This window comes from Juglans regia, chromosome 12, assembly GCF_001411555.2.
Source record: "Juglans regia cultivar Chandler chromosome 12, Walnut 2.0, whole genome shotgun sequence".
NCBI classification, from domain to species: Eukaryota; Viridiplantae; Streptophyta; class Magnoliopsida; order Fagales; family Juglandaceae; genus Juglans; species Juglans regia.
Window position 1 is genome coordinate 28,187,514 of NC_049912.1, and position 50,936 is coordinate 28,238,449.

The 50,936-nt window shown below is 35.4% G+C and overlaps 5 protein-coding genes across 7 annotated transcripts in view; 1 reads left to right on the forward strand and 4 right to left on the reverse strand.

The window, feature by feature from the left end:
• The window catches only part of LOC109009894 (mediator of RNA polymerase II transcription subunit 15a-like), a 10,908-nt gene extending 6,210 nt beyond the window's left edge, over positions 1 to 4,698 (reverse strand). For both annotated transcript variants that reach the window (XR_004797804.1, XM_018990544.2), the window contains exons 1-4: positions 4,121 to 4,698; positions 2,535 to 2,646; positions 2,265 to 2,385; positions 383 to 1,741 (exon numbers count right to left, since the gene is read on the reverse strand). Coding sequence is in view for 1 of the 2 variants with exons in the window: in XM_018990544.2 (XP_018846089.2) it covers positions 383 to 1,741; positions 2,265 to 2,385; positions 2,535 to 2,646; positions 4,121 to 4,269 (1,741 nt within the window). In the remaining variant the exon portion in view is untranslated. The remainder of the gene's footprint in view (positions 1 to 382; positions 1,742 to 2,264; positions 2,386 to 2,534; positions 2,647 to 4,120) is intronic.
• Positions 4,699 to 9,938: 5,240 nt separating this feature from the next.
• LOC109009893 (putative UPF0481 protein At3g02645) lies at positions 9,939 to 11,810 on the reverse strand. The gene has a single exon (XM_018990543.2). It carries the CDS (start codon positions 11,807 to 11,809, stop codon positions 10,004 to 10,006), a length of 1,806 nt encoding a protein of 601 aa, XP_018846088.1. The 5' UTR covers position 11,810; the 3' UTR covers positions 9,939 to 10,003.
• A 4,179-nt stretch (positions 11,811 to 15,989) lies between these two features.
• On the reverse strand, positions 15,990 to 23,229 carry LOC109009900 (mediator of RNA polymerase II transcription subunit 15a). Of its 2 annotated transcripts, XM_018990554.2 has the most exons (6): positions 22,824 to 23,222; positions 20,319 to 20,430; positions 20,051 to 20,171; positions 19,246 to 19,396; positions 17,033 to 17,064; positions 15,990 to 16,279 (listed from the first exon to the last, which is right to left on the reverse strand). In XM_018990554.2, the coding sequence occupies exons 1-4, from the start codon at positions 22,973 to 22,975 to the stop codon at positions 19,254 to 19,256; spliced, it is 528 nt and encodes a 175-aa protein (XP_018846099.1). In that variant the 5' UTR covers positions 22,976 to 23,222; the 3' UTR covers positions 15,990 to 16,279; positions 17,033 to 17,064; positions 19,246 to 19,253. The 2 variants fall into 2 exon arrangements, with proteins under 2 accessions (XP_018846099.1, XP_018846100.1); XM_018990555.2 differs by lacking the exon at positions 17,033 to 17,064 and having other exon boundaries at positions 22,824 to 23,229.
• Positions 23,230 to 25,740: 2,511 nt separating this feature from the next.
• Positions 25,741 to 28,293, forward strand: LOC109009895 (acetylornithine aminotransferase, mitochondrial-like). Its single transcript, XM_018990545.2, has 3 exons — positions 25,741 to 26,209; positions 26,304 to 26,738; positions 27,650 to 28,293. Exons 1-3 carry the CDS (start codon positions 25,820 to 25,822, stop codon positions 28,181 to 28,183), a joined length of 1,359 nt encoding a protein of 452 aa, XP_018846090.1. The 5' UTR covers positions 25,741 to 25,819; the 3' UTR covers positions 28,184 to 28,293.
• Positions 28,294 to 28,487: 194 nt separating this feature from the next.
• On the reverse strand, positions 28,488 to 33,936 carry LOC109009898. The gene is made up of 5 exons (XM_018990550.2): positions 33,366 to 33,936; positions 30,987 to 31,037; positions 30,255 to 30,317; positions 29,718 to 29,786; positions 28,488 to 29,152 (listed from the first exon to the last, which is right to left on the reverse strand). The coding sequence occupies exons 1-5, from the start codon at positions 33,699 to 33,701 to the stop codon at positions 28,892 to 28,894; spliced, it is 780 nt and encodes a 259-aa protein (XP_018846095.1). The 5' UTR covers positions 33,702 to 33,936; the 3' UTR covers positions 28,488 to 28,891.
• Positions 33,937 to 50,936: the final 17,000 nt, after the last annotated feature.

Here is a 50,936-nt window from a genome sequence, read left to right on the forward strand (position 1 = left end):
CGTATGCTTTTCATAGGAAAAGAATCCTTGACTAATATTAATAATCTTCAAATGTACTAGACAAACAAGAAAATGATGAGGACGGCAGAGGTTGCCCCAGGACAAGCTTAACAGATTTACATTTTTTTTTATAAGTAAAACAGATTTACATATGAAAATAATAAAACAAATAGAAAAGCATTATCGACCACAATGCATCTCAAGAATGTACCCATGGTTCGAACTTGTACAGAAACAAAAGAGAACAGAGAGTGAAAGAGAGATTTGCAAAATCAAGGATGATAGACTTGAAAGATGAATGAAGACAATCTAATAAAATAAAAGCACCATCAAAAGGGATTAAAGAACAAGAAAGAAAAACTGCAGAAATGCAATGGCTTACTCGACGATGTATCTGGAACGGCTCTCTGATATAACTGCTTCTGCTGATCAATTACATTCTGTGGTTGAAGTAAGGTACTCGATGGTTGACCTGATGCTTGAAGCCTTTGCTGCATATCCCTTTGTAAAGAATTTGGCTGCTGTTGCATACCCAACTGTTGTTGCAACTGTGAAGGTTGTGACTGAATCTGAGACATCAATTGCTGCTGTGGAGGCTGTGGTTGTGATTGTGATGGCTGTACTTGAGTTGCTAACAAACTAGATGTGCTTTGTTGTGGTTGTTGCTGCACTGGAATTTTGGACTGTTGTAGCATGTGTACTGCATGCTGCGTAGTTTGCATACTTGAGTTAACAGACTGAGCTCCAAGCAACTGCTGTTGCTGCTGTTGTAACCCAGAAACATTACTTTGAGAGCCCAACTGTTGCTGATTCATACTAGAGAAGTTGTTTTGCTGAGCCATTAATTGTTGTTGGTGCTGCTGCTGCTGCATAGTCTGAAGATTATTCTGCTGGCCAAGCAGCCTCTGTTGCTGCTGCATGTCCCCAACACCGCTCTGTTGTGCAATTAATTGGTTCTGTTGCATATTTGCAGCATTTGGCTGCTGCGGTTGATGCTGCTGTGGAGGCAGTATTGGCTGATGCTGCATTGGTGCTTGCTGTGGATGAATAACAGCTGCCTGTTGCGGCTGTTGCTGCTGCCTAAGAACTGAATGCGGATGTTGCTGAAGCATGGAATGTGTCGCCTGTTGAATAGGTGGCTGCTGATTCTGCTGAAGACCAGAGAGAGAAGGCTGCATGACAGATGATGTTTGCATGGCCGATTGCTGAGGAGATTGCATCTGATTGGTTTGCAATAGATTTTGCCGTTGCTGAATGTGAGATTGCACAAGTGAATGTGGGATGTTTCCCTGCTGGAACTTCTGCTTCAAGAAATGTTGTTGGAACAGCTGCTGGTAAGTATACTGCTGCGGATTTTGTGACTGCTGCTGCTGCTGCTGCTGCTGCTGCTGCGGCTGCTGGGAAACAACTTGTTGCCTTCCTTGCATTTGCCGCGGATTATTTGCAAACATGTTGGATGGAATCCCTTGACCCATTGAATTCCCCACTGAGTTCTGTGAAGTTCCAGATATATTTTGCACATTGGTATTCTGGCCGACAGCATTTGGGATAGAAGTCTGGTTTATACTAGAGGCAGGAGGCAGTGCAGATGTTAAAGTTGGAGTGGCTTGAACTCCAGCAGACGAAACACTATTCTGAATGTTCTGCGATAACAGTTGCCGTGATTGTGATGGATTAGCTAACAGTGGGATAGGAAGTGGTTGCCCTTGATTGTGAAGTTGGGATTGCACACCAGACATCCCTATTCAATGTGAAAGAACAAAAACACCAAGTTATAGGAACAAGTGTGGAAGAAAAATGAAAGGAGAAAGAAAACTAGTAGAGAATACACACAAGCAATTTCTAACCTAATGGACAAAGGCATTCAATAATTCATCTTTTTGATGAACTGTTTAAAAATGAACAGAAAGAGATATCATTTATATCATTCATATTCAACAACTCATTTATTTCTCGTAACCTGTTTAAAGGGCAAAACATTCAAAAGATGAAACAATTCCATATAGCATCCAACTTCTCCAATACCACCATATCAATAAAATGTTGGCAATGCTACATTTGAGATATTAAAAGGGACCGTCTTCAGACCATTCAATAGGACCATACATCCATGTTCACAATGAGAAAGGCAAGTCAACATACCTAAATACAAAATACACATATACGCATAGACGTAAGGTATGTATGTATATCAAACTAGAGAGACCAACTGGATGGACTTATATGTAACTAATATCATGCAAATGAATCTTTAATGGTTTTACCCGGATCTGGGGGCTTATTGCCATTGCCAGTAGAGTTGGGCGGCAAAGAATTGGCTGGAGGATTCTGAGACTTTGTTTCCATTGTAAGCATCTTTAGAGATATTTTTCGTAGGTAGTCTCCCTGAAAAAAGCAATTACAAAAAAAAAAATAATAATAATAATAATGCAAATAGAAAAGTATCTTCCGAGGTATTTTGTATTCTGCTTGTATAGATACTCTCTACATGTACATTAATCATGAAATGAAGGGACCGAGTATGATGGATGTACCTGACTTGTGGCAGCAGTAAAAATCTTTTCCTCAAACCTGATAGCTATTTTCCTGAGTTCCTGCAAACCATCTTGACCAGAAACGGGTAGATGCCTCTTCAATGTATCCATTCTACCAACATAAGAGATATATCCTTAATAAGTTACCAGCCATACAGGCACAAAGAAGCTATTAACAGAACAGAATACCAAATTGGTAAACCATGATAGCACAAAAATGTCCAAGAGATAATATGCATAATGTTCCAACCAATATTACGAAGAGCACAGTGTCCCACTCAATAGTCACATGAAAGCACACCTTTCTTTCACATGATAGACCACCAAGTGTTCCTGAGCAGATTCTATTCCCAATAGCTTATTTGGAAGATGTGTTAGAAGTCTTTGTTTCTAACTTATAATATAGTATTTGCCATTGTAACTCCTATAAACCAAAGCTAAGAAAATATATACCCATGTAAAAGAACACACGTAATGTCAGCCATAAACTCATTTCATAGTTGTAATGGTGATACATAAATCAAGCTTCACATATGTACACGCATTGTGAAGCATGTGTATTTTTGCATTTATTTGAGCCCTGCTATTTATGACACTCCAAGTGTAACCTCACTTACACCATCCATTGATTCCATCATATCAACCATAAAAAATTGATTGCCTTGGCTGTCTACCACATCAACTGGGTTACAGTTAGGGTGTTACGGGTAGAATTTTCCTTTATTCGAACGACAATAGTGAAATCTACACTTCTTTTTATTATTTTAAACATCTTCCAATATTTGTAAATCAAACAACCTTGGTTTTGCATTTTAGGTTGTAAATTATTAATCTCAAGCTCCCCACGTCTTTTGACCCCATCATTGTTTATTTGTTTTCAGTGATGCCCTTCACTTTTCTTTTAATTTGCAGTAATATTTAAAACCGAAAATGGATCTTATTAAGTCAGACAGTATTGAAATCGATGCATGAAGAGTAAGTCAAAAGAAAGAAAATGAGAAACCAAGCATTAGAACCATCTCCAATTAGTTCGGGAACTGAAGTTCTGTATTTGTAACAACACATGCACGGTCTTATAGCCACTGGTGTGTGCACCACACCCTTCACTTCTGATGCCACAAACTAAAGAAGACATATAGTCAATCTAACAACAATTCCGATCATGGGAGTAATTCCCTAGTTTCACATAAAGCAAGGGTGGTACAACCCATTAGTCATGTGTATAGGTGTCGGTATTACCTCCAGGGGATCGAGTAATTCGTGGGTTAGGCTAATGAATAGGTTATTACGTTTCGAAGAGCCGTAACCATGAATTTAGGATACTCTGTTCCTTATGATGATTTTTGTCGACATTTTCGACACCTGAGAATAATTATTAACCATTGCCAGTTTTTTTTCCCGTTCGTTATTTGATTCGATAAGAAAAAAAATGCCAACTTCAACAATAAATGGAAAAAAAAAAAAAAAAAACTGGAACTTTCAAATCAAACACACCCGTCAAAAAAAATGAAGAAAAAAAAAAAGAGAGAATAGAAAAGATCAGCAATTTATTCATCTATAAAGAAAAAAAGGATAGAGAGATATACATTTTGCTGACAATTCTTTGCCGAGCTTCGGGCTGCAATTCGGTCCTCCAATCGCCGGCGTCCATGGTGGGTTCTCCTGCTCCTCCTCCACCTCCTATCCCTCCTACAGGGCCTTGGCCTGTGGTGGGCCTCCAATTATTGGTATCCATCAAACTTCTCTTAATAGTTTACAACCAAATCGAACACCAACTCTTACAACGATTTAATCATGTTCATATTCAAGTCGATCAACTAAAAAGAGGTTATAGAAAATGAACACCGATTTGTTGAGAGAGAGAGATGCGACGATGTAGCTTTGTGGGAGAAGCGGCTGATTGCAGGTCAGGAGGAGGTAAAGGTACACGAGGGAGGAAGGATCGATGAGAGGAAAACGGACTAGGGCTGTGGTAAATTAGAACAGGAATATATTTGGCTTGATCAAATACTTATGCATCTATAATCTATTGGATTGCTTCGAAAGAGGTTTTCTTGACTCAATTTCCCGTGGCTGGTATTTTGTTTTTTCTTTAAATTATGCTTTTAAGAGCCTGTTTGGCTTGGGAGAAAGTGACACGGCGATGCTTTCTTTTCCCAAGTGGCATTCCTCGTGTCACTCTTGCAATAATAAAACTAATGAATTATATCAACGACATTAATTAATAAGATTGAACACGGCTTCTCAGAAAAGTAAAGACGCATTCGAAAAACCGACCACCTATGTCATAGGTTTTCGGGGGAATCTGGGAATAAGGGATCAAAACCAACAAAAACAAAAAAAAATAAGGGGACGGCCTATGCAAATCCCATTCTCTTCTTTTAAGTTCTCAGCTATTCAGTCAAAAGGGTCTAGTTTTTTTCATGATTTATAGATATTCAAAATAGAAGCTTGGAAATTTCTCTTTGAAAATTTTTATAAATAAGCTTCATACTCCTGTATACCACTTAAAAATATATAAATTTAAAAATATATAAATTTATTCTTTTATTCTCGTGTTTCATAAAATATGAAATATAAAACATAAAAATAAAAGAATAAAATCATATATTTTTTAAATAATGTATAAAGTGTGAGACTTATATGTAATACAAGTCTTTTTCTTTAATATTTAGCTATACCGTATTTTCTATGGAAGTCCATGTTCTCTAGAACCATGAAAACAACTAATTAAGGGAATTTACCTTATAGGTACGGTTGTGAAGTAAAATCTATCTTTGGGATTTCTTCAATGATTTCTTCCGTCGAAAGCATATTAATATGATATTAATTAGAATCCATGAGTAATAACGATATCTATTCTTGGAAGAATCAGCTATTACTGGAGTGTTGGATTCCGGAGAATCCAAACCTTATGTCTTTGGATTTTCGACAGAGTCCAAAAAAAATAAAAAACAAGTCTATTTACTTAAAAAAAAAAAAAAAAAGTACTTTATACGTAAATAAATTTTATAATAACATATTCATAAATTGACGTGATTTTATATTTTAGATTTAATTTATAATAAAATTAATTTTATAATTTGATGTATTATATCAAATTATTTATAATTTTTTTTTTATATAATTCTTTTATAACTAAAGCATCTTTTTTACTTAACACATTAATTTTCAAAATGACTGTTGTACCCTCGGGTTGGTGAACTGAAAAGAAAAAAATTTAAACCATTCCATGATGAGGAAACGGCAGTCGACCCTTTGTGATGAGTTATGGCGTTATGCCTATATATATATCCACTTGAAAAAGTGTATTGCGCCGGTCTACTTTCCAACTCTACACACCAGTTGATATAGTAAATTGAGAAATGATATTTACAGTCGTGAATGTGCAAGCGTCGTGCAGTCGCTTTAAAAAAAATGAATAAATATGAGACCCACATGAAAATAATTTAATTTTTTAATAGTAGATCCTTTTTTTTTAAAGCGACTGCACGGCATTTGCGTATTCTACGACTGTATGTAGCATTACTCTAGGTGAAAACGGTCTAGTCTTGTCAAATCCATTTCCCTCTCTGCCCTTCCCTCTTTGTTCTCCCCCTGTGTTCCCTCCCTTGTTTTACAAACACAACAGCTCTCTCTCTCGTTCTTTCATCTGCAGATTCTTGATGATATAAAAAAAAAAAAATTATAGTTTGTTTTGCTCTCTTTAGAACAAGAAAAATGGAGATAAACGGCCACTAAATGGGTTCTTCTCAAAAAAAAAAAAAAAAAGAGCTCCCTTCCCATTAAAAATAATCTTCATGTATAATGTTAAGATGCGATTCTTCCCCTGCGTTTTACCCACCCCCCCAAATACCAAATCATCCCAGGTGATCCATTCAAAATTTTTCCCCTACCTTGCAGAACCTTACATATAAAGGGCAAATGCTAAGTCCTCGTACACTACACCAAGGCTTTGATAGGCTAAGAGCATGATAGTCTTCCAAGACTCCTTCTGAAATGCAACAGTTAATGTCAATCCAGTTACAACTCAACTACTTTGTTGTTATGACAATTACGGATGTTTTTGGATTACTAAAATTGTTCTTCCAAATTATGAACAAATCTACCGTAGAAGAAGAAGAGGAAAAAAAAAACAAGGGGAAAAAAAGGAGGACAATGCGAGGGAGAATCTTGGAGTTGTCTGTGAACGATGCGGGTGAAAGGTTTTGCAGGGGAGGGGAAAATTTTTGAATGGGCCACCAAGATTTTTTTGGGGGGGGGGGAGGGTTGCCACTAGGTAAAACGCAGAGGGTTTTTTCAACGAGTAAAACGCACGTTTTGAAAAAATAATTGAAAGAAATCCACCTCACTCAGGTGTGTGGTGTTGGAGAAGGAAAATTCTTATTGCAGTCCACAGGCGTGGCCTGCAATGCAATCCCCGTTTCATTTATTGATGAAACAGAGCATTTCCAATACGTAGCAAAAGTTGCAAAACCAAGGAAGCTTACATCCAGAGCTTCCTTCATTCCTCAGTGAAATCCAGATGTAGCTCCCTTCATTCCTTAGTGAAATCGCGTCACCCTCACAAATCCCTTGGCCCATTGACGTCGCCATCGTTGTACCCTTCCTCAAGAGAGGACTCAGTCTGCCCCTGTGTTTCTCTCTCTCTCTTTCTGTAGGTTGTAAGATGTAGATTTGTGTAATTAATTTTCTCTTCTCTTCTATTGTAATCGCCTCCTGGTCAGTGTGAGAAGATGAAAGATTTAACGAAGGGAAGCCAATGTTTTCTTTTTAAATATTCAAGAACCTAGGTTCAAGCCCGTGTGAACTGATAATTTCCCATAAGGCTTGCATCCTTCTAGATGGTGAACCATACGTGTGTGATAAAGTTTAATATTTAGATGTAGATTTAATTTCTACCTCTGCACTGGACTTCTTTCTCTCGTGGTCTCATGGTTGTAGTGAGATTTTCTCACTTGGACTAGACTGCAAGTCACGTATTTAACTACTTTTCTTGGATTTATCGTAAGTGTAGATTCATGGTTGTAGTAAGAGTAGGTGGCCCAGATGCACGACAGTTTGCAGATAAAGAAAAACAAAATTAAATATGCATGGCAGTTCACACAAAATTAAATTGCTAGAAAATAAAGAAAAACAACCAAAACTTTGTAAATGGCAGTGGAGGACCTAGATGCACGCATTTTGCAGATGCCTAGACACACGACACAGAGAGGGAGAGGGAAACGAAATGAGTTCAGATTTCTGACTTGTTCTTTATTTAAAAGTAAGGATATTTTGGTCAATTTTATGATAAATAAAAGTGGGGTCTTTTAGTCTATTCCTATATTTGGACCGTAAAGGAATTCTATTATCATGTGGATTGTACGTAGCACTGCTCGTTGGAGAAATAAGGGCCTAAGAGTAGAATTACTCATATGCACTTTGAATAAAATTTGCACCGAAAATAACTGTTGCTTTTGCGGCAAACCTCTTTCACTTGAAGACACGAGTGAGTACTGCATGTAGGGTATGTGCCGTATTAAAAAAAAAAATTCTACAAGTGAGTAAATATTATGTAATTATTTAAAAAAATAGTAGGGTCTATTATTAAAAATTAATTTTTTTATGTGAATTTTATATTTTATTGATTTTTTCAAAACGATTATACGATTGTTGTACAATTCATGATTACAAATTTTCGAATAAAGACTCTAAACAAAGTCAAAGATATCCATAAATATTATTGTACGTTACGACCTGATCAGCCTCGCGATCAGTCACAAGCCATGCAACAAACGATGCATGATATATGCTCACCCCCCGGCCTGCGGATTCAAGAAAGAAAGTCCCTTGTGGATTCATGGAGAATCTTCCACAGTTAATTTATATCTAATAATGCAGTTCAAAATCCCAACCAATGCCAGCAATCTCTGCAGAAATTCCGGGTTGGTCGGCAAAGAAGATCCTTCAAAACACCAACTTTGATGCCCATATATAATTTGACATAATAATCATGGCCGGCTGCCTCCACCTTCTCGATCGGATGCCATTCTCCACATTAATTTACTCCCTCCTCAACAAAATCATAGTCTCATTGGTCTCACAAGCCAACGTTAAGTTCTCTTAATCTAATTACACTCTTCTTTATGTATTGCCCAAGGTTTAAAAAAAAAAAAAAAAAGTGTTACGGCTATATATAAAGAAATTTTACAAAAATAGATTTATAAAAATTGACATAGTTTTATATGATACGTTAGATCTATTTTACAATAAAAATAATTTTATGTACAATCCAACATACCACGTCAAGTATTGTCGATTCATGGTTGATAAAATTGTGTTAGTTTCAACATGATGAACATGCTAGCTAGCCCATATTCAACCATCCCATTTACCAGCAAAAAATGCCAGTGAAAATAAATAATTTAGAATGCATTGATGTTACTAGAAGCTTCTTCTTTTTTTTTTTTTTTTCGGTGGCGAATAGCCGAAAACTAGCACCTTTAATTAATTATTGTTTTTTTCATAATCATCATACTGATCAAGGTTTTTTAAAACAATGTTACGTTGTGTTGGCATGCAGCTAGCTGCGTGGTCATGTTATCTGGCGACTCGCTGTACATGTATACGTCTGTATGGAATAAATTAAAAAAAAAAAAACGAATAGTGGTAACCATATTTTAAAACTAACCTATGACAAGTATACGTCTTATTTGATATAATATTTTTTTCAAAGGAAGCAGGCCGGACGAATTCCAAGTTATATTTTAAAAAAAATTGAGAGCAAAATGATCATAATTTTAGTCTGCATGCATGGTTTGAAAGTATTCCTGATCTTTTGATCATAATATTAATTATTTACATGATGCTAACGTACTTATTTATTCTCGACGTTTATATACCAATAAATGATCTCTACTAATTACTAGTACTATATGCATGCAACCTCAGCCGCGAGCTTTAACATGCAGGAGAAACGCTTAATAAATTTTTCCTCCCCTGGCCTAGTCTAGCTCGAGTAATGTTACGTATAATTGTGAAGTTTATAAGTATTATATAATCACTTTTAAAAAATATATGTAGTCTATTATTAAAGAATATAAGTTCTATATTTATTTATTTTTAAAAAAAAGTATTGACGCTTCCACGCTCACAACTATAACTATTATTTCTTTCAAAGCAATACATAGCCAAAAATTCATCATCTAACAAAGAGAGAGGGCAAAAGAATTTGGGGGCTTTTACAATCGTGAACTACAAACTATCAAGACAATCTTGTCATCATGGCATTCTCGTCCTCCCAAAAAACAAATTTCAAGCCAACTTCGCTTTAATTTTTTCCCTTATCCTAGAAAGATCATAGAAACTGATCTTTCATATGAGAAATTTAAACCCAGAAAGGAAAAAAGAACAAAATTGAAAAAACAGTAATCAATTTCGATTCGTATAATGGAGTATACATGAGAGGCACAGATCGAGGTAAGCCACTATGTACTAGTGGTATTGATTGGAAGATTAATGCGAGTGCAGCTATAAACCGAGCAAAACGCTTGCAATATCATCAAGAGCAAGAAGAAAATTACAGCCAGCAATGCGAGAAACTGCCAAGAACCAACAACGTAAAGCTTGAAGGCATTGCTAACTTTAACACTCCATCTACCACTGTGATGCTTGTTCACATCTTCAATCACCTTGTCTAAAAATGGCACTTTCGTCAACCTGATAGACCTGCTCATTCCATTCCATAGGTTTGACACCTCTGCATCGCTCTTCAAACGATTCAGGAGGATCCCTCTTTCTCTAAGTGTTTTCACATCCTCCTCAGTGTCAATAATTCCATTCATTAATTCAGTGTATCGCGTAAAAACCAATGGCCCTGATGCATTCGAAGCTTCATATGCAACTAAGTTCCTCAAAACGACCTCCGTGTTGACATCTAAACTAATGGTGGGGAGGTAAAACGTGCCTGTCTTTGCGTCAAAAGCAATGGTTGAGATGCTGCCATTTGTGGGCAAGAAACGGATCCCGGATGTTGAAAGCTCAGTCACAGATGGGATTGAGATTTCCTCTACCGATGGTGGTTTGCTAATGCTGTCGTTTGAGCTTGAAGCCTTGTCTTCTGCCTTGACTTCTGTTTTCGAAAAGAAGTACTCCACAGGTTGTTTTATAATCTTGAATACAGGAAGGTTAGAGAGGATTGTCCAAGGCAATTTTAGGATGACTTTTACGGCCCTAGACAGCAGAAACTTCTTGATTAGACGTATTGGGCCGCCAATTATTTTCGATAGCAGCTTCCAAATCTCATCGAGGGCTTGTTTTACGTAACTTGAATCTGTAGGAGAGTTTTCCTTCCCTTCGATGCCTTCATCGCGATCCCCAGCTTCGGTGATTTCGGATGGTTCTTCCACTTTGGGCACGATCATTTGGTACAGAAAGTCTAGCAGGTGTGAGCCCTGGGAGACCTGAATCTTTGGCAGATCTTCCATCCGCTTAAAAGGTGAAATTTCTTTGCAGAACCCCATTAGCATTGAAAACAACATATCATCGGAAGAATCCAGGGATGATAACTGGAATTCCAACATCTTCCTCAGCACTAACAAAGGAATCTGATTCTCCAGCATTACCACATCTCTAAGAATTACGTTATGTGCTGATTTCCTTCCTGCATAGTCCACCAAGTGTGACATGCTAGAGGAAACTCTTGTCAGCACCTTTCCTTCTTGGATGGCGTAAGTTTGAAGGAACTCAAGCAGGAATGAAGCGTCAATGGCCATCATCCACGCCAAAGTCTCACCATTGAAATCCAAGTACTTGTGATAGGATGCTCGGATCCTCTGATCAAGCCGTGTAAGTTGATCGACAAGATTTTGGTACTTGCGGCTTTGGAGCTGCTTTTGAATTCTTCTGGCTGCGGCTAGCTTATACCTCTGCATATCATAGAGCTCCGGACGCCAATAATGGTAAGGACCGAGAGCGACTTGCTGTGGCATATAAGAATCTGGAGCGCAAACCAAAAGAGCTTTGGGGACATTGAAAATGCACACGGGAACTTCATCATCATCCTGATCAAGGTCTTCTTCGAGGGTTCGACGGATCTGAATAACCCATCGAAGCTCATCGAATTTGGAATCAGATTGTGATTGCATGCTGGATTTGGGAAAAGACATGTTTGTTTTTCTCGGAGAGATCGAAGAAGGTTTTGGTATGGTGTGGGAGCAGTTTTTGATGCATTTAGTGAAGATGGGAGTTGGAAGAAGGATGCATGTATTTAAGTCGCATAAATCCACGTGCATTAATATATAATTTTAATGAGTTTTTAATGAAATTGCTTTGCCATAAGCAAATGAAATGCGTTTCTCAGTACGCTTTATATTGTTTTTACATTTTTCTATCTCTTTTTTTTTTTTTAAAGGAGCTTAATCTCTAATCTCTATCTCTAAAACCAAGGATGGGGACAGATTTATTAATGAAATAAACGTGCATTGCATTTCGATTATATACTAGGAGTCAATAGAATAGAATGGACATCGTTTGTGACATTTACCGAACCAAAATTGTTTGTTTGTATTATATTAAGACAAATTGCAAGCTGTACGTAATAGATCATGATTGGCTGTTTAGAAATGCAAGTTTTCTAAATTTTTGACTTTATTCAACTCTGTAAAGTAGGGGTGAAAGAGAAGTAGACCAAACTGGCACAGCTCATCCTAAGGATATGTTCCCATTGAATTACGTAGGAGTGGCCTTCCGGCTTCCTGGAACTTGTTCTTCAGATTCTAAATACACTCGATCGTGACTCGTATGGTTTTCATGTACACATATTATTTTTGTAGTTATATTCAAGGTACGATTTTGAATTTGTATTGTTTTTCAATATTTATCATTTCTTTTTTTTTATCATTATTATCCACGAAAAGATGCTTGCTAACAAAATAGAAAATTATGAGGTGAAATCTCCATGTTATGGAAAATTAAAAAATATGTTTTGCTTAATGACTTTTCTTTTTCTTTGTTATTTAATTTTTTAAAATTTAATAAAAAAAGTTTCAATCATGTGATTGTTTAAAGAGTAACGCGTCTTCGACTAAATAGGACATCAAACAATCTTGTTTAAAAAATAAGATGAGATGAGATAAGAATATTATGATTAATAATAAAATAATTTATAAATAATAATGAGATAATTTGAATTAAATATTTATTAGCGTTTGAGATATGACAGAGAGAAAATTAAATACAAAATATTATAAAGTTAAAATATTATTTTTATTTTGAGATTTGAAAAAATTAAATTATTTTTTATTTAAAAATTTAAAAAAATTGTAATGATTAGTTTGAAAATATTTATGTTTAAATATTGTTTTAAAAATAAATAAGATGAGATGATATAAGATGAGATGAAATAAAATATGTTTCCAAACACCCTTGAGTTTATGGAAAATTGTATTCCTGGTTCCAAACATTTGTATCTTTTTAAAAATATATATATATATATATATTTATATGTTTTTTTTAATAGTATAATTAAAAAGAAAAACACACAAATACTAAAAGAATAAAAAAGAGTGAGACTACTCTGCCGCCCCACTCTTACCGCTAGACATACCACCCAATATTTTTTTTTCACATTATTTTTAATACATTTAAATATTTAAAAAAAATAAAAAAAAATATATCAATACAATTAAAATCACTTTCTTAATTACCAACTAAATTTTTTTTTTTTTGACTGGTCAAATGGAGTGGTCAAAGTGGGAAGACAAAGTAACTTTTTCCAATAAAAAATCTAATGTATTTATCCGTACATTGAGAAATGATTTTCGATCACCCTAATATTATTTTTTATTAAATGAAAAAAAATATCATTTAAAAAAAAATATTTTTATAATTTTAAAAAAATTTAAAAATAGAATTGCTTAAACTTACATTACAGTCTCTAAATAAAAACTATACATAGCATTGTTCTATTCTATCACAAAAATATTTTTAAGCACAGCGCGGAGAGGTTTTATACCGCTGGCGATGATCTCCGGCGATTCCACTACCACATCCTACTCTCCTCCTCCTCTTTTACCTCACTTTCCGCTCTAACTCAGGCCTATCCTTTCTCCTACGGAAACTCTATGATCGAGGAGACCCGCGGCGTCATGCACCTCCACCGCGATGACGCATCCTTCTATCTCCCTGTAAGCTCATGCACGAAGTCGTATGGTTCAAATTTTGACCGAGATAACCGGGCTCGTTTGGGAGTTTACGCTGTAGAAAATTGACTATTGAGTGACTAAGGAATCTTTGAACTGACTTGCTTGTGTTGTAACTAAGGAATTATTATTCTTTTGCATATCGGCAGTAAATTATCGTTAAAAAACAAACTCCGCTTCATGACATTTCTATGCTAGTATTTTTTGAGACATGGACGAGAAAATTTTTAGAAATATGAAACTCGGAGGCTAATGTTTTAGTGAGACTTGCACCGTTTGAAACTTGACTCAACTTATTTCAGTCTAATTTTAATTTGAGTCTAATATTTAAATATTTAATTCTCAAATCATTAAACTCATCTTAATTCAAAGTCTTTTTATACGTAGGATCCACAATATTTTTCAATTCAACAACTTTTTACACATAGGATTCATAATTTTTTTTAACTTTTCATAAATATATCTAAACTTATCTTAACATTTAAACGCATTTAAACTCATGGCTCTACAAAATTCACTCAATCATTTCAACTCATTACTATTCATAAAAAACTCAACTCATCTCAACATTCAAATTAATTATAGTCTCGGAGACTTTCATTTCCGTTTGGCTGCCGGCCAAATTGGGGCGAAATTCTAAATAAGACTTCTTACGTTTTTTCTTTTTCCTAGCCTTTATATGAGAACGTCAAATCCTAAATTAAGTTCGTTTCTGACAATTAGAAAACCATTGCAAAGGGCTCAACTTGAGTTTTCTTTTTTAGATACAAGGATTGAAATTTAGTTACTTCTGTTAATGCACAAGATTTCTTTTTCATTTTGCTCATTAGCTTGGAAGGAAACCTCTTATTGTATTCTTGGAGTCCCAAATTACATGACGTATGCAGATTTATGCCAGTTTTGTAGTTCGTTCATTCATTATATCTTATAGATACGGATTGTCAAATTCAAATTTAAAAGTGTGAACTCTCGTATTTTGTTGTTTACTTGTACTCGTTGGATTTCTTTTTTATTCTTGTCTATTTTGTTTGAAGTTCAAAAATGATGGAATGGAAGATCAATATAGTATTTTGATTAGGTTTAAAAGTTTTGAGTCCACTAATAATTTCTAGCAGTAAACAACTCTAGTATAAACATACAGGACATCCTTGCATTAAAAGTAAATTCTTTTCACCCCCTTTACATACTAAATTACTTGAGGCAGCCCTTTTAGTTTCAAATTGATCCACTGTGCATCCCTCATCCACCATAAAATTTCTTTGAGGATTCCATATGAGATTGCTAAATATTTTGGAGTTCATGGGATACTAGTAAATCCTTAAAAAAAAAAGAGAGAGATTCAAGAGCATTAGGATATTAAGGCATGGTGCCAGAACCTTTTCGGCCATTGTACAATTAAGAAAACTAGAGATTTTGACCTCTCATTTTCACCTATATATCGAACTACAGTGAGGAGACCAGGTTGAAGATATATGCATAATCGGCATTTCCCAACAAAATTTTATTTTATTATTGGCACTAGATGTATTAGAACAAAGTCTCAACTAATCCCGAGGATGCATAAGCTATCGACGATGAATTTTCTGCAAGTGCACATCGGATAATCTAAGAGAAACTTCCCCCAATTTGATGACCTCTTGAAATTAGTTGCAGTAGATTTTGTTGTTGCTGTTGCTAAATGTGCGATTGCACGAGTGAATGTAGGATGTTTCACTACTGGAACTTCTGCTCCTAGAACTGTCGTTGTAAGTGCTGGTGGTAAATATACTGCTGTGAATTCTGACTACTGCCACTGCTGCTGCTGCAGGGAAACAACTTGTGGCCTTCCTTGCATTTGTCGTGGATTATTTGCAAACATATTGGAGGGAATCCCTTGACCCATTGAATTCCCCATTCAGTTTTGTGAAGTTCCAGATATATTCTGCATGTTGGTATTCTCGCCAACAACACTTGGGATAGAAGTCTGGTTTAAACTAGAGGCAAGAGGCAATGCAGCTAGTAAAGTTGGTGTGGCTTGAACTCCAACAAACGAAACACCATTCTGAATGTTCTGGAGTTGGCATTACATACCAGGCATCCCTATTTCATGATGCCACCCTTAGACGCCCCTCAAACCCGTTTGGGATTTTGACACAAATTGAACCATGGGAACATTCAACAATGGGTTACATATCTCAGTACATGACAAATAATTAGCAATGCACACTGCATATTTCTAGCAGTATGAATAAATCGCAACGGAAAGTAATTAAATTAATAATTTGTATCAAAATAAATTAATATCCCAATTTCATCATAATTTTCAAACATAGCATTATCGTTCATGGTCCATAAATAAAAACACAACCGAAAACATAACATATTGTATCGGAGTATCATACTCCAGAAATTACAAACTTGTCCTTCAAATAGTCTCCATACTTCAAATCTAAACAGAATAATCATATAACAAAGCATAACCATAACATCTTTCATATAACAAAGCAACCCCATCAGTCAACTTCGTCAAGTCCAGTCTCTTCACCACTCTCGAAACTTGCTTCAACACAACCTGCTACGTATCTACCATTCCAGGAAGGGAATGGTAGTGGGACTATCACGGTAAGATTGATTGAAATCTCAATAAGTCATGCCACTAACATACACAAATAATATAAACATGACTAATCATAAACATGCATATGCATGTATGAACATGAGTTTGATTTACCAAATGTATTTTTCTCTCATCTAGATTCCTCACCATCTTTCATAAATCATCATGACATACTTTCTTTTGTAAAACATTATGCATCATCTTTTAGTCTTGCTTATGCTGCCTCATGGTTCCCTATATAGACCGAGTGCACCTATTAGTTATTTTCATCACACGAAAAGCCACGCCCCGTCTGTAGCTTCGTCTTAAGAAATGCTCAAGCTTCACGAAACGTCCTTTACCATGAGTACTCTAGTGCACCCACTAGCGAGGATGCTCTTATCTTCGCTCTGAGACCTTACTATCCCATTTGAAGTCGTTGATTGTTCTTCATTAATCCAAGGGACTCCACTCCATATTTACTCACTCCATAGTGGATATAGAAGTTTCACTAGGATAATCCTCCATCCTAACTAGGGCTCCATCCTAACTAGGGTTTGTGACAGAATATTTTTAATGCTTGACTTATGCTTGATGACATATATATACATATGAGAATTGACATTTATTCATGGCATGACATGTGACAATTCATAATAACAGGAAACATTGATACTAAGCAAGAAATGCTTATACATAATCATATAAATGTTATCCAAGTGAGTTAGAAATTAACTTACAAACTCCTTGTCTAAATGAGTATTGTCGTGTGTTGCAATAAGTAATACTAATGTTAGAAACTCTTTAAATAAAACATAAAGAATTACAAAAATTCTGAACTTCCAAAACTTAGCAAAAATTGCATTTTAATCCCTTAGCTCTCAAAAATTGCACATTGACCCCTAAACTTTCAATAATTGCAATTTGACCCCAAATTTTACCAATCTTCATGAATTTATCATTTTAAATCCAATTCTAGCCTCAAAGTATGTTTTTTCATACATCAAACCAACATTTCTAAACAAGATCACTTCTTGAAGATATCAAGTCCCAATAAATATGTAAACTGAAATATATTTTGCAAGAAAACCATATACACAAACTAATACCGAGACATGCACTTTGGTATTCTTGAACCTATAGTTTTCATCTTCTTGTATTTTGATGATTTTCTTACAAATCTGAACCGTGCACATCATTTACAAGCCTAATCTAAGTGCATAAACATCATTCAAGTTATAAAAATCCATCATTTACTAAGATCAAACCCAAATCAACAACACTCAACATCAAGATACTAACCGAGACATGTGTTAACTCCAAATGGCACTCTATACTCTAATAATTTAAATCTTAAGCAAGAATAATACATCCAAACAATTTTACTTATAAAAAAAAATACATCCAAACAATATACTTCATTTACAAGCTCATCAAAAATCTGAACACACCATTTAAGTCATAAAAATATAACTTTTACAAAGCTTAAACTCAAACTATCAATACTTAACTCAAATCCCGAAACTATAAACCAACATCTACTTCACAAATTCATCAAATACTTCCATAAAATGCTTCCATTAACTCTCTAACACAACCATCCAACTCATACCGAAAATGTATAGAGAAAGTTTAGGGAATGTTTGGAAATAATTTCCATCTCATTTGCTTCCTAAACATCATTCAAACACACACCTTCAAACTAATCATTACAACTTTCTCAAACTTTAAAAAAAAATCAACTTTTTCGAATCCCAAAACAAAAATTATATTCTAACAATATTTTAACTTTATAATATTTTTTATTCAATTTTTTTTTCTCCTTTCCCAAAAGGGTAATGATACCCTTACACCTCATTTACTACTACTTTACTACCTAACTATTTTTTTTCCTTTTGTTATTTGAATCTAGATTAAAAATCCCAAAACATAATCTTCTTGCATAACCTAGAAGAAAATAAATCTAATCAACCAACGTAATCATGTAAATTAATTCAAAATAAATTCAATTTACAAAAAGAAGGTCAATTTTTATAAAAAGAAGGGTATCATTACCCTTCCCAAAACCCAATAAATACTTCACTCAAACTATCTCACTACTATTCACAACTTACTACTATTTACAAAATTATCATCGGATCTTATTCCCCAAGCATCCCCTTACGCACCAAACTGGAAATCTGAGGCTTAGAAATCGGTTTTCACTAGACTAATAAACACTACCACTCTTGGTTCTGTCGTATCCAAGTGTTATAGGCTTTTGATCTTGAGTAATGTGCCTCGGGCTAGAGTTTTGTGCGAAGAGAAGAAGCAGAAAAGGTTTAGAGACAGAGAAACTCTCGGTTGTTGAAGAGAAAACAAGAAACCAGCTGCGGTTTTGCATCAAACCCACCCATTAAGTCTCTCTTTCTTACTAACTTTAGTGCCAAATGGATGGCTTGAGATCATGGGTTGATATGTTGTTCAAAAGTAACCAAGATGGTCTGACAAAGTGATCTCAATGCTGTACATGTGGTGGTGTTGGGCAGAAATAACAAGGCTGGTGAGGTGGCAAATGAACATGCCATGTGTTAACACTCCGATTAGGCCACTTGGCATCACATCATCACAAAAATATTTTATTACCCTATAAATTTCTAAAATTCCCAACTAGAGGAATGGTACCAATCATGCCTAATTATGATCGTAAGTATCTCAATTAAATCCAAGAAGTTTCGGTTGTCTTGAGGATGATCATAAATTGATTTTGATCTTGAAATAGAAAATTTTGACTAGTTTAATCCACAACATTCTTATGTTTCTTATTAAATCAATGGTCCACCATTATTAAGAATTATTTTGATCTAAATATTCTTTTGGGGTATCACATCCTCCTCCTCTTAATAAAAGATTCTGTTCTCGAAATCTAAGGGTATGCAACAATGGATTAAACGATTTCAATTCTTAAACTTACCATGACGACTATTGTCCATAGTTTCCGGTTGAGTTGTCAGGCGATGAAGTTGGTGGAGGACCATCTGCTTCTTCCGACACTTCGTCTTGTGAGTGGTAATAAAACTCGTCATCCTCAGAGCCATCGTCTTCATCACTAGGATGATGCCCTCCTTCATGTTAACATTAACAGTGAGAAGAAGATGTAGACAATCCCAATTTGTGAAAGAACAAAAACACAAAGTTATAGGAAGTGTGGAAAAAAAATGAAAGAAAAAAGAAAACAATTAGCAGAGAATGCACACAAGCAATTTCTAACCTAATGGACAAAGGCATTCAACAACTCATTTCTTGTTGATGAACTGTTTAAAATGAACAGAAAGAGATATCATTTATATCCTTCATATTCAACAACTCATTTATTTTTTGTAACCTGTTTATAAGGTAAAGTATTCTGAAAGATGCGACAATTCCATATAGTATCCACCTTCTCCCATACCAATACCAATAAAATGTTGGCAATGCTACATTTCAGGATATTAAAAGGGACCATCTTTAGACCATTCAACAGGACTACACATCCATGTCCACAATGAGAAAGGCAAGTCAACAAACCTAAATACAAAACACTCACGTACACATAGAAGTAAGGTAAGTATGTATATCAAACATCATGTCCACAATGAGAAAGGCAAGTTTACCTAAATACAAAACACATGCCTACACATAGAAGTAAGGTATGTATGCATATCAAACTAGAGAGACCAACTGGACGGACTTATATAGATGTAACTGACATCATGCAAATCAATCTTTAATGGTTTTACCCAGATCTGGGGGCCTATTGCCATTGCCAGCAGAGTTGGACGGCAAAGAATTGGCTGGAGGATTCTGAGACTTCATTTCCATTGTAAGCATCTTTATAGATATTTTTCGTAGGTAGTCTCCCTGAGGCAATTACTATAAAGATAAATAGCACGGCACTGCATAATGCAAATAGAAAACTATCTTCTGAGGTATTTTGTATTCTGCATGTATAGATACTCTACATGTACATTAATCATGAAATGAAGGGACCCAGCATGATGGATGTACCTGACTTGTGGCAGCAGTAAAAATCTTTTCCTCAAACCTGGTAGCTATTTTCCTGAGTTCATGTAAACCTTCTTGACCAGAAATGGGTAGATGCCTCTTCAATGTATCCATTCTACCAGCATAAGAGATATCCTTAATAAGTTACCAGCCATACAGGCACAAGGAAGCTATTAACAGAACAAAATTCCAATTTAGTAAACCATGCTGATAATGCAGAACTAAAGCCAGAAAAATGTCCACGAGATAATATACATAATGTTCCAACCAATATTATGAAGAGTACAGTGTTCCACTCATTAGTCACATGATAGCACACCTTTCTTTCACATGATAGACCACCAAGTGTTCCTGAGCAGATTCTATTCCCAATAGCTTATTTGAAAGATGTGTTGGAAGTCTTCATTTCTAACTTATAATATAGTATTTGCCATTGTAATCCAACTCCTATAAACCAAAGCTAAGAAAATATATACCCATGTAAAAGAACACACATAATGCCAGTCATAAATACATTTCACAGTTGTAATGGTGATACATATATCAAGCTTCACATATGCACACGCATTGTGAAGCATGTGTATTTGTGCATTTATTTGAGCCCTGCTATATATAACATGACTTCAAGTGTAACCCCACTTACACTAACCCCGCTTACACCATTGATGCCATCACATCAACCATAAAAAATTGATTGCCTTGGCTATCTACCACATAAACAGGGTTACACTTGGGACCGTTTGGATACTTAGAATATCTCAGTATATCTGTGAATAATAGTAAAATAGTTTGAATTAAGATGTTTTATTGAGTTTTGAAAAATTATAGAAAAAATTGAATAAAAATATTATAAAGTTATAAAATTGTTTGAATATAATTTTTTAATATAATTTTTGTTTTGAAATTTGAAAAATTAGTATTGTTTTTTGTGTCTTGTTTGAAAGTTCGGAAAAGTTGTAATGATTACATGAAAAAATTAAAGATTTGAAATTGAAAGTGTTTTATACTTAAGTGATGTTTGGGAAGAAAATATCTTAAAATACTTAAGAACAATTGTGTTGCCAAACGGAGGGGTGTTACGAGTAGAATTTTCCGTTACTTGAAGGACAATAGTGAAATCTACACTTTCGTATTTTAAGCATCTTCCAATATTTGTAAATCAAACAACCCTGGTTCTGCATTTTGGGTTGTAAATTATTAATCTCAAGCTCCCCACACGTCTTTTGACCCTATCGTTGTTTATTTGTTTTCAGCGATACCCTTCACTTTTTCTTTTAATTTGCAGTAATATTTAAAACCGAAAATGGATCTTATTCAGTGGATCTTATTCAGACACAGTATTGAAATCGATGCATGTAAGTCGATCAAAAGAAAGAAAATGAGAAACCAAGCATTAGAACCATCTCCAATTAGTTCGGGAGCTGAAGTTCTGTATTTGTAACAACACATGCCACTGGTGTGTGCACCGCACCATTCACTTCTGAAGCCACAAACTAAAGAAGACATATAGTCAATCTAACAACTATTCCGATCATGGGAATAACATTCCCTAGTTTCACATAAAGGCTTAAAACAAGGGTGGTACAACCCATTAGTTGACTCGCTCAAAAATTAATAGCACAAAGGCTATACCAAGTGCAGGAGAATGTCGCGTAATAATTAAGAATAAATTTTTAAATCGTCTCCTTAGGAAAAGTTACTTAACATCAAACTCAAAATAGTAAAAATATTCACAATGAGAAAATAAAAATGATGGTATGTGCAATTAATAGAAGAGTGCAACAAGAATAAAAAAGGCACTAGTAATGGACTAGATTCATATTTTTGGATTTTTAAGTGTTGAAATGAAATAAAAAAAAACTAACAAATTGAAATTAACAATAAAAAAAAATCAACTAAGCTAAACAATCTTAATTAATCTGAAAATTAAATAATAAAACAAAAATTATTTAAGCCCTAATTAAGTTTTAATCGATTTAATATGCAATGGAACTGAAAGATTAATAAAATTAATCTAAAAATTAAATTAGATTAGAAAGTAATCGACAAAATATGAATTGAAAATTAAAAAGTTCCAAAATCAAGATTCTAGTATTCATTTTTGTATTCAAAATTTTTATATTGTTCAAACGTCTTGTCCACTTGAAAGTCATTTGAATTTGAGATTAGAAATAAAATAATAGAAATTAGAAATAAAATAAAATAAAAATAATAGAATATCAAAAATATATTACGCATATGAATGAATATTGTCTAATTAAATTATAAGTTATAAAATTAAGCATAAATCATGCTATTAATCAATTTAAATTTATTCATTTTAACTATTTTTCATCTAAAATCAATAATAATATAATAAAATAAATAAAATATATTAATTCTAAATGAATAAAATATACACCTCAATCATTAGTCATGTGTATAGGAGTCGGTATTACTATTACCTCCAGGGGATCATCGAGTAATTTATTCTTCTGTTTTTTTAAAAAAAAGGATAGAGAAATATACATTTTGTTGACAATTCTTGAACGAGAATCGAACGGCAATCCGGTCCTCCAATCGCCGGCGTCCATGGTGGGTTCTCCTGCTTCTCTTCCACCTCCTATCCCTCCTCCTACAGGGCCTTGGCCAGTGGTGGGCCTCCAATTATTGGTATCCATCAAACTTCTCTAATAGTTTACAACCAAATCGAACACCAACTTTTACAACGATTTAATCGTGTTCGTATTCAAATCGCTCAACTAGAAAGAAGGTTATAGAGAGAGAGGCGACGACGTAGCTTTGTGGGAGAAGCGGCTGATTGCAGCTCAGGAGGTAAAGGAACTCGAGGGAGAAAGGATGAGAGGAAGACGGCCTTGGGCTGGGGCAAATTGGAAAGAAAAATTACTTTATAAGCAGGTCTCTCACACCGACTTTGATATCTCCACACGGACAAGAATCTTTTCATATTCTACTGTTAAGAATAGAATAATTGGAAAAGGCTTTTCAAAAAAAAAAAAAAAATTTGGAAAAGGAATTAATATGTACCGGAATATTTGGCTTTATCAAATACTTTATACTTGTATATCTATAATTCAATACAATAATCTATTTTATCCGCTCAATTTGTACACTTCATATATTTTAATTTTTTTATTTAATAATTAAGAAAGTTATTATTAATGTATTAATATTTTTTATATTTTTTAAAAATGTTTTAAAATAATAAAAAATATGAATAAAATAAATTAAAAAAAATTTAAAATATAATTTTAAACTAGCAATCAATTATAGCGAGCGACAGAGTAGCACCGCTCAATTCAATAATGTGCCGAATTTAAAAAAATTTCAGCATTCAAATAAAAACTTTTCTAAAAGAGATGATAAATGGGCCATGGAGGATGCTCTAATGTTTATGTCTTGTTCAATTTTACAAAATTTTTTTATTTTTATCATCAATTAAATCACTATTCAAGACAAGCCTATTTCAAAAATTAGTCAATGCGAAAACCAAGATTTGCTTTACCTGGTATCCCCACTGCATGTTCAATGCGAAAGCCTATATGTTCACCAACTTGTTCAATCCAAAACTGATGGAAAGTTGATTGAGTTGAATGCCCACTGCATGCATGCTAATGATGGTTGTGGAAGGTGTAATCCATGGATTCCGGACTTAATAGGCCCTTTTGAACAGTAAAGTTGAAGCTGTAATGAAATTCTTTGATCTTAAGAGTTCTTTGGATTTGAGTGCTGCTATAACCGTTGTTATTTGAAATACTCATCATGAATTGGTTGCCACTCAACTCTGGAAAACCAAAATTAGAAAGTGTATTCATATATTTTCTTAACTAAGTGAGTTCTCACTTCAATTTATTGGTTCTTGACTTTCATTTTAGCATCTCTGCAAATCTCCCTAGTTTGCCTTGGCTAGTCCTTTACAAGGAATTTTGATAGTGTAGACAATCTTAGGCCTGGTTTGTTTTCACAAACCATCTTATCTCATCTCATCTAATCATTACAACTGTCTCAAACTCTCCAACAAAATTTAAAAAAAAAAAAATCTACTTTTTTAAATTTCAAAACAAAAAATATTAAAAAATTATATTCTAACAATATTTAATTCAACTTTCAATTTTCATGAATTATCTTATTTTATATGTATAACCTAACGAGGCCTTCAGCATTTAGGGTTTTTTTTTTTTTTTAAAAAAAGAACCCTAAATGCTTAAACATACGATTCCCAGCCTCGAAAGATTGTCTCGAGTTGGTTTCACCATATTGAAGCTGGCATCTAATTTGGCCAAAGATTAAAACAAAAAAAACAGAAAAGAAAAGAAGAAGATCATCAAGCATCTAAACTAAGGGACTTTTCCCTTTCTACAAATTTGCAACTTTGGGATCTGATGGTATTCCTTGAAGCTGAGAAGACAATAGAAGAGCTATCATTGCCAAATGAATGAAGGATGGAACGGTTTTGCCGATAATAATAGAGTTTTCTTCCAGCAGCGGATCTGAGGGAAACAAGATTATTGACAGTGGAAAGAGCTGAGGATGGTTCCTCTTCTATGGAAACTAAATCCAGGCTGTGTTCTGCTCGTTCTGTTTCAGGTTGGTGCCAATCAGCCTATATATTTTTTGTTAAACAGCCTTCCTTCCGTGAACAATTATATCCTGGTCCTTGTATTTTGAAGTAGGATTACATATCTTTGCTTAAATTTTGGTTAAAAAAAAAAAAAGGAAGCGGGAGGGTTTGGGTTGATCCGATTACAAAGATGATTAGATGAGTTTACATGGAGTAATACGTTTTGTCGTATCTGCTGTACAAATTAATTGTCAATATTCAATTGTAGATAGAGACGGATAATGGTATGGCCAAGCCATTCACTACTGCTTTCTATAGCCATATCAATGGTGCTTTGCTAGAACGATTTGGTATTTGAGGAACGTTGTTGAAGAAATATGATATTTGTAAACAAGGAAAGAAGCTCGATGGCATATTTCTACTTAGTTCCCAACGACCAAAACATTGAATCAATCGGCCGGAAAGGCCCATATCATTTGTTTTTTTCGAAGAATTGAAATCACATAACAAAACGAACTGTACCAAAAGCTACCCTGTCTGATCCCTTCAATTAAAGTCTATTGTTATTTAAAAAATAATAATTTTTTTATTTTTAAATAGAGTGCGACAAATTATTTCCTTATTATTTAACAGATTAATCTCGTTTACAAATCACGTAGATCCATCCTAATATGATATTCAACATTATTTAATTGATGGAAAAATCCATTCGATCATTTTGCATTGGAAAACTGCTATATATATAAATTATATAAAAAAAATTTATAAATTAATATAATTTTATACGATATTTTATAATAAAAATAATTTTATGCATTACTTTATGTATAAATATTTCTCTTTGCGTTGTTAAGTACAGTTTGTATTATTACCAATAATCAAGAATTGATATTCGATCCAACACTTGCGCTTGATTTTCGACACCCACCTACCGCGCACTACAATGAGTTCCCTTCAGTTTTCTCTCAGCCGCCCCAGTCCTCCGGCGATTCACCTCCGCCGCTCTTTCGGTACGGATATCCGACACCTGCGAGTGACCGCGTGCGCAAACGTGCGGGTTCAAGCACCGGGTACTCTGCAGACAGGGGTGAGCAAGGAGGTGATGGAGGCCGAGGGAAGGTTTCTGGTGGGCACCTATGCCAGAGCGCCGGTGGTGTTCTCCAGAGGCAAAGGTTGTAAACTGTACGATCCCGATGGGCGAGAGTATCTGGACTTGTCGTCTGGGATCGCCGTCAACGCGCTAGGGCACGGAGACCCCGATTGGGTGCGCGCCGTCACAGAGCAGGCTAGTACGCTCACCCATGTTAGCAATGTCTACTACTCAATCCCTCAGGTAAAAGCTACGTCGCAAATGGTTGGTCTTTCTCCTTTCCTGATTTGCAAAAATTTTCTAACTTTATAGGCAAATATTGTTGCTGTTGCTGAAGGTGGAGCTTGCGAAAAGCCTCGTGGCTTCTTCGTTTGCCGATCGTGTCTTCTTCACCAACTCTGGAACCGAAGCTAACGAAGCTGCTATAAAATTCGCGAGAAAGTTTCAAAGATTTACGCACCCAGATGAGAAACAGCCGGCGGCGGAGTTCATTTCTTTCAGTAACTGCTTCCATGGTAGAACTATGGGAGCCCTTGCATTGACAAGCAAAGAGAATTACCGATCACCCTTTGAGCCCGTCATGCCCGGAGTTACTTTCTTGGAGTACGGGAATATTGAATCTGCAACACAACTGATTCAGGGCAGAAACATTGCTGCTGTGTTTGTGGAACCTATCCAGGGTGAAGGTGGCATATATAGTGCGACAAAGGAATTTTTGTATTCCTTGCGTAGAGCTTGTGATGATTCCGGTTCTCTACTGGTTTTTGACGAGGTATGTAGGCAGCTGTTCATTTCGGATGGATACTCTACAGAGTTCTCGTTTATGTGGTCAGAATCTGTAGCCTGGATGTTACTATCATGCTCGTATAGAAATTAGTTAATTCTTCTGTTTAGCCTAGTGTCTTGAAGAAAAAATCTTAATGAAGATTTCGAGACTAGATAAATCCAATGCCTAAACACACCTTCACGCAAGTCTTATAGCAAGCACCATGTCTATGTAATTTAAAGAGAAAATATTGGATACATCTTTAGACGTCATTGGTTTTCTCTTCCTTTCATTTTTGTTAAACAATTAGTTCATATCCTTTATTTGAATTTATGAAACATCGGACAATCACTAGACTGTCAAATAGGCTTTATGTAGATGCATTTCTTTGCATGTCTCTCTCTTTATTTGAGATTAAATGTTTACCTTTTTGTGAAATTCAAACTTCATTAACATTCCTTAGAAAGCAAATTTGATGGACTAGCTGTGAAGAGAATATATTGTGTGAAAAACTCTTGCATAGTCAGCTGTTTGGGTGATCTGTTGTCACTGTCCACGTGTGTGAAACTTATGTTCTTGGGTGATCACCATCACTGAAGTTACTTTCTGTTGTTTTCAAATAAAAAAAAATATTTTTCTTATGAAGGGCCAGAAACCCAAAGATAGATGAAAGCAGTTCTTATGAGACAATGAGGGACAGATTTTTCTACGAGGGGATGGAGAGTTATGCTTTGTTTTCCTCATCCCTGTGATCCATACATCTTGTCGATTGCAGAAACAGTAGTATAGCTTTATTTAATCGATCAATCCTATATGCATATTGGGAGATAGATTTTTCTCTGACCAAAATTTTCCTTGGGGTTCGTTTATAGCTAGGCCACGGTTCTTCTGAATTTTATCAAATATTTATCTCACAGGTCCAATGTGGCTTGGGTCGTACTGGTTATCTTTGGGCACATGAAGCATATGGTATAGTCCCAGATGTAATGACACTTGCCAAGCCTCTTGCTGGCGGCCTTCCGATAGGAGCTGCTCTAGTGACTGAAAGAGTTGCCTCTGCCATAAGTTATGGAGATCATGGAAGCACTTTTGCAGGTGGACCACTTGTCTGCAAAGCTGCCCTTGCCGTTTTGGAGAAAATATCAAGACCTGATTTTTTGGCAAGCGTCTCAGAGAAAGGTCAGCACTTTAAAGAACTGCTGATTAAAAAGCTAGGAGGGAACTCTCATGTGAGAGATGTACGAGGTCTAGGTCTTATCATTGGGATAGAACTGGATGTATCTGCTTCACCGCTTGTAGATGCTTGTCGAAACTCAGGCCTTCTAGTATTAACTGCGGGAAAAGGAAATGTTATTAGGCTTCTGCCACCATTGATCATCTCAGAGCAGGAATTGGAGCATGCAGCTGAGATTCTACTTGGATGTTTGCCAGCACTTGATAAGGATAACTGAAATTAGAAAATTAATATCAGTTGTCTAGTTGGAAGTGAGATTTGTAATATGAACATATATTATCCATCCTTCGAATAATATATTCTGAAGAATTGAAATCTTCTGCACTACTTCTTGTTGAGAACCGGATCCCATCTCTACACCAAGTCATTCATTTCACTCTTGTTACACCGTGCACGAGAAACACGTCCTGATGATTATTTTGTTTACTACATTTTGCATGCCCAACAAAGAATTTGCCCGTAATAATGCACGCCTTTTTCAGGGAACTAGACCTCAAAGAACAAAGGATAGATGCGGAGGAACGCACCAAGCTCCAAAATTTTCAGGTTAGAAGAAGAATGCAAGAACAAATACTATCAAAATAGAGCCAGCCACATTGATCGTTCTACCAAGGGAACGCAAACATTTAATTTGTCTGAAAAGTAATTACACCTTGTCTGTTAATATATCTCCTCAAAAAGTAAATAGAAGGAACGCGGATTGGCCACAAAGAATTTTTTACCATTATACGTAAAAAATGTAATCTGCCATGAAAGAATGTAATCTCTACACTACTCTCCCTATGTCGTGATGGTTAGACTCTGATCTGTAGTATCTAATTTTATCAAGCATATAAATGCAGTTGCTGCATCTTCATCCCGCTTAATTAGGAAACGTGACTCAGCAGAAATATAATGGTTCTCCTTAGCTCACTCCACATAAAACCTAAGCCTCCTCAAATGTCAAATTTAGATCAGGCAACATGAATGAGGCATCACGCTCTCCAACCTCCTGTATTGTTGAAGCACCATTTGGTTGACTTGGGTGTTTTAAAGCATTCAGATCAGTGATCAGTGCCAAATCTGATGGAGAAATTGCAGTAGGCTTACAATCTTCTTCCATTTTCTGGGGTCGGTCAGTGACGGCTTCTGTGGATGCCATAGTGGTTATAGCTTTTATTGTCTCGGGTGACGACTGCAAATCACCCTGAAACAAAAAGTACAGATATTTCGGTTGCCATCTTGCGAGGCGGATATATTTAGCTCATGATGATGCTGAAACTTGCAAAGCTCGAGACATCATTGACTAGTCGTTGCTTAATTATCAGGTCAACAATTCAGTAAACCGATAGGGGAAAAAAAAATAGTGCGCTAGATTGTATCAAAGACATATATTTGCATGCAAACTGTTATGAGATTAACGATGTTTAACATAGTTTTTAGAATTTCAAACCAGATATAAACTTAGTACAATACTCCTAGTGCATGTTAATCTTCCATAATTAGTGTCTACAAATATCCACAAAATCAAAGATTGTTGTCCTAGAATCAGCAGGCTAATGGAAACAGACTGAGATCAGCATATAGGTAAAACCCATTTTATGCAGTAAATATGTGCATGCCTATATAATATAACCACATATTATAATTTAGCATTTGTAAAATGATTCAATTGTTAACTGCCATGATTTAACTCCAGTACTCGAGATTTGATAAAAGATTTACATAGGCGCAAAAGAAAATAATGAAATAAAATAGAAAAGCAAACTTACCTTTATTTTCTTCAAGCTTTTGTTTGCAGCTCTTTGTTTCTCAAAAGAGAGGCGTATGGCTGCCAGTTGCTGCAAAATCAATCAGCCAATACATTCATATTCAAATTTAGATATCACCAATAAGACATTTTGATTGAAGGCTTATTTGAGAATACAAATCATCTCATCTCATCTCAAAATTTCTTATAATATCCTTCTCAAACATCACTCAAATACAAATACTTTTCAATTTGAGATTTTTAACTTCTAGGCAAAACATAAAAAACAATACGATTTTTTAAATTCCAAAACAAAAATAATATTAAAAAATTATTTTATAACAATATTTTAACTTTATAATATTTTTATTTAACTTTTTCTCTCTCATTTCCCAAGATCCAATAAAACATTTTAACTCAAACCATTTTATTACTATTCACAAATCATTTCATTACTATTAACAGATTTTTCATCTCATCTCATTTTCCAAACATCCATTCAGAGAAAATGATGCATGAACAAAAGGATATAGCAACAAAAGAAATCAATGAAACCTACATTTTTCAAATTTCTCCTTTCCTTCGTGAGAACACTTTCCTCCTCTTTAAGTTCAGCTATCGACTGCCAAAAAAGAGGAACTATATGAGATTTGAAGGCAACCATTATTCTACCAATCACCAAAAACTTAATAAATAAAGGGCTAAATCAAGGAGGCAGCAATACGATTGCTAAAATAAAGTCAACTATATATGTTGGTTGATGAGCTTCCTTTCAAGATTGGATAGAAAGATTAAGGTCCCGTTTATATTCAGAGATGATTTTAGATGAGTTAAATAAAATATTGTTAGAATATTATTTTTAATATTATTATTATTTTGAGATTTATTTGTGTGAGAATTTGAAAAAGTTGTAATGATGAGATGAGTTGAGGTAAGTTTCAAATCCAAACGGGGCCTAAAAATAACTCCCACATGATAGATATTCCAACGACATTTTGCCAGTAGACGTACAAATAGACAGATTCTAATCTTCCAAGACAAACTTACTGTAAACGCATTCCCAGAGGGAGCAAGATATTTACATGCACAAACAGAAGTATGAGATAGTTGCTACACATGGTCATGCGAATGATCCATTGGAAGAGTAATTAATACACAATGAATTAAATATCTCAAAGATTGTTCTTTTATCAATGATTCATTCGCGATGCCATAATGATATAAAACATTGGCACCTAAAAGTGTTCCATGAAAATCTTCATTGATGGGATGATAAAAGTTCAAGTGTTACCTTTTTCTTCCTTGGCCTCTTGGTGGTGGTAGTTTCACCCCCAGGAGCTACCTGTACACGCCCAACATTAAACACAATCATTTAATAAGAAAATATACATAACACTCCAATATCTCAGAGAAAAAACAAGGGTTATGAATTTACATGAAAAAAAAGCTGTCAGGTGTAGAGTATGGAGGTGAATAGTGTCTGATATATAAGAAAACCATTTTGTTATAGGCGAAAATTGTCATCAAATTTCTCACGCATATTTTGGTCAGAATTGTCATTATTCATAGTATATGTCATCCAGAATGACAAAATTTAAAAAATGAAAAACATCTGTGCATGGTCCGTCCTTTTTTGTCTTTTATCTTATTATTTTTCAGTTGGGCAGAAGCAAAGGCCATTTAACTCATTTTGCTATTCAAAAGCGCCATCTTGAATCTTGATCTACCCAAAGGATATAAAAAATAAAATAAAAATAATTATAAACATGTCGCGCGGAGGTAAGTGGCGTGAGCATCTACATTATGCACGTCACCCCATCGTTAAAACAAGAGAAATGAAGCGTTATGCAATTTCCTTAAAAATAAAAAATAAATATGAAATTTATATAAAAAAAATTAATTTTTTAATAATAAATCTTATTTTTTTTCAATATAATTATGCAGCACTCAGCAACTAAACTCTCTTTTTTGAGACGCCACATATTTTTTATAAGAAAAATGAAAAAAAAAAGTAAAATATATGGTGTGTGATAAGTAAAATTATTCGATACACACTATATATTAAGAGAAATGATACTTGCAGTTGTGAGTGTACAAGCGCCGTACAGTCGCTTTGAAAAAAATAAATAAATATGAGATCCACATAAAAATAAATTAATTTTTTTATGAGTGGATCCCACTCTTTTTTAAAGCGACTGCACGACGTTTGCATATTCTATGACTGTATGTAATATTACTCATATATTAATTAAAGAAATGATAATTACAAGAATTTTTTTTTTATAATTATGGAAAATATTATTTTATTACCCACAGAAGTTATGCAACGACTATTCGAACTATATTCTTCGCGGACTCCACCAGAACTGCCAAACCGAAAAACCCGCTTGCTTTTCACTGTAGCGATCAGAACCAACGTTTTGGACCCAGCTGCCACACAAATAAATACCTTGAGAGGTTTTGTCCCATAAAAAGAGTATCGCGGCGAATAAAAGGATGGATGTGATAGGGTCATTGATCAAGATTCTAGTTTGATCAAACTGTGGAGACCACAGGGAATCATTGCCCCTCGCAACAAGCAAAGTCTAAGGGATATTTAGATTTGAAGATGAGTTGAGATAAATTATAAATAATAATGAGATGAATTATAAATAATAATAAAATTTATGAGTTAAAATTATTGAATAATAATAAATAATAATAAAATAAATTAAGATAAATTGTAAATACAAACGATACCAAACACTAGAGCTGCACCAAACTATCCACGGACCTATTTCGCCACGATAACACGCCACCCCGATTTCAAATTCAATACCAAACAATAAACACACCGCCGCGTATTTACCAAAATACCCATGCAAGTTGACGAGGGAGGTGTGTTTTGACTCTTTGGCTGCGCGAGGAGAATTTCGTCACGTTGGGAAAAGAATAATGATAGATTTATCAATCTTCTTCTCCTCTTTTACTATTTTTTTTATAATTATTTTCGAAAAAAAATTATTTTATTTATTTTTTAAAAAGTGACTAATAATAAAATTATATATTTTTTAAAAAATATTCTTAATAATTAAAGATATTAATAAAATATTTAATAAAATAAAATACACTAAGAATAATAAAATAATAATAAAAGAGTTATTATTATTGAAAAAATGGCAATGGAGTTTTGACTCTTGACTCCGACATGGAATTTGGGGGCCGTGGCAGGAAAGGGGTTTTTTGGTCAATTCGACGGAAAGGCAAATGTCAATCAGACTCCAATGCGTCGAATGAAAGTCACCAGGTGCAAATATAGAAATAGAAAGTCCTTACTCGTGAGAAGGAGGGCAGTTTGGTCAAGGGAATTTGAAAAGTGACCGGTCCGACGACCGGCCGGCGAAAACACCGGATATAAAAGGAATTATGGAAGCTCCTAAAGAGCTGAATATAAAGGAAAATCTGACAGGTGCTAATTGATGATGCTAAATTCCATACCCTATTGTGCTAAATCAATCCGAGTTAACATCCGGCTTTGATAATGAATGTTACCGTCAATTCAATTTTTCATAAAGCTTTTATACCATGCCAGACTTTAAATCTAGTCATTCTTCGTCGCACCGCGCTGACACCGGCCCACCCCAAGTCAAGACTCGGAAGATGGAGAAGAGAAAAAGTTAGAGCAACAAACCTTAGATCTCGAACCGTTCGTCGTTTTGGCGGGCCGGCTGGACTCCTCGAAGCCGTCGGGTTCGCCGCCACTGGCGCAGGTGGCGCCGCTCCAGGAGAGTGGCGTGGTCGGACTAGCCCTCTCCGTCGCGGTCTTGTTATTGCCGTCTTCGTCTTGAGTCGGTACCGATTTCGAACGCCGCTGGCGTACCGTCCAGTCGATATTGAGAGGTGGCCTGTCTGGAACCCGCGGCGGCCGTGGCGGCCGCGGCGCAGGATTGAGCCGTAGCAACAAGTCAGCCACCAACGAGTCGTCGGTCATGGCATTCTTAACCCAGTCGTCTTCGTCGTCGCTCATATTCCCGTCACTGCGTGGTTCCTCTTAAAGAAAGAAAAAGAATGTCGAGCAGGCGATGGTGGAGGAAAATCTTCTGTGTTTTCTGGGTATCAGTATGTATCATACATACTAAGTATGCGTTAATAACAGGGGTTGAACTTTGAAAAAGACTACGGAGGCTTTCTATAGGAGAGTTTGGCTTTGTGGACAAACCCTTTTCTTTGTTGTTGTAGTCGTAGTTGTGTGGTTTTCAACCTCTATTTTCTTTTTTCTTCGGTCTCTTTTTTATCGTTTCTTGATCGTGTCCGGGTCCACCATTAGTACACGTGGCGATGATCCTCCCATATCTCTGTGCTGTGCGGCTGTGCCCTCCGTCTTCTTCGCTTTGATAGGGATTGAGTGGAAACGTTCGGGATGTGGAGTTGGGGGCATATGCATGCATGTATGTATGCATGTATGTATACGTATTGCGATTGATCATGATGCGGTGGTTAGTTCGACCGAGACAGTGTCATGCTCTGTGGGTTGAGGAAGTAGAGTAGATGCTGTAGTTATGTACGGTACGGTGCACGAACATTCTGTGTAGCTGCAATATTCGCGATTAAGCTCGCAATTCTCTCTCTTTTATTGATTTACCTCATTTAGTTTATAAGAGCAAGATTAATTTTCTTAAGTTATAATAGAATTGTTTCAAATGTCAAGACTCAATGGCAAGACTTCACACTTCTCTCTTAACAGACATGGATAACTGTTTTTAAAATGGTATAAAAAGTCAAGATTTGTCTTTTGTCCTAATTATAAAAAAGTGGATAAAAATAAAATATATGAATTGTATCAAACAGTATTTACTAAATATATAACAATAAAGAAACTTATAATCGTATAATTATTTTATCATCTATTGAAAACTCATAATAAAACTAATGTATATTTATCCTTATTTTTTGAAATAATACTATATATAATCCTAGAATACGTAAATATTTTATAATTATTTTAAAAAAGAATGTAATCTATTATTAAAAAATTAATTTCTTTTTATATGAATCTTATATTTAATTATTTTTTTAAAATAACTGTACGGTACTACATAATCACGATTGTAAATATCATTTTTCTATTCTTTATGATAAATTTAAGAAAAAAAAAAAAAATTGTGCTACTCTTTAGTCCCAGAACTGGGACTCCTTTGCAGTCCGCGCGTGTGAAGTAAATTGCCCTCGATTCAAAACCAAACCCAGAAGAAGAGTTTCGGCTTCTGAAAATTTTTTTCCCTCTCTCTCTCTGTCCCCGTCGACTCCATCCTCCACCAAGCTCCTCCAACATCGCCGATTTTGATTTTTTTTTTCCCCTCTCTTAGCACACTCAATGAGGAGATTTAACAGAGGGTTGGAAATTAAATTCATTCTCATTGTTCCCTACACAGCAGCCTCTCTAACATTTTTCATTGTTCTCTACACTACACATGCAATGAATATAACAGAGGGTTGGAAATTAAATTCATTCCCATTGTTACCTACATAGCAACCTCTCTAACATTTTTCATTGTTCCCTACACTACACATTTTTCATTGCAAGAGACAATGTAAATTCACATACACCCAGGTGCGCAGATACAGCCCTGTCTTCCATGAGTATTGGTCTCTTTCTTCTAAATGTAAGGGAGTAAATTCATCATTGGATGTCAATCTGAGCTGTACATGCATCAAAATAATTGTCTTAAAGCTCTTGATCAAATCAATTATTTTCTTTTCTTGAATCAAAACACCAAACAGATATCATCTTGCATCAAAATAATTGATCTGTGGTGCTTTTCTTACAGGTGATAAGAAAAGGAAGCAGAACAGCAAATTAGAGGCAAATGGAAGCAGAACAGCAAATGAAAAAAAAAATAGAGAAGATAAGGGTGCGAGAATCGTTCCAGTTCCTGCCTGCTCCCTGAACCATATTCCACTTACAAACTCAGAAGGGGAGGGATAGGGATGAAGCTCGGGGTGGCGTTTCAATTTCCCTCTAATGAAACGCAGTGTTTCATTAAGCTTGCAAAGCAGTCCCCGAATGGAGGAGAAGGAAAGGAGACTGAGTCGAGGATTGGCGGGGTCTCGTTTAAGGATTTGAGGGAGAGCTTGTTGAGGTTGAGGATGTCAGATGATGAGAGGGCAAAGAAAAGGTCGAGTAAGCAATGTGGTTCCGTGTGATATTTGTTGAATTTAATTGATAGATGATACATTACGATCCATTTTTGGCTTTATGACAACAATGTACAATCTGTTGCCCTGGTTGCTGCAAAAAATTAACTCTGGTTGCTGTAAGTTCCTAGAAAGTACAACGGATATATACTGATAAAAGAACTACAACGGATCTTTAGATATTTTGAGTTTACACTATCGTGCTGTTCTGTTTTTCCAAAGTAGTCATAGCCTTAGTTAGGTGACAATTTGGGACATGGCTTGATCTGGTGAAGATTTTTGTTCCATTGGACAATTTGGGCTTGTTACCTAGTTCTAAGGAAAATATTGTGTTTATTGAAACTTGATGTTTTCATTTTATTTTATTTAGGTTTCAAATAATGCTGGTTAGAATGCTTTTTTTGAGTTATTTATCAGAGGGAAGAAAAATGGTTGTTTTGAGTTGTGGAATCTCACTTCAAAAATTTTGTAGTTGATTAAAATTTGCCAGGTTTTTTATATGTATATCTCATATAATTTACTGATTCAGACTTATTTTTTCAGTCCAGAGACTTGATGTTTTGGGTCAATTAGGCAGAACTCTAACCTTTATGCTGCAACTTCCAAAGGAGCCTCTAGTTGAAAAGGCAAGTATCCTACTCTCTGCTTTTCTAAGTTCTTTTTTTTTTTTTTTTGGTTCAGATGAGATCAACATTGACTTGAGCAATCATATATTTTCATGAAAAAATGGAAATCTCTCATGCATACACTCGGGTTAGATGCTGTGGATGGACCATAAAAAATGAGAACTTGTTTATTCCAAAAATATTTTCTTGGAATGTTCGAGCTCTTAATTCTTACTGATGTTTTGATGAGGAGTTCTTTAACTGGTAATTTTGCTTGAAAGTAGTTTCGCCTGTGTTTCACTGTCTTGAATGCTTGTTAAAAAAGTGAGAGAGTTCACAAGACCCATATTGTTGTGCTTGAAGATGATGTGTTCAATGGCAGTACTAAATGGAGTATATTAGAATACACGGGTGTGGCATATGTTGGAAGGGTTTGCCATTAAGTGGTTTCTTTGCTTCGTATAATCTTGCAAAAGAGCTAAATACAAACTCTTCTTGTATTTGTGACTGTTTTGTTTTCTTATATTACAAGATTATAACCTGTTTTGGGGTGTTCAAATATGTTTGGGTGTAAAGTGTAAACAATCTCTAAAGGCCATCAGACTAAGGGATGTTTCCTTGAATTATCTAAAGTGCACTTGCAGGAAACTCCTTACCAAGGGCCTGTGCACCCCCGTGATTAGTCGGGACGCTGTTCCTGGATACCCGGTGCGAATAAAAAAAGATTATAACCTGTCGGGTATTATAGATAACTGGATTGAGAGATGGTTAACACCATCACCAAACTTTTTTATGATACCTCTCTTGTCTCACTAACAACCATGTCTTTGAATGCTGGAGGGAAAGGAAAAGAATGCCAAAGTGAAACACGTATTTTCCACTGTAGGTCCTTGCAGATTTTTCTTGTGCATCCTATCTTTTGTACAATAAATATGTTTCCCTAAAAGCACTGGCAGCAAAGTCCTTATGTACTGATAACTGCCTTGATTTAAATCTTATGTGAAGTAACTCAATCTTATTGAACTGCATTTCAATTATGCATACTTATGGTCTATTTTTTGGGGGGAGCCCATCCTTTGGAAAGTTCATGTCCTCATAACAGTGACTGGTTTGAACTTACTGATGCCTGTGATTTCTTTTATTCCACATGAATTCACTCTATCTTCTAATATCTGAGGGGATGTGATGCTATACTATTTTTTGCTCTAATATGTTTGAAATATTTTTAATGCAGTATTTCCATCCGGATAATATGTCTTCTGCAGAAAAACTAAAAACTGAGCTGACAAACGTTAGGGATGAATTTCAAATGTCTGAGTCAGACTGTGGATCTGCACGTGTGCAAGGTAAAAGGGTTTTTATTTTAGTTTCATTTCAATTTTCTAAACTAAGATTTCTTTTTTCTGATTTTCTGGTTTATGATACATGTTTAACCTTTATTTTCAGATGCACACGCATAACTACTTCCTGTGTACTGGGTTAACACCCTCATTCGTTTTAATAAAACCTATTTTACCTATGGAAGAACTAATTCCACTAAAATGTAGACTATGTCTTTCCCACTTCTATCATTATGTAATGGTGAGCCCATAAGGAATAGAAATGAAAGAATTGCTGAAGAATGAGGAAGTCAAACATAGTGGTGCTCCTCCCTCTGTTATTAGTTACCTCGTTTCCTTTCGTTCCCTCTTCCTTCCAGCAAGGGACACCTTAATTCTGGCATATCCATAAATGGCTTTGACTTGAGAGAATGATTGATATAAATACACTGCAAATGATGAAGTAAATACAAGCTATTGGGTAAGCCATGGTATATTATAGAATGTTGGGCCGAAAATTACAAGATTGAGATGCATTAGGTATTAAATCTGAAGAGTGTAGGCACGAGATACGAATGACCTAACGAGGTTGTCTGGAGTTTGAGTGGGTGAGATTGTAATTCCTTGGATTGATTATAGGAATGGTGGTAAATGAGATCTCACATTGTCTGAGAAGAATTTGTTATGGAGTGGTGTTTACTGTGCAAGAAGTATGGGGAATCTATTGATCATTTACTTTTACATTGTGAGGTAGCAAAGGCTTTTTGTGGGGTGGAGTTTTTAATAGAATTGGGTTGGCTTGGGTGATGTCTTTGAGAGTGGTGGATCTTCTTGCGTGTTGGGACGGGCTATATTGCTCTCAAGTGGCTGCAGTGTGGAAGATAGTTCCTTCATGTCTAATGTGGTGCATTTGGTTGGAAAGAAACTAGCGGTGTTTTAATGATAAGGATTGCACTTTGGAGGAAATTCAGAATTTTTATGTATACTCCTTATTGCAATGGTTCTGTTTTAGTGATTAATGGAGCTTCAGCTCGTGATTTTTTGTTATCGTTTTCTAACTTGGTAGAATATATTTAGGTGTTTTTTTTTGTATACATCATGTATACATGAGCTTCTCCTATTTCATTCCTTTTAATAAAATTGGCTTTCTTACTTGTAAAAAAAAAATGGTTCTAAAAAGTTCCAATTGTTACATTGAGTATTTCTTTTAAATTAAAAGCCTAAATGTGACTTGGCCTTTTCCTTGGGTCGTTTCATAAAGCAAGAAGGCTACTTTTGAAGACTTTTCCTTCTTTTATTTTATTTATATTATATATCTAATTGATATGTGGTGACGGTTGTGAATTTCATAGTTTTACTCGGAGTTATACCAATCTGTCAATTCCTTGATCAATTAGCAGGATTGGTTCTTTTAATAAGTGATGTAACAGAAAAAAATAAAAATAATACTATTTCTGTTACTTGAACAAGAGATTGACTTCTCCTTATAAAGAGGTGGTTACCTGTTTTTTAGTTTCAAAGTAATTAATGGGCATGTCGAGTTAATCAAGATACTGCGAGTCAATCTAGCCAGTGATGAAGCCAAGGGGTTGCGAGGGGACAAGTTTGTTTAATATTTCAAGCAAATGTAATTTTTTTTAGTATATTTTTTCCAATTTAATTTAATTTCATATAATATTTTGATAGAGAAAATTTCAATTCTTAGGGAGATTTATTACAAAATAATATTTATTTTGAAACACATTTAGAACATATATAGAAGACACATTCACAAAATAATATTTATTTTGTGAAGATTTTAAATCATAATTTTAATTTTTATGTTTGCTTAAACTTTATGTGTACACGTTTTAATGAAAACTTTCGATAAACTTTTTTGCTATTATGATTTTTGTGAATTGCCTATTTTCTTTAGGTTTTGAATTTATTTTTTATTTCTTACTTTTTAAACACTTTTGTTTGGTTATTATCATTTTTTTTGAGTAGGTTGATGGTCAGTTTATAAGTACGAAGGAAAATCTCTCCGCTTGTGTTAATTTTGAGGTCGAGAGACATCCAAAACCACCCAACACTGATATTAAGTCCAACGGGTTCTTTCACCCACCACTTACATTTCATGCGAACTAGTTTGAACATTATATATGCCGGCGGAGATGATATCACTATTGAACAAATTAGTTTCTTTTTCTTTTTTCTTTTTTTTTTCTATGATTTCAATGAACATTTATCCTCATCCTATTCTATAGATGTCATCCTCAACGACGAAAACAGACATAATAACACTTCACATAACAAACACAACCCACAAAACATAGCTTTCGGCATATGCTAACATCAGTGATCAAGTAGGCTTAAGCTCAATGACACACAGACCGTAATTTAGTTCTTCGATCACGGCGAATCAGATGGTCTTGGAAACTAAAAAGGGGGCAACAAAGGAAGTGGTGGTGACAATGGCTGCACTGGTTCATCAAAAACCGTATCTGGTGCTGATGGTGTTGACGTAAACGGGAGTGGTTCTTGCGGAATATCGGGAACTTCAGGAAATGGAGGCGGCCGTAATAAGGTGTCCGGCGTCTGTGGAATAGGAAAAGCTGGTGGCTGAATCACGTCGGCGTCTGGTGCAGTCGGGGCCGATGTGAAAGGTGGATAAAACGAAATTGGCTCCTGTGGTACTGGAAAAAGTGGAAACTCGGGCGGTGAAGAAAAAAGCGGGGCAAGTGGTGGAGCTGGTGTGAATTCGTCTGGTGGCAAATCCGGAAAGGGAGGTGGAAGAAGTAACGCTGGTGATGGTGGTGGGGAAAGTATTGGAAGGGGAGGATTTTCAGTTACTATATCTGGAGGTGATAGCCATGGAAATGCTGGTGGTTGTATATCTGAATCAGGGGGTGGAGGGGAAGGAACAAGTGGTGGGGGAAATATGATAGGTATGGGTGGGGGCAGGAGCAGTGGTGGTGGCGGAGAAGGAACCAAAGGTGGTGGAGGGGATGGCGGTGGTGGCGGTGGCGGAGAAGGCGGTGGAGGTGAAGGAGAAGGAATTATAATTGGTGGTGGTGGAATTGTTATTGGTGGTTGTGGGGAAGGTAGCAAAGGAGGCGGTTGCGCTATTGGTGGCGGAGGTGGGAGCTGGGGAATTGGGGGAGGAGGAGAAGACACAAATGGCGGAAGTGGCGGTGGATTACGACTGGGAGTCGGCCGGAAGGGGTTGTCTGGGGAAGGAGAGGTTGGAAAAGGCCATTGGCCACAAGTTCCAAAGAGGTATTCATATAAAGGGTCACAGCTTCCTGATCTTGTTCTTCTTCCAGTACTACTGCTGCTTCTTCTGCTTCTGCTTCGTCTTCTGCTTCTATTGCTGGTTCTCTTTTCTTCTTCTTCTTTGCTAATTTGATGCATGTGTTTGGGATGTGATCTGCCTTCTGCGATGGAGTGGTTTAGCAGAAGAAGAGCCACTATAGTTAGGATTACTAGGTTTGCTTTCATCTCGACTGCACGGAATTACTCTCTCTTGGTCATGCAATATATATATATATATATATATATATATATATATATATATAAATAAGCATCTGCACTCACAACTCGGATTATTTATATATATACAGATTGAATAGGGGTGTAATCGGTCCGGTCTGATTCGGTTTTAGATAAAATTTAAGACCGAATCAGTATGTATTGGTTTTGTATTTTTCAAAACCGATTACGCACCTGTTACCCTTCTAAACCGGTACTTTCGGTTTTACCGATTTCCGGTCCGATCCAGTCCGATTTTTCGATTTTTTTAAAATGTAAATTTTACAATTTGTCATTAAAAACTTATTTATAAAAAAAAAAAATTATAAAAAACTGTTTTATACTTTTATTAATATATTAGACTATATAATAGTATTAATATTAGACTATTGGTATAGTTATAAGTTATATATTAGTATTAGTTATAAATTTTTAGTGATTTAGTATTAACATTTTATGTAATAATTTATAAATTATAATAAGAAATTATTTCATATATGAATATATATGTTATATATAAAATTTCACATAAAAATTTATAATTATACATTCTATATAAAACTTATATATATTAATATTTAATATATATAAAATATTTTGTATAAAACTTATATATAAAAATATTATTTTTTATTTTTTTAATCAACCGGTCCGATCCGATCTGGTCTAAAAAATCTCGAAATCGAAACTGGATCGAAACTGGCCAATTTTTACATTTTAAAAACCGGTTTCGGACCGGACCAGTTCAAAACCGGTTCCGATTTTTTGGTTTGGATTTACTCCCCTAAGATTGAATAGAGCACTCCAATGGTTTATGTATATTTTTCTTTAAAATATAGTATTAAAATATATATTTTTATTTTATATATTAATTTTTACAATATATCGTACATTAATTTATAAATATATTTTTTAGATTTCATTATTTAATAATTTGTTGAAAAAAAAGTATAAAAAGAGAGAAATTATTGTGAGAGATAAAATAGACGAAAAGAGAATAAATAAATAAAATATTTTTATATTTATAAATAGTTCACGTTAAATGCACGAACAGTTGACGTTAATAAAAGCATGCAGTAGTAAATACTAAAACGATAAGACTTAATTAACTTCGGCCAGCTAATGTTTACGCCTTCCAATATATGGATTGGTACGTGGAATGGGGAACTTTACCCTGCAGCCTGGCTTTCTGATCCCTCCTCTCTCACAGCTTTTTTCTGCGACAGTCCTCATGCTTTGTGCAAGCTAGAATGGGTACTTATGGTTTAACCTTGTTCTACGTGCCAGTTTGGACAAAGTAGAGCGCCCTTAAATGCATGCATGCAGTGGCCCGCCCTAGGTCCTACATCCTTCTTCTGCGTGTCACAACCCCATCAACGTATATAACAGTGTATATATATATATATATAGGATATCAGCTAATTAGGCCAGTTCAGCTTGATTTGATCTTAATTTGGATTTGGTTGATTCTAGGACCCACTCCCGAATCGTAGCCATAGAAGCATATTAAATCACGAAACGTACCGCGTGCAAGTAGTCTGTCATGCATTTGCATACATATAAATGGTAATACAAAATGTTGCTCCCCGGCCACTTTGAAACTGGAACACGACACAAAAATTTGATGTTAGATGTTTGGCTAACTGAGTTACATATATAATAATTTCAGGTCACCTTGTTGAGACGATCGATAACATCAATGCATCAAACAAAAGAAAAGCCATGGACAAGGCCACAACTCCAAATTCCTGATCATTAGCAGCAGTGCTACACGTTATTAATGATATTCTGTCGATCATTCCAAGAAAAGAAGCACTGCTTATAACTGATCCCCCACAGCTACAAACGCCAATTATTCGATCGACTCTCTATCTATGACAAAGAATCGATGGCCATTTCAAGCAGCTGGCTATGCACTAGCAGCATGCAGAACATGCTAGTTAAAATTGTTCATCCCGGTGGCCATGTTGAGCTCCATGATAGGCCCGTCCTTGCAGCAGAGGTCATGCATCGGAACCCAAGATGTTGCGTCGCCCATCCGCATGTTTTCCAGCAGCCATGGGCAATTGTCGAACCTGAGACAACTCTAATGCCCGGCAAGAATTTCTACGTCGTTCCCCTTGCAACCATACGGAAGCTTCAGCAGCGGAACGCTTTGAAAAATTCTCCCTCTTCAGGTCCGCAAACCCCAAGCAGTCAATCTAGCAAAGGAGATCAGCAAGATAATGGCAGTAAGGGTTCTACTCGTCCAAAACCAACACATGCTGCTGCTGCTGCTAGCAATATGAAACCTAATACAGCCAAGCGGGGTTGCTTTTCTGATGGTAATTGCTTTATCTGCTTGCTAAGGGGAGCCAAGATTCAAGAGGACGGCGATATTGATTCGACTCAGGAAATTACAAGGTCACCAAGAAGCAGCAGCAGCAGCATTAATAGTCCTGATCCAGATCATCAGGCCAAGGTGATTACCAGAAAGAGGAGGCATTTTCCGAGACACCGGAAAAGAGGGCTTCCCAAGAAACGGCTTGCATCTCTTGATCCTTGGCAACCAAGTCTGGAAAGCATCAAGGAAGAATCATTATAATTAGCAACCATTAATTTTAATTTTAACATTATGTAAATAAAGATGGTCAAATTAAGTGGCACAATTATTCATATATAGATCATTTCCAAAATATTTCAATTCTGCAAAAAGGCTTCGGAAATATTTCTGATCTGACCATCATTATTCAGCTAGCGTGTGACATGAAAATTTGCAAATAATGGAAAAGTACTACGTACAGTGCGCGCAGTATTAATATATATCATGATGATTATGATATTTTTGGAAATATAGGAACAACGACAATTTTTATGGAGGGGGTCATGAGGGTGATACTTCATTTGGTTAAGGCTCATTTGGTTACGTTGTTTAGATTAAATAAAATGAAATATTTTGAATAGTAATAAAATTTTGAAGTTAATATGAGATTAACTAATTTGTAAAAAAAAAATGTATTTGAATGAAGAGATGAGATCATTTTTTATTTTTGGAGATTTAAAAAATGTATGAATTCTATTATTGATTAGAGAGCTCAAAGGTGCATTGTTTATGTACTGTTTATTTACTGTTGAGATCAGTTTTGCACTATTCACATATTGTTTACCATTTATTATTATTTATTTAAGTGGATATTTTTAAAATTTAAAAATAAAATATATTATATTTAGATAGGATGAACTACTGTACGGTACAGATGGTTATCTCATCTGTACTGACTAACTAAACCGGACTAAGTATTTTGATCTAATGATTGGGCAAACAAATATTATAACTTGTTTGTTGATTATTAGTGCAAATTTTCATTAGTGATATTGTAACTTCTACTCGAGGTTGTACACATCGAAAATTGTTCTCCGGTCCATAATATGCGCGATACTCGTCATTAATAGTCAATAATATCCATTAATAATTTAATACCCCCAATATGAATTTATATATATATATATAAGATAATTCTTAGAGCAGAAATTAAAGTTCAATTTATATATAATAATTTTGCACTTTGGATCTCGATGGCCACATCTTAATAAAATATATAAATTGTTAGTACGTACGCAACTTGAGAGTATGAATATGTGAAGTGATGATAATTTGAAATGCAAAATATATTTAAAAAATAAATAAACTTACAAATATGGCCGAAAACAAGCAAAATATAATTAAATAAGAGTGTATATTTAATTTTAATGCTAGGTATAAGTTTTAGGTATATTTGTAAAAAAGTAGTGAATCCCATAAAAAAAATTATTATTATTATTATTTTCATAATAAGATCTTTTTTTTTTTTATATATATATATAACAGACTTACAAGATTTGTATAATTAATAGAACTTATATAAATTATTACACATTTGATAATGGGTCGTAGTTAGTCGAAACACAAACTGTAGTCAGGACTAAACTCTTGTGAAAATAGTAATCAAAAATTCTGTGTACAACCGGCTGCGTCCCCATTGCGGCATCGCCATCCGACGTGGCAACAAATCGAAAACGGCGTCGTATCCAACCGTTTCAATAACGAGCAAATACAGCCCCCTTTCCCTCTCCGTCCTCTCTCTTCGACTTTTCCCTCTCCCTCTTCACTTCTCCCTCTTCACTCTGCTATCTCCCTCTCCCTCTTCTCCCTCCGACTTCTCTGGTTTCGTCTCTGATTTTTTTCTCTCTCTCTCTCTATCTTCGTGGTATCCCTTCGTCTTTCCTCCATTATTCTTCTCCCTTCGCTTCTCTGGTTTCGTCTCTGGTTTTTCTCTCTCTCTGTCGCTCTATCTTCGTGGTACCCCTTCGTCTTCCCTCCATTATTCTTCTCCCTTCGTCTTCTCCCTTCGTCTTCAATTTTCGAGAGGCCCGAAATCCCCTTCCCAGAGTCCCGAAACCCTAAATCCCCTCCCTTCCCGAAATCCCCTTCCCAGAGTCCCGAACCCTAACCCTAAATCCCCTCCCTTCCCGAAATCCCCTTCCCAGAGTCCCGAACCCTAACCCTAACCCGTATCCTAACCCTAACCCTAACCCTAACCCTAACCCTAACCCGTAACCTTCCTAAGTTCAAAACTTCAAACACACTCCGTACCCTAACGCACGAAGATAGGTTGTCCCGGTAAGGTTCCATGTCGGTTGTCCTATGTTTTTCTCCTTTTTGGCGCACATATTTTCTTGAAACAACCATTAGCTAACCTAACCTTAATTTTTGTTTCAATTCTTTGAACAGGTCAGATATATGTTCGGTGGAATCATAGTGTTTGAACAGCTCAGTTATATGTCCCGGTAGAATTGGAATTGTTTTTTTATTTTTTTTGATAAGTCGGTGGAATCATAGTTGGTGCAGATAATTATTCATTTGCTTGTTTCTCTGTTGATAGGTATGAGCTAAGTTCTGTTGAATGTCTCGACATTGGTGAACTGCTTTATGATTTATGACCTACATGGAACCTTGATGGTTTGTGAATTGTTTGTGAATTGTTTGTGAATTGTTTGTGAATTATTTGTGAATATGTAATTATTTCTGCCTTTGCTGATTAAGTTGGTTAGCTTGTGTACGTATCTTCAAAAAAAAAGTTGGTTGGCTTGTGTAGATTATTTTTTACACAAAAAAATAAATTTAGAGATTGTAGCAATATTTTGATAAGGAGTCTACTGCCAAGTTAAAACTTACCTACTTGTTTAAGCTTTTCTAGTGTTCCATATATGACCCAGTGCTGTTTTAATTGGCAAACATATTGGTTAATTTGCATCATGTTTTGGGTACTTAATGCTATTGTGCAGGTCATTTGTTTGTCTTGGCATTATTTATTGGTGTTTGAACTTATCATATTGGTTAATTTGCATCCTGTTTTGGGTAGTTAATAGACATGTGCAGATCATTGTTTGTCTTACTATTATTTATTGGTGTTTGAACTTATCATATTGGTTAATTTGCATCCTGTTTTGGGTACTTAATAGACATGTGCAGATCATTGTTTGTCTTACTATTATTTATTGGTGTTTGAACTTATCATATTGGTTAATTTGCATCCTGTTTTGGGTACTTAATAGACATGTGCAGATCATTGTTTGTCTTACTATTATTTATTGGTGTTTGAACTTATCCCTTTTAACTCATTTTGGTTAATTTGCATCCTGTTTTGGGTACTTAAGAGAAATGTGCAGGTCATTTGTTTGTCTTACTATTATTTATTGGTCTTTGAACTTAACCCTTTTAACTCATTTATTGGTCATTTCATAGGCCTCCCTCCAAACCCTTTTCATAGGCCTCCCTTTTCCACCCTATTACATTTCTGACATGAATATACAAAACAGCTTTCATGAGACTAAAATTTTTAGAAAATCAAAGCTGATTTGTATATTCTCTCTGTTTACAATTTCACCACAAGAATATTTTGGTTCATCTTAGAATGTCGTCATCGTCGTCGTCATCAACAACTTTTGGCTCATCCTTTGCTAAACACACTTTGGGCATACCATTCTGCTTCTGTGATGTGGAAGCCACACTGAAATTCTCAAATACTAAAAAAAATCCAGGACGACCCTTCTTGGGGTGTCCAAACTACAACACAGAGGTGACTACATCTTTGCCTTACATAATTCATTTTTAAATCTTAATGATTAATATGTTGTAGATCTAACATGCAACTTTAATTTATATTTGTATCAAATGATTAGGGATTACCATATTGTAAGTTTTTCAAGTGGGGAGATAGTAATCAAGTGAATGAGTTCCAACTTCGAGAAAGAACAAATGAAGTGTTAAGGAAGGAGAGAGAACTCGAGAAGAGAGTCGAATATGTCGAAAAGAGGGAGATTGAGCTCCGTAAGAGATCGGATGACATCGAGAAGAGAGAGATGCTGCTATCCAATATTAATGAGGAGGTTCGGAAGAAGGAGTCGGTGCTTGTTGTACGTGAAGCTGAAATCAAGCGATCACGCACATTACTCCGGGTCTATTGGGCGTTTGCATTTGTATTTGGCTGTTGTATTGGACTCCGTACTTGATGTAAATATTTTAGGTTATTAGTTTCTGCCCAAAGTTGATGACTAACTTGTAATCTTAATCTGACTTGAAATCTGTTCCTTAGTTTGTTTAAATCATTGAATGTAGATCTGCTTCTCCATGTGGATAATGTATCTCCTTGTATTTATGTTTTGGAAGCTAGAAATCTGTTCCTTATGTAATTTGATGGGGTTTTTGCAGTGCTGTTTTTATGTCATTATTGTTGTTACCAGAAACGTGTATGTTTGTCTCAAGTGATAAGAGGCCAATGTTTGAGATGTCAACTCCAAACATTATACATGCATCACACAGATACTTAAATTGCATAACTTGATGTACGCGCGACATTCAATTGTCTCTTTCATGAATTGAATTAGTTGGGTGCAACATTTGTGGGTCCCATTGTCATTACTTTGGCATTTAACATTCTGATCAGAACTTCCTCACCAAACAGCATGGAGAGACTATTTTTGTGAGTAGATTATTTTTGTCTCTTTCACCTTTATGTACTTAGAAAACTTGATACAAGCCAAGAAGTTAGCCCAGTGAATCATTTTTATATATATATATATATATATATATATTTGTGCTTGGGTCCTTGGAGAAAAAACAAACACAGATGCAAACAATCTGGTGGTTAACATCTCACTAAAAAACTTCTTTGTTTTGATACGTGTTATTAAAATGGGATACAGAAAAGATTTTCACCATACCACCAGTTGCAGAAGCAGCATCGGCTTCAGCTATTCTAATCAACTTCTTGTTTACCACTTTTCTAGCCACTTGAATAGTCAATACCATTGGGGTCCTTCTCAGCCAGGAGAAACAGTGTTTACAAGACAAGCAAACTTATATAGTAGATTCATGCTTTTCATACACAGATAACAAATTCCATTCGGACATCAACACTGCTACAGTATACATGCATCACATAGATACTGAAATTACATCTTCTCAAAGCATTACACTAATTCATTTTCATTACAAATGAGAATCAAAATGTTTGGATAAGTTCTCCCAAAAATTTACCACATTACCAAGAAGAGATCAGAAATAAAAATGATGCCAGTTATCACAAGAGGATAGGACATGGTAGGAACACCATGTCAAGAATCTGGGATGTCCTTGAATCGAACTGCATCGTCAAAATCTTCACTGCCTCATTTGAACTGGTACCTTCTAGAATTATCACCACAACAATAGATAAAAAAATTAAAAATAAAAAATGCACAATAACTTAAGCTATCATATAAGGTCATGAGTACAAAAACCATCACTATGACAACTCAAAAAGAATACATTGCTCCTATTCTATAGGATCTACACTACACAAACTACAAATTCTAGAAGAAGACAATCTTAAAATGTGCAATATGCAGCCTTCGACCTACTAGTAAACTGACAGTGGATCAATGCGTGTTGGGAGGGAAATAATCATTATAAATAATGATGCAAATTGTGCATTAATTTGGTTGCAGAATAGCTTAACTTAACCTCAACTTTGCTAAACACACTTTAAAAATATTAAATTTGCATTGGGCGGTTGATACAAAAAATCTTAATCAAACTGTACAGTTATCCAAATACTTTTAATGGATTCCTAAACTTTTAATCAAATTCGTTATCTGTTGGTCAAAGGATGTTTGCATATTTTAATCAAAACCCCATCAGGCCATAAACCAGAAACTGAGTTTCATAGTTTCTAATAAAAATGAAGCTAAGAGATTCAAAATAACTAAACTTCCCCAAACTCACCCAAACTACAAGAGATTTGTACCCAGCTTAGTAACCATGAAGAAGTCATCAAGTAGTTAAGTTCACACAAAATAAACCAGAAAAATTGCATCATTTTTCAATGTGCATGTCATTATTCCTAATAACCATTTTGATACGTGTTATTAAAATTCACTCATTTTGCAACCATGCAACTCAACCAACCAGTTTTACTTTTTCCTAATAACCAATCAGTATTCAATACTTGAGGTCCATGTCAAGTTCTAGATCTAGAAGAACAATTCAGATCTCTACTAAAGTATGTTGGTGAACTCATAAACATAAATAGTACACGAAAGATACCTGACAAAGTGCACATCGGCTTAACTTTATGACGCATCCAACCCAAACTGCACTGGTTGTGATCCATCCAACCCAAATTGTAGCTGTAAACAGAAAAACCCAATTACTCATGTTTCTTGTGTCGATCTTTAGCTGTAAACAGGAAAACCCAATTAGCTGTAAACAGCACTTACACTTTCTTGACTTTGAAACATTGTTTCTTGTGGGGTTCCATTGATGTCAATGGTTGCGCTTTCTGGAACAGCCTGGACGCCACCAATAGTTGACATATCGATCTCTGGAGTAAGGAATAAATTCCTGCATGTTTGTCTTGCAACTGGTGTATCTCCTCCATCGCGCTATTAATCAAGTATGAAATAACAAGTTACATGCAAGAATAGTTGCATTTATAAAAATATTAATAAACCCGGTATTAAAAATATGCACCTCTTTACGTTTTGTCTTTGCTTTAGCTTTCCGAATGTTATTCTCCATCCTGGATGCTCTCCTCAGAGATGGGGGTCTGCCTTTCCCGCGCACAATACGTGGACTGAGTACTTGCTTAGAACTACCAATTGTGGTTGTGTCCTTTGTCGTACAACCGACATTGGAACCCGTTTGGGTCATTGATGGGAGTTCTTGATTGGCACTATACAAGTCAATCATCGCATATAACTTAGTAGTTGCATCCTCAGTATTAGATTTCGAACCCGCTGCATGAGTGATCATCTGATAACAGATATTTAGCAGATTTGAATATCTATTACAATCTGCGCGCTGCTCTACTTCGTCATAGCTACTGTGCATCAAGGTGTATCTCATTTTTATGTCCTTTCTCCATCGATCCAAAATATACCTATCTGGCAAAGATTTAATCCCGTTACATTTGAATACGGCCAAAATGTGTCGACACAATATGCCCCTCATGTCAAACAAACCGCAAGAACACTTTGCAGATGCATCTTCCTCAGTGAAGTCCACATAATGCGTCACCAGTTTAGTGAACTCTTCGAAACGAACTTCATCCTCTAGCGAATAGGTATGTACTG

Coding starts and splice junctions, on each gene's coding strand:
- LOC109009898 (XM_018990550.2), bottom strand. CDS start 33,701: ATGAGCGACGACGAAGACGACTGGGTTAAGAATGCCATGACCGACGAC. Junction 30,318..30,986: donor AGAGGCCAAGGAAGAAAAAG/GTAACACTTGAA, acceptor CTTTTTTGGCAG/TCGATAGCTGAACTTAAAGA. Junction 29,153..29,717: donor AAAGCTTGAAGAAAATAAAG/GTAAGTTTGCTT, acceptor TTTTTGTTTCAG/GGTGATTTGCAGTCGTCACC.
- LOC109009900 (XM_018990555.2), bottom strand. CDS start 22,975: ATGGATACCAATAATTGGAGGCCCACCACTGGCCAAGGCCCTGTAGGA. Junction 20,172..20,318: donor TTACTGCTGCCACAAGTCAG/GTACATCCATCA, acceptor TAATTGCCTCAG/GGAGACTACCTACGAAAAAT. Junction 19,397..20,050: donor CAATAGGCCCCCAGATCTGG/GTAAAACCATTA, acceptor GTTAACATGAAG/GAGGGCATCATCCTAGTGAT.
- LOC109009893 (XM_018990543.2), bottom strand. CDS start 11,809: ATGCACGTGGATTTATGCGACTTAAATACATGCATCCTTCTTCCAACT.
- LOC109009895 (XM_018990545.2), top strand. CDS start 25,820: ATGAGTTCCCTTCAGTTTTCTCTCAGCCGCCCCAGTCCTCCGGCGATT. Junction 26,210..26,303: donor TCTACTACTCAATCCCTCAG/GTAAAAGCTACG, acceptor CTGTTGCTGAAG/GTGGAGCTTGCGAAAAGCCT. Junction 26,739..27,649: donor CTCTACTGGTTTTTGACGAG/GTATGTAGGCAG, acceptor TTTATCTCACAG/GTCCAATGTGGCTTGGGTCG.